At 36.8% G+C, this 71,356-nt stretch overlaps 7 protein-coding genes and 1 long non-coding RNA gene across 11 annotated transcripts; 2 read left to right on the forward strand and 6 right to left on the reverse strand.

Annotated features, from left to right (window-relative positions):
• Positions 1-3,310: 3,310 nt before the first annotated feature.
• Positions 3,311-3,877, reverse strand: LOC126592459 (uncharacterized). The gene is made up of 2 exons (XR_007612650.1): positions 3,655-3,877; positions 3,311-3,449 (listed from the first exon to the last, which is right to left on the reverse strand). It is a non-coding gene; the product is annotated as an uncharacterized LOC126592459 (long non-coding RNA).
• Positions 3,878-7,318: 3,441 nt separating this feature from the next.
• Positions 7,319-7,711, forward strand: LOC126592274 (uncharacterized). Its single transcript, XM_050257986.1, has one exon. It carries the CDS (start codon positions 7,319-7,321, stop codon positions 7,709-7,711), a length of 393 nt encoding a protein of 130 aa, XP_050113943.1.
• A 1,521-nt stretch (positions 7,712-9,232) lies between these two features.
• Positions 9,233-11,856, reverse strand: LOC126594431 (putative tRNA (cytidine(32)/guanosine(34)-2'-O)-methyltransferase). Of its 2 annotated transcripts, XM_050260734.1 has the most exons (9): positions 11,471-11,853; positions 11,313-11,362; positions 11,111-11,219; positions 10,934-10,994; positions 10,788-10,840; positions 10,499-10,591; positions 10,298-10,361; positions 9,844-9,951; positions 9,233-9,658 (listed from the first exon to the last, which is right to left on the reverse strand). In XM_050260734.1, exons 1-9 carry the CDS (start codon positions 11,639-11,641, stop codon positions 9,417-9,419), a joined length of 951 nt encoding a protein of 316 aa, XP_050116691.1. In that variant the 5' UTR covers positions 11,642-11,853; the 3' UTR covers positions 9,233-9,416. The 2 variants fall into 2 exon arrangements, with proteins under 2 accessions (XP_050116691.1, XP_050116692.1); XM_050260735.1 differs by lacking the exon at positions 9,844-9,951 and having other exon boundaries at positions 11,471-11,856.
• A 2,073-nt stretch (positions 11,857-13,929) lies between these two features.
• LOC126594200 (26S proteasome non-ATPase regulatory subunit 7 homolog A-like) lies at positions 13,930-17,291 on the reverse strand. Its single transcript, XM_050260417.1, has 10 exons — positions 16,924-17,291; positions 16,509-16,601; positions 16,344-16,425; positions 16,002-16,098; positions 15,791-15,866; positions 15,589-15,647; positions 15,294-15,416; positions 15,084-15,141; positions 14,902-14,987; positions 13,930-14,239 (listed from the first exon to the last, which is right to left on the reverse strand). The coding sequence occupies exons 1-10, from the start codon at positions 17,108-17,110 to the stop codon at positions 14,168-14,170; spliced, it is 933 nt and encodes a 310-aa protein (XP_050116374.1). The 5' UTR covers positions 17,111-17,291; the 3' UTR covers positions 13,930-14,167.
• A 649-nt stretch (positions 17,292-17,940) lies between these two features.
• Positions 17,941-22,561, reverse strand: LOC126592275 (uncharacterized). The gene is made up of 5 exons (XM_050257987.1): positions 22,552-22,561; positions 22,223-22,289; positions 22,053-22,063; positions 18,588-20,321; positions 17,941-18,470 (listed from the first exon to the last, which is right to left on the reverse strand). The coding sequence occupies exons 1-5, from the start codon at positions 22,559-22,561 to the stop codon at positions 17,941-17,943; spliced, it is 2,352 nt and encodes a 783-aa protein (XP_050113944.1).
• A 12,623-nt stretch (positions 22,562-35,184) lies between these two features.
• Positions 35,185-39,839, forward strand: LOC126592884 (protein NRT1/ PTR FAMILY 5.5-like). Its single transcript, XM_050258676.1, has 3 exons — positions 35,185-35,542; positions 35,812-36,026; positions 38,023-39,839. The coding sequence occupies exons 1-3, from the start codon at positions 35,329-35,331 to the stop codon at positions 39,229-39,231; spliced, it is 1,638 nt and encodes a 545-aa protein (XP_050114633.1). The 5' UTR covers positions 35,185-35,328; the 3' UTR covers positions 39,232-39,839.
• Positions 39,840-43,572: 3,733 nt separating this feature from the next.
• On the reverse strand, positions 43,573-46,514 carry LOC126592886 (protein ENDOPLASMIC RETICULUM-ARRESTED PEN3-like). Of its 3 annotated transcripts, XM_050258681.1 has the most exons (3): positions 44,634-46,514; positions 44,461-44,514; positions 43,573-43,937 (listed from the first exon to the last, which is right to left on the reverse strand). In XM_050258681.1, exon 1 carries the CDS (start codon positions 46,409-46,411, stop codon positions 44,975-44,977), a length of 1,437 nt encoding a protein of 478 aa, XP_050114638.1. In that variant the 5' UTR covers positions 46,412-46,514; the 3' UTR covers positions 43,573-43,937; positions 44,461-44,514; positions 44,634-44,974. The 3 variants fall into 3 exon arrangements, with proteins under 3 accessions (XP_050114638.1, XP_050114636.1, XP_050114635.1); XM_050258679.1 differs by having other exon boundaries at positions 43,573-44,514; XM_050258678.1 differs by having other exon boundaries at positions 44,461-46,514.
• Positions 46,515-50,259: 3,745 nt separating this feature from the next.
• Positions 50,260-52,825, reverse strand: LOC126592885 (glycerol-3-phosphate 2-O-acyltransferase 6-like). Its single transcript, XM_050258677.1, has 2 exons — positions 52,138-52,825; positions 50,260-51,278 (listed from the first exon to the last, which is right to left on the reverse strand). Exons 1-2 carry the CDS (start codon positions 52,753-52,755, stop codon positions 50,385-50,387), a joined length of 1,512 nt encoding a protein of 503 aa, XP_050114634.1. The 5' UTR covers positions 52,756-52,825; the 3' UTR covers positions 50,260-50,384.
• Positions 52,826-71,356: the final 18,531 nt, after the last annotated feature.

Genomic DNA, 71,356 nt, shown 5'->3' on the forward strand with positions numbered 1-71,356 from the left:
GTCTCATCTTCAATGGTTGGACGCAAATTCTTTGTAGTAAGGTGGAGCTTCACATCTTGGACCCACTTGAGGTAGTTCAATCCAGAGACCTCCAAAGCAGTGAAGTCAAGTTTGTTCAAATTTGACATGTTCTTATCACAAAATAAATGGACAATATGTGGTTAGTGTGATGGAGAAAAAATCAATCCATTCACATAGAAGTAGAACATTCAGGTTCGAATAGACATGTATTGGTTTAAATTTGCATGAAAAAGCTTCGGGTTTTCATAGGTGATGTTTTTAAGGAAAACTTCAGGTTTTCAAACAAGGCATGTTTTAGAAACTTCAAGTTTTGAAATAATTATGAACTTTAGGTTCATATGTTCTTATAGACAAACACAAATATATATATATATATATATATATATATATATATATATGCAACAATAAAATATGCAAATAGAACTTCAGCTTTATAATTTTAATTGAATTAATTATTTGGACTTCGGACCAAATTTAAAGTGTGGGTGAAAAATTATAAAACCCAAAAGTACCTAAAAAAATAGGCAATAAACACTCGAGGCCTAAAAACTTAGACTAAAAGCCCACGAGTGGGCTGAGTAAACTGGTGTTGTGAGGTCCAGGCCCAAAACTGGGCTAGGGTAAGCATAAGTTGATCATGCCCCAAACAATATTTAGGCTACAAGCCTAGTAGCAACAAACGGGCTGCAGTTATAGGCCCAAAAATAAGAGGCCCATATGGGCACTGATCAGGTGCGGTAAGAAGTAAATTGGGGCTGTAAGTCCACTCGAAGGCTCACTCTGGTGCTTCGCGGTGCAATGTACCGGTGTTCTAGCTTCGGGTTGGAATTTAGTGTGACCCAAACATAAGGACACCATATCCCCACGTGCTGGTGTCGCGTTGTGGGTTGAGTCATGGCTTGGGCCGCATTAGGTGAGCCCAGTCACAAAAAAAAAATCCTTTTTTTTTCACAGGCCGAGAGGGCCAGCCCAATTTAGGCTTGGGTTTTAGCCAAAAACACCCCAGCTGGAGCTGGGTGCACTCACTGGGGAAGAAGATCGACGTCACAACTTCAGGCGGCCGTGTTTTAAAAGGTGGTTCTTAGTGCAGGGCCATGGGTTCAACGACGAGCAAATTCCTGGTGACGGAGGGAGTACCTCAACATTGGAGGGAAGGAAAAAGGAAACCCATGAAATTCAAACTAGAATTTCACCCAAATTCGATGGAATTCTTCTGCAATTTTAATGACATTGGTTTAAAAACCACAACACCATGTCAGATTTTGCCAAAAAAATTGCACGACAAGGTCGTGGTCTCGCTGCAGGCGAATTGGGTTTTCTGGGTTGGACGCCATAGGCGTCGGGTTTTAGTGGAGCTTGATGCTCTGTGTTTGCTCGAGGTCACAGTTCAAAGAACCCGAAGAGTTTTAGATTTTTATTTATTTTTAGATTATAAAATTCAATTGTATGCATATTCAATTCAATAATTTAATGCATGGATATATATTTGATGCCATTTTTAGCAATATCAAATTCACATAATTCAACAATTATGGATATAATGCATACACAATTTATGTAGAATCTAAAATTCAAAAAATGTAAAGTTGGATCATGCATTATGGTGAATGTTCAAGCTATTAGAGCAGCAAAAATATTGAGATAAAAACCGTTGTTTTGGAAGAACCTGATTGCGTGATGATATAGATAAACAGGTTTGATGCAGAAAACTTCCACGTCAGATTCCTTAAGCGTAGCAGTAGGAGCGTGCCGATACCGTATTATGGCCTATATTTAACTAACAGAGGAAGGGGGCAGGTGGCACAAAGAGAGAAAATAGAGAGAGATGTGTTTGTAGGGTTGTGTAGAGGATGTGTGTGTTATTCCCTACGCAGTGCCTTTATTTATAGTAATAAGAGAGAGAATAAATCATTCTCCTCCAAAGAATACAAGTCCATATAGGAAAGAAAAACTAGAAGCAAATCTAATCTAAGATTTACACAATCACACTTAAACTAGAAGTTTACAACAAGACATGAGAGGTTTCTAGAATGAAAAAAAGAAGAGGGTAATAATGTGATATTAATAAATATAGATTAGTTAATATAATATTAGAATTTGTTATTATTCTATTTCTTAGTTCGACACTGCACCAAACGCTTCATTAAATCAGTCCAGCTTAATTAGTCTATTCTAAGCCAGTCTAGCTTAGTCTTCAAAGCTAGTTCGGTCTGAAATAATCCGGTACAACAAACGCACCCTTAGAGAAAGAAAAGTAGAACGTGATGAGCATGAAGCGAAACCTCGGAAAAATAATAGAGGAAAGATCATAAAGACCTATATGAAACTATAGTTAGACATTTCATAGTAGGCAAGTGAGCATAGTACCAATATATTGAGCTCATATAGGAATCACAATTCTACAATGGGCTAGAAAATTTTAGTGTGATACAAGTATTAAACTCATGAGTGTGATACCTATAAACTAATAGGCTCTAAAGTTTGACTCTTAAGGTTATTGAACTCATACTAGTGTAATAGTAGTGTTGTAAGTATCAAACTCAAGCTGTCTAATTCTTATATATAAGTATCACAGTCACTCAAACTATTATAAAAGACCTTGGGCATGCTTAACTAGTTCCTACGACAAAAAGAGAAAATAAAAGCATGTCGCTGAGTCCTACTAGAAAAACTAGATCACCAAGCACCATGGCTGATGGTTTGTCAAAGCACTTATCATATGATTTCGTTCACCAAAAATATGAGATATTTTGAATAAAATGAGGTCCATCAATTCTACCAGTCTACTCGAACTTGTCGAGGTACCAAATTAGAAGAATAATCGAGAAAAAAAAATAATGATTTAACATTGAGTTCTTTTCAATCCAGTTATATGTTACGCCAAACATGAAGCCAAATCAACTCATTTACTTAGGTGAGCATCGAAACTTCCACACGCACAAACTATGAACTTTCAAATTAGAGCAAAACTCCCTAATTAAGCACACACCTTAGTAATCATGAAAATCCATAACAAACCCTATCCAAAATCTTGTACTACGTCATCAATAATTAGATTAAACACATTACTATATTTATGTAAATTAATTAGTAACACCACATGATCGTCAAGCAATTCTCCGCTGAACTTTTTAGGCGTGGTAAATATGAAGTCTACTGTCTAAGTATAGTTGTGGTCCACCTGGGCATCTATGGCATCAGCAGCAGCATTTAATAGTCTATATTTTGAATGGAGACCCTCAGACCAATCTCCTTTCTTCCATACTGCAATGACTGTCAAGGCTGGATATAAAAAAGTGGCATACATTGATTCCAACAAGTCATGATTCAAAGCAGAAAACTTTGAACCCAAACTTGAAATGCTGATTTCATACAAGACTTTACCGAGGAAACATAGTGGAACACTCAGAATCCAATACAATTTGGAGCTGAAAAATAGCCACAAAATAATGAGAATTTAGCAAGAAAAGGCATCATCACGATGATTGCTTTAATTAATTTAATCTAAATTATAGTGATAGAAATTCAAACTTAATTGTCGAGAGAAAGCACGTTGCGTTAGTAAACATAATTACATCGAAAAGAAGAACACCATTCCAACCAACTTTAGTAGCCCCTAGTCTGTATGCTTACTTGTCGTAAACAATGAGAATGAGTTCTGGACTGAATATGCAAAATCCACATTTATTGGGGAGTGGGATGAGCCTTTTGTACCAGTCGGTCAAAAAGAACAACTCCCAGCAAGCAGATTCTTCGACACCGGAATTTTTGTTTTCGTCTGTCAAAAAGAAGAGAGGAGAAAATAAAGTGTGCCCTAATATTCACGCCAAACCCACATCTATCCTCCTCTCTTATATTCAAAACAGATTCTTCTCTCTCTCCCTCTCTCTCCCAACCCACCCCCACACCCCCCCCCCCCCCCCCCAAAAAGATTCTGATGGACAACTGCGGGTAAAAAATAGGGCCTTCACTGCACTGCACTGCAGGGAGCACCTAAAAAGCAAGAAATATATTGCTGATGAGAAAAGAATGCCATGTGCTTGTCTTTCTTGCTCGCCCCCCTCCCCTCTCCTCTTTAAAACCTCAACACTCCACTCTTGTCTTCCTCTCATGGCTCCACCACCGCCTCATTCTTTTCTTATGACCAAAACCTATTTTTTCGATCCCATCAATATGTTCCATGGTAACATCTAGATATTCAAAATTTTCCCATGCTAATCATACCTACTATTAGTGCCAGCTGATTGGTAATAATATATAACCACCTTTATCAAGACAAATACCTAACTTCTCACAGATAAAAGAGTCATTGTATCGTTATAGAAAAATCACAGTTTGATATGTTCACATCAAGTTTTTCGTTTTGACATTTTAATGAGTTACCACGTTTGTGTTATTCTGTGATATGCAAGCGTAAACGAAAGAGGCATTACACATAAGTTGGGCCGGCTCTGAAATTTTAGGAGCCCTTGTGCAGTAGACAATAAATGGAATCTTGTAAAAAAAAAAATATTCTTGCTACAAAGCTAATTTATATCTATAGCTGTCCTAAAAACAAATAGAGCAAAGCCAACATAACCAAACTAAAAACATATATAAAAGTGATTATGCATATGGAGGTCATATTTCTCTTATGCATATGGAGGTTGTTGATGCACAAAACCGGAGGGGTCTTGGAACAATGTAAATCCGACCGTGAATCTGCAAGAAATGTAATTAACACAAAATGTATCGTGGTTCACCCCAAGGTTTGGGATACATCCACACTGATATTGTATTTCTAAGGAAGAGAGAGCTCTGAATATGAGAATGCAAGCTTTGAGAGGGTGAGAGGGCTTGCTCTGAATATGAGCCTCTCTTAATAAGGAGAGTGAGGGGTCATTTTATAGAATAAAGGCTCCTCACTTATTACATATTTGCTCATTCCTTTATTACATAATTACATTTAAATCCCCCAAGTATTTATACGAGATCTAAATACGGAGGTCCTAAGTATGGTACAAACAGAGGTCAGATTTCTCTTATTCACATGCAAAATCTAGAAAAAATTTCAAAGATGAAGTTTTTTTTTTGTTTTTGCGACAAACTAAATTGGTATATATGCAGATGGTACCATCTTTTGGGAGCCCTTTAGGATCGGGAGCTATTCAATGGCTCCTATTCCACATGTCCAAAACCGCCACTGCACATAAGAAGTCAAATAGTGTTATATTGATTAATCTCTATATATAAAGAGAGGTGGCTAATTTGGTGAAACGCTTGTAATACCAAATTTGCCTCTCCCTACATATAAATGTTGGAAAGACTGACTAAATTAATAAGGCTGAAAAAATAAAATAATATATGTGATTTTAAACCATCCCAGGTTGGGGTAGTTACTAATATATATTTTTAAATATTTTATTTCGTATTATTTAAATTTTTATAATTTATATATAAATTACATAAATTATAAATTTAATTTAAAAAAATAAATATTTAATTTTAAAAAAAAAGTCTATTACCACACACATACACATGTGGCAAGAGAATAGTCAAAGCAAGGTTAAAAGTGTTCAAAATGATTCATGAATTTATAATTTTCTACATTACATCATGAGGTTTTGATATTGTACCAATTTTATATTTTGTCTGTTTGAACGTGTAATCTTACATTAAATCGATGACATGCCATATGTGAGACCACTTTCTAGGCTGACGTATAAGCCATAGTTGAAATGTTTGGACCAAACCATCCAATTCGCTGTCGTTTGGGGACACAAAGTGTTCATTAAGGAAACAACAAAGCTCCATGATGAATACTTTTGGTGCAAATGTAACATACATTGTATCTCATAAATGAGTCTCACACCAGCAACGCCATCAATTTAATGAAAAATTGTATAGTCAAACAATCCAAAAACCATGTGTTCTCTTATTCACATGCAGAATCTAAAAAAATTTCAAAAATGAAGTTTTTTTTTTTTTTTTTTTTTGTGACAAACCAAGTTGGTACATATGTAGATGATATCGTCTTTTAGGGCCCCTTTAGGATTGGGAGCCCTGTTCAAGGGCACCTCCAAAACAACCACTGCATGTAAGAAGCTAAACAGTGTCATTGTGATTAATCTCTATAAATAAAGAGAGGGTGCTAATTTGGTGAAATCTTTGTAATACCAAATTTGCCTCTCCCTACATATAAATGTTGGAAAGGCTGACTAAATTAATAAGGCTGAAAAAAATATATATGTGATTTAAACCATCCCAGGTTGGGGTATTTAAATGATTTTATTTCGTATTATTAAATTATTTATAAATTAAATAAATTATAAATTTATTTTTTTTAAATATATATTTAATTAAAAAAGTCTTTTGCCACACACATAAGTATGGCAAGATGCTAGTCAAAGCAAGGGCTAACAGTGTTTAAAATAAGCCATGAATTTATAAATCTCTACATTACATATATAACGAGGTTTTGAAATTGTAGCACTTTTTATATTTTGTCTAATTGAATGTGTAGTCTTACATTAATAAATGACATGCCATATGTAGACCACTTTCTAAGTTGGCGTATAAATCATAATTGAAATGGTTGGACCAAACTATTCAATTCATTGTCGTTTGGGGACACAAAGCGTTGATTTAGGAAACGCTAAAGCTCCATGATGAATACTTTCGGTGCAAATTTAACATACACTTTAACTTGTAAACGAGTCTCACATCCGCTACGCCACACCCACAACGCCATCAATTTAATGAAAAACCATATGGTCAAACAATCCAAAAACATAAAATGATATGATTGAAAAACATTATGGTAGAATATAAATTTTTAAAACAGTAACTTATTTTAAAAAATCATTTCTAAATTTGAAGAGTATAAACGTAGCCCTTTAATCAACTTTGAAAGCCGGCCTGCAGAGAATGTGGGTTTAATAATGATCTATTAATTTAGCATCTTATTACATCACTCGCGCCATGTGCATGGCTCATGCAGGTATAAATATGACCCAGTCGTCCCAGTGGAGTGACTGCGTGAGCCAAACGCTTACTTGCTTGGTCTCGTAGTCAAACCAGCATTTTGCTTTTTAACACCAACACAAACCATTTCTCAATTTAGTCCAATCCAACCCTCTCTTTTTCTTTTCCCTTCTGTATCCAATGCTCCCTTTTCCTTTTCTTTCTTTTTCCCAAATCCAATCCCACCATAAATACTCCTCATAACAAACCCAACTGCCCTCTCTCTGCTCCACAATCTAGTGCTAACTTTTTTCATATCATAACCCTTCTCTCTCTCTCTCTCTCCGTGTGTAAAATGTCAACGAGAGCTAGTAGGAGGGTGAGTTTCAGTCCTGATGTGAATGAAAAGCCAATTATGTATCTGAAACAGGGCAGCGGTGGCGGCTCCAGAGTAGGTGGAAGCAGGAGCAGGGTGACCGGAATTTGGACTTTCAGGTTGCTCAAAGATACACAAGTGCTCTCCACACCCATCAAACTACTACGAACTCTCAGAACCAACATGGCTAGAGCAGTGTGCATTATGTCTGCAAGAAAGCGGACTTCGAGGAAGGTGTCATCGTCCAACCACCTGACAAGGTCAAGGTCTGTATCCGATCCTATGGAATCTCATCGAGTTGAAGCTTTGGAGGACTGCATCCAGTTCCTGAATTCTGCTGCTTCTTTGCAGAGAACAAATTCAATTGCTTGAAATTTTTGTTAATAAGAGACTTGTAGAATGATCAGCGTTCATAAAAAAGGCAAGAAAATAAAAGTTTTCGGTTGTTGCATGCAAAATTTATCTGTAACATGTAGAAAGATACATAACGAGTGCAAATCACATTATCTTGTGTGAATTTTTGTTTACCAAGTTGCTTGATAGTCTCTAATATGTAAGAGCTTATAAATCAAGTGGTTAAGAGTGGTTCCTGAATGCAAAATCTTGTGTTCAAACCAATGTTTTAAAAGGCGAAGGCATAGGCGAGGCATTTCATGGGTAGCCTCACCTAGCGAAAGCTTTGAGGCATGAGGCGAAGCCTCACAAGATTTATTTTTAATATATATGTATATATACACATATGTATGTATGTATGTATGTATGTATGTGTGTGTGTGTATGTGTGTGTGTGTGTGTGTGATGCTTTGCAAAACAAACTAATCATCAATAAAACAAGCAATCAAACTGACCATTACCAAATTGAGATTAGAATACTTAAAAACTTGAATTTTGAAACAAAATGTAGTATGATATTGGGTTAAAATTGAAATATGGGATTGGGATTGAGAATTTAGGGTTTGAGGAATTGGGGATTTGGGATTGGGTGAAATATAACAGAGTGAATTGAGGATCAGGTGAAATATAGTAGAGAGAATCGGGTATTGGGTGGGGAATAAGAAGGGGATGATTGTGAATATAAAAAATAAAATAAAATTAGACTTGGTTAAAACGACGTCGTTTTGGGTCAAGTCATTTACAAAGATTAAAGACTTGGCCAAAACGACGTCATTTTGGGCCAAGTTTCTCTAAATAAATGAAAAAAAAAAACCCTTAATTCTTCTTTGAAAAGACGCTGCTGCAACATAGAACCAGAGCAAAGGTTTTCCAAAAAATTTCAAATTTCAAGCAAGATTTTGGATTACTAAAGGGTCTTGGAAATGCCCAATCAAACACCTTAGGCGCTTAAACACGCCTTGACCACGTCTAGGCAAGTTTATGCCTTCTCTCACTGGGCAGAGGCGATTTCACCTCTACCCCCGACTCCAAAACCGCCTAAGCACGCCCCGAGACACTTTTTTTTTTTTTTTAACACTAGTTCAAACCAGTAATTACTGGGTGATTAAAAGCACCAACCCTGCACTCCAAGTATTGTGTTCCAATCAGTAATTAGCAAGAGCTTGTAACTCAAGCGAATAACAACAAGCGGTTAAAACTTTTTAACCCTGCAGCCTAAATGTAATTATGCTTATTCTTCAAATTCAAAGAAGTACCTGTCGAATATCTTACGAGTACCAAACATGATGCAAAGTTACTAACTCATGGATACTGATAAATTCAGAGGAATCAGCACGGGCTGTGGGGCCAGAGTCCCGTGCCTCTTTTTACCTCATCAGAATTCAGAAGTTGCTATCAGGATTGGACCACAATTGCTCAACTCAACGAATATCCCACTTTTTACTTCAACTTTATCTCAATCTTTTGACCCAAGAAAGCAGCTGAATTTACCCAGGAAGATCAATGGTAAATCCAAGATTAATCAAATATCATGAGACATCACACACTGCTACAACAATGAAGGATCACTAATTCTCTAAAAAATTGGGACACAAGCCCGTCTATAAGTTAAATTACACGATATCTAAGGATTGCTAGTGTTGCTTGATTCTCTGTATGAATGACAAACGATAGCGAAACACATTCAAGATTCCAACGAAAGTTTCTCAAGCTCTGTGATGCCCTGGCTGGAAGCTTTCTTCATTTCTAGAGCTCTCTTATAGGGAGGGGCAATTGGGGGCTGTACAGGATCCAAGCTCCGGTAACTTCCCTGGGCGTCTTTAGGCAGCGGATAGGAGCGGTCGGAGTCATACCCATTGAGGTCACCACATGCTAAAAATGGAATGTACACCTTATTGGGCCCTTCCAACCACCCACTACTGCAATCTGCCAAAAGACAAAATGACATCAATTACTGCCATATCAAAATCCAAAAATACAATGAAGCTGTGCTCTTCATTCAAATTTTGAACTGTGAGTGTACACAAATCCATTACACATCACCAAAGAATTGCAAGAATGGCTATAAATACTGTAATTTTTACGAATCATAAGAGTCTAAATGTATATACCTAGATCATCTGCTCCGGAGGGGCTTCCTACCTTTTCTAGCAGGCGATGCAGATCCTTAGGGTTGAACCCATCAGGAGGGGAATAATTCTCACAGATTGCAAATGCCTCTGTATAACACAAGAAATACCAGCATTAGTTTGACACGACAAAAGCACACTACCATGTTATGTTAATATATTCAGAATTCTGTGCCGCTCATGCCATGCTGGATGCCCTCTAAGGAATTGAATTTGGATATGATGGAACTTTGTTCTGCTCCATTTCAAGAGGCACTTATATATCTAGAATTCTAGACCAGAATTATATTCAAATTCCAGCTTATATAAACAACGAAAAAGAGCCCTCCTTTTTTTTTTCACATAAACACAACCCACAATTAATCTTTCTGAATTTTAGTTCTCAAATATGACTACATGATAAACCATAATATAAGACTGATGATCAATCCGTTACCTATGCTGGAGTTGCGGCTGCTTTTCGGCTTTGCAAAAGTCACGATGGGGAAAAATAGTTTCAGCTGCAACCAAATGGGCAAAACAACAAGGACATTCATTTAATGAAATCATGATTCTTGATGCCAAACATAAGAAAAAAATGCAGAATACACAGTTGTAACAAGATTTTAGGATCCCAAATTTGTGAGCTTTAAACTACCTGACAGTACAGAAGACTTGTATCTTTTCCACGGAATATCTTTGCAATAAATTTACCACCCTCTTTAAGTACATGAGTCACAATTGTTAAACCCTACAAGGAAGACCCACCGGGTGATATCAATACCATACAAAGCTCAACAGCATACATACGGGTTAGAAAGATTGAATGCAATGTAAAGTAACAAGAAATGACAACAAATGATGATCTGTTGCATTCTAAAACAGGTAACTATCTTGCAAACTTTTATAATGTTAAATTGCCTTGCAAGGACTTCCGGGATACTTACCGCTAGTATCAGCTGGGACTGAACAAATTCATCCATGTCATGAAGGCCAGTTACTGCAAATCAGATAAAGCACAGCTAAGCAGACATTACTTATAAATGAAAGCAGTAACAATGCAGTGGACCATGAAACCAGAAACACGGCATACCATCTGGAGCACCATCACACACAACCAGGTCAGCTTTGCAACCGTCGAAATGTCTGATGACCTAAAGTGTTACGAAAAAAATCAGATAAACAAAAACCGGATTACAACACATACCACCATACCATGATAACGAACAATATGTATAGAAGGGAAACTAGAAATGTAGCTGATTGTTACCACTTCAGCGGTTCGGGCATTAGTTATATCACCCTGGACTTGAATAACACCTTCAATCGGAGCCATTGGCTGCAAATCAATAGCTACGATAAGCGGAACATCGCCATCTCTGAAAGAAAAAGGGGAAGGATCAAGTTAGGATCATTGTATGTTAGAACAAGATTAAAAACTACTAGCAGCTGAAAATGACATGAAAACTTACTTAGAATCAGATGAACGCTTTGCTGGGAGATACAATTTCCTACTCAAAACCTACACCAAATTACGCATCAAAATCAAAATTAGGAACTTTGAATTGGGTTTTCAGCGTAATCACAGTAAGGACAACATAGAAATTGCGATATATGAATCGTTTGATACCTGACTCCAGCTACCAGGAGCGGCACAGAGATCGACGACCCGCTTGACGCCGTCGAAAATATTGAACTCCTCGTCGATCTGGAGGAGCTTGAAGGCGCTGCGTGCACGCCATCCTTCTTCTTTTGCTTTCCGGTAGTAGATATCCCGCTTATCCCTTGAAGCTTTCCCCATCTTTCTATGTTCTCACAGAAACAGTGGAGAGGGAAAGTTCAGAGTTGGGTTGTGCTCCCGCGCTGCGCGGTGCCAGAAAACCCTAAACCCTCCTCGTCTGGCTCGTTTCTGCTTTTTTGTTTTACCAGGGCGGCAGGGCTTTAAGTGGGCTATGCCGCCGCCGTGGGATTGAAGATGTGCAAATAACGCTGTGTCACTTCGTTTCGAGGATTAACAACTGAACGACGTGTAGTTTCTTTGTTGGAGACATTTATTTGTAAATCAGCGAAAATAATCATAAATCAATTCCCAATTGTTAACTAATCAAAATTAAATATGAGAATATAAATTAAGCATGTATAGATCGGACATCAACAAGGTACTCTAATACTATGTTTGGATGAAGAAATTTAAGATTACTAAGGAATTTTAAAATGACGGAAATTGAAATGAAGGGATTTTAGTACATTTTGTTGTTTGGTTAACTTAAAAGAACAATGGAATTGAAAACGGAATTTGTTAATTTTAAATTCCCAATCATAGAATTTAGGAAATGACACCTATTTACATGGAATTTAAACTTGGAAATTGGAGGCGCCAAATTCCAAGTTTTTTTTCATGTGGAAATTCTAAATTTATATGTTATAAATCCACACAATTGAATTGGTGCATGTCAATTTATAAATTCTGACTTTTATTCAAATTCCAAGTTATTTCCCTCATCCAAACATAGTGTAAATCTGATCATTTCAGCAATTCAAATTTGAAACGGTTGTTTTAGACAAGGTTTTTTATATTAGCACCCCACAAAATGTTGAATGCACCCCACATTAAAATTTAATATTAATGACTAATTTACTCTACTATGTAATGACAATTTTGACCTTATTAGGTTTAAAAAATAATAAAAAATTTATAAATACAGCCCCAATCACTTTTAACGTATTATTTATCTATTTCAACTATCGAAACCCCTCCCATTCTCCATTGTTGAATAAAACCCTAAGCAATGAAACTACAAACATATTGATTGAGAAAGATAATTTTTTACGAATGAAACACGAAATCGGTGTTTCGAAAGCTTTGAAATCATTATTATTGTTATTGAAAAACATTCAAATGAACCTAAACATTTTTTGAAATCATTCGATAAACTAACGTTCAGATAGTTTGAAATCATTCGGCAAAATAAAAAATGAGTGTTATAAGATTTGAGAAATGTGGGGTGTGTATAGAAAATATAAGATGTATATTAAGAATGTAGGGTGTGAGGGTATTATGGAGAAGAAAGTGAGGTGTGTTAAGATAATTTTTAATTGAAAAAGTAAATGTGGAGTATATTAAATATGTGAGATTATTTATGGCAAACTTTTATAACAGCGCCACTTGAAAAGAAAAGACAAAAGCAACGTTTCACGTACGGTTAATCCAGGGCAAACATCCATGTGACAAATCTAAAAATTTCGCTTTCGCTTCTTTGGAACATACCTAAATTAGTTTTGGATTTAACACAGCCTAAATTAGTTTCGGACGTAACATAGCCTAAATCATCCTCTAGTTATGTTGCCCTCAAAACTTGTAATTATTTGGTCGGAACGCCACGTCGACTCTTTCGTCAACACATGGAATAACTATCAGCATGTGACAATATAATTATCCACTTGTATTATACCGTGTGGATTATAAAAAGCAATGTCACCATCAATCATTAGTTCTAATCATTCTGTCCGGAACGTAGTTCCTAACATGAATTTCAAATGGAAGCGACATTTTCTAGGTTTTTTTTTTTATTCAAAATGGTTACTGAATTGACACAACTTCATTTTGATCCATGAGATTTAAAATTGATATAATAATCCTTCAAATTGTCAACTATCATTCATTTTGATCATTCTGAAAGAAATCTCCGTTAAATTAAGAATATTTTTGTCAAATCAACTACTCCCCTAAAATTGATGGTTTCTTCAATTTGACGGAAATTTTTCACATGACCAAAATGATATGAAGGTAAACAATCTCAATGACCACTTCTATCGATTTTAAATCTTAGGGACCAAAATGAGTAACTAACAACCTCAGAAACCATTTTGATTAAAAAGTCCATTTTCTATAATCCAGATTATTTCCATTACGGTGTGCAAGCATATATGTAGTTTCTTGATAAGTGATAACATCATTCATGCATGGAGCTCAAACAGTTTGATCTTCAATCATGAAATGGTACACTTACTTGCAAAGGAGATCGTTCCATTTTTTAAGCAATCTAGCTAGATACATGATTAAAGATGAATGCTTGTCAATCGGAGAAATGCATCAACAGTCTACTCGTATAGTGTACTTAAGCATATGTTACGAGATGCTTAAACTGTTCCCGACATAGTATAACAAATCAATGGCAGAAATATCTCAACCTGCAAATCCTGTCAATCTTGAGAGTACAAAATTTTGAATAAACGCCTCAAAAGTAGCAGATCGAATTGGCTCCACAACAAAAGTTAGGGCAGTGTCACAACGGTTGAAACCCTAGCCACCAGCAAATCATGGTTTTCAGTTTCCAGCGACAGACGAGGCAGTTGCTGGCTTTGCATCCTCAGCTTTCTCATGTTCTTTGTTTAGCACCTGGAAAACAGATTTGACAAAATCATAGAGATATATCATTCAACCTGCCAGAAGACTATACATTTAATATCGATAGGAAGTACCATACCCTAAATCATTAATAAAGATATGCAACCGTGATCGCACCCTCAGGTTCCCAACTTTTTTTTATCTGATCTGCTGGGGTTTATTATAAGTACAACATATTAGCAACATAGCCTTTTAAATTTCCCATCTAAAGTAGCATATTCACAATCTCATCTGTTAAGAGGCACAAAAGGTTAGCACACACTCACCCCCGACTAATTGTCTAACCTACTGGGAGAAGTGGGGAGGTTCACAAGATTAATAGACTTGCAGTGTATTATTTTTCTTTTCTTTTTTTGAGAAGAATAGTTTTATATCTTTTGGAACGAATTACGGGAAGCCAAAACCTTTCACGGGGCAGAATACTCACTCTTAATCTTGCTCATGTATAGAAACTTGTGTTCCAGAAAGAATGGAACATTAACAGGGGTGGTGAACTCCTATAAGATGTTACTTCAGTTCAGCTCAGAGAGAGCTACATAAGTGGGAGGTGTAGGGGGATTCTAAACCCTTAAAAGAAAATTCAAAACACGTGTGGTGCAGTTTTACACTTCTGGTTGACAGAATGAGAAGAAGAGTTAGAAGGGTATGGTTACCTTGTTGTTGATCAAGTTGTGGAGGGCGATGACGCTTCGGATGAGAGAAGAAAGATAAATAACCAACATCATGTCATTTGTTTTTACTACATAGAGAAGGGAAATACACATCAAAAAGCCTGCTCAAAGAGTAGAGCTACCTAAATTACTGAACTCACACACTAGATATTTTGCTTGTATACCTGAAAATCCCTTGACTAAATCTGCTACATTGAGATTTGGAAGTAGATTGAACACGTCCTGACATTTCAAAAAACAATCTCAATATGACTAATTATATAATAAATACACAAACAGTAGGAAAAGTGAGTATGCAGGAAGAACAAGAAACACAACAAGGTAGTCATAATGAGTGAGAGTGATAACGTATAAATAAGTAATGAAAAGTGTACCTGCAAATGGTAAAGTATCTCATGATTTAGTGGAAGCTTCTCATCAATGACAAGATCTAGATAACTGCGTATTTCTCGTAACCGTGCATCCAAACCCTTTAGAGCAGTCAGTTTTCCAGTAACCTGTAAACAACGAAAGTTAAGTGTATTCCTTCAAATTCATTAAATTTGTAGATGCTTTTAACATTCATTCTCAAGTTTCTTTCTATAGGTTAAAGTCAAAATGGACCTCATTTTTCTTTTTGAAAAGGAAAACAAGATGCCCAAAAGGAAAAAGAAATATATATTGAAAAACCTCATTTGCAAGTGTACTGATGGTTGTATCCTTCACATCTCTTAGTAAGTGCTCCACTCCTGTTGATAAATAACAACAAAACATAATTAGTAGGCTAGGATTTTAAACAACAAAGAAGTAAGAAATCAGCTTGTATATCCTACAGTTCGTGGACAGGGATAACTTGTTAACAAGAAAATGTAACTATCGTCCTAAGGCATACCGATTTCCTCAACCTCGTGAGCAGCAATTTCAGAGGGCACATGAACAAAAATCTTCTGGCTTTTTTGAGTTGCATTCTGTAATCATTATATAATTTTTTTGGTTCATTGGTAGCCATACAAAAGAGCTTGTCAGAAATCTAGTAATAACTATGTTCCTTGCCATTTAATCAGGGATAGCAGCCAAATAAAAAGATGTAAATCCATGGTTACCTCTTTAACTTCTTCGACGTCATAGTAGGCTTTCGTGGGTATTCCCAACTCCTTAGGCTGGACATCAATAATGACGAGCACTGGGTTTGGGACATAGCTACACACCATAAAGAACTTTATTTTATAAACAAATAAAAATTAAGCACAACAATCATACATTCCAAGCTGGGAAAGAGTGTGTGTGTGTTAGTATAACATTCATTCACTAATCTAAATGACCAGCCTTGATGGTCACATATTTAACAAAATCAGGACTGTAGTAAAGAGATGAAGGAAAAGCACATATGGGGAAAATGCACAATGCCGCTAAATGCACGCATATACTGATTTACATGATCTTACTTGTGGAATAAACTGTGAATATCCAGATCATTCTCCTTGAGTTTTGGCCCAGTGCTATACCAACCTACAACGTGTTCCTTGGCTGAAATTTAACAGACATTCATAAATGGAGATTACTAACAACTACACGAAAAGAGAAAGCATCCAGATTTACATAAACGTTACCATTGATCCTCTTGAACATGGAGAACATTGCTTCATGGTAGTTGTGGTCAAGAAACCAAATGCTAGGGTCTTTGTCATCTTCTTCGAAGGGCACTGAACATCAAAGGAACAATTTCAAGCTCAATCTTCTTATTGTAAGACAAAACCAAACCCTAATCTAAATTGGTCCCAATTGTGCAAACCCTACCCCTAAAATAAATCAATCATACCCCTAAAACTAAAAACCCCAATTCGAATCACGAAATTACTGCCAATTTCGATTCAAACAAAACCCCAAAATCCCAAAATCTCATAATTCACAATCAATCCAACAAATTTTCGGATCTAAACCTAACGACAGACCAAATTAAGGGGTTGGGGGCAAAAATTGAAATAATGCGGTGAAATCAATTGAGGGGAACTGAGATAATCGGACCTGCGTAGCTATTGGAGACGTCGACGACGCCTTTGTAGGTGCTTCCGAGCAGAACGCCGACGACTCGCTTGCGAGTGTCCTTAGCGACTCGGTTGTAGTTGTCGACGATGCTGAGCAAAACGAGCGGGTGGACTATCACCTTCTCGATCAGTCTCGCCGATACTTGTTGCGTTTTGATGACGTCCATCTCAAAGCTTCGATCTGTGCTCTAATGGTGAAATTCGGATTTTTTTCTGTGTCTAAATTTCTAAAACCCTTCGAGTTCGAGATAGAAGAAAAACCCCCGAGAAAAATAAAGAGAGATGAAAGAGCTATTGGGAGTTCAGGCAATACGGGAGACAGATGCCGTCTGATGTGTTGACCGAACTGAGTCATTGTGGCACACAGACTTTGCGATATGGTGCGCAACACTGCGTAATGAATACTCTTTATGCTTTCTTTATTTTTGAGAAATGTTATTGGCATTTAAAAATTTTTATTTTACATTGTATTTTTCTTTCGAAATACAGAAAGTTTAAAGTGTAGAATAAGAAATGTGGAGTGCCAATAACAACTCTTTTTTTTTTTTTTGTTAGAAAAGATAGTTTTTCTTATATTTTTATAATTTATATATTTTTTGTCACATTTTGTTTTTTATTTTTTTAGTAGAGTAGTGTGAGGTAATTAGTTGTTAAGGGACGAACTCGCACAAGAACATATAGGTATAATTGTTTTTTATTATTGTCCTAAAACGTCATCTTTAAAAAATATAGGTTTAATTAAAATTTTAAAAAGTGCAAATTTTAAAACAGTATTTTGAATTTCTATTGGTTTTCATGACACACCCTGATCTAACTCGTGGCGTGCTAACAGTGGCGGAGCCAAGATTTCGGGTTAGGAGGGGCCTCTCACAAATATTAAAAAAAATTAAATCGATAGTAGTTACAAAACTGTTAACCAAAACATCATAGTATGTATATGAAAAGTAACCAAAATTCAAAATAACATAGCATTGATAATATTACATATTCCCAATAATTAAAATAATTGTCCTCGACGAGTTTTCATATTTTGAAACCGTTGCATGATAGCCTCGTCCTCTATACTATTAAAAATATCCTTTTCAATATAAGCAACCAAACAATCGTTCATCCACAAATCACCCATTCGATTGCGTAGGGTGTTCTTAACAATATTCATAGCAGAAAAGACTCGCTCTACACTTGCTATTGCAATCGGTAAGATGAGTGTCAGTGTCAAAAGCAAGTACACTAACGGATAAGTATGATCTTTCTTGGTTCCAACCATCTTTTGTGCAAGATCACTAATTCCTTTCAAATCTGCAAACTCACTATTAGAGGTCATGTCCCAAATATAATTCTCAAGCTGTTCTTTGAGTAACTCAAGATTGTGTTCTGAAAAATCACTTGGATAAAATTGGGCAAGACGCATCAATTTTTCTTTGTCAAAGGCAGAGAAAGAATTACTTGGACTTAAACATGCCACACAAAGAAGTAGTTCAGTATTCTTCTCAGTAAATCGATCATTTAACTCAGTGAGTTGTTTATCTATGACATCGGTGAATAAATCAACCCGATAATGGTGCACGTTTGTGATGGGATGAGCTTTTCAGTTTGGTCGCTCTCCACTCGTAAAAATAGCATCCATGCTAGGAATTTTAATACGATTCTTGTCACAAAAGGATGAAACTTCATCAAATAAGGATTCCCAACCACTTTCTCGCATCCTTTGCAATCTTCCTTTGCATATATTGACCAAGTTCATTACATTCACAATATCTTGATCCTTCTTTTGCAATGCCTGCGATAAATCGTTTGTGATCCCCAAAACCTTTTTCATCAAGTGTAGACCAAAAATAAAGTTGAAAGATTGAGTAAAAGTCAATAGAACCTTTGCTTCAAATTTTTGTTCAGAACTTGTTCCATCTTTTCTTACAATCTCAAGCACTTCTATCGTTGATGAGAACATGTGAGCCAAGCTGATTAAACAATTATAGTGAGAGCTCCATCGCGTGTCACTAGCCCGCTTAAGAGTAGTTTCTTGATTCAAACCTTGTCCACTTGAAAGCTCGTTATTTTCTAGTGCTTCCAAAACTACATGAGCATGTTTCTCTCTAAGAATATCACGACGCTTAGAAGATGCCACCACAATATTCACCACAGAAGAAACCATAGTAAAGATATCTCCAATTTCAAAATTTTTGTTTGCCACTGCTACTAGAGCTAATTGAAGTTGATGAGCAAAACAATGAACATAAAAGGCAGACTCATTCTCATTTAAAATTAGTGCTTTAAGGCCATTGAACTCACCTTGCATATTACTTGCCCCATCATAGCCTTGCCCACGCAATTTTGATATGCTCAATCCATGTCTAGAAAAGAAATCATCAATGGCTAACTTGAGTGAGGAAGCTTTAGTATCTGCAACATGCTCAATACCTACAAAGCGCTCTATCACATGACCCTTATCCACAAAGCGCAATACAATGGCCATTTGCTCCTTTGAAGACTTGTCTCGTGATTCATCAACAAGAATGGAAAATAAAGAATCATTAATATCACTAGTGATTGCACTGATGATTTCATATGAAATAGCACTTGAGATGTCCTTCTGAATATCAGGTGATGTCAATTTCAAATTTTCAGGAGCATTTTCTAGCGTGACAGCCTTTATACCCTCATTATAATGACGTAGCCACCGTAGAATTTCAAGAAAGTTTCCTTGGTTGAGTGAATTTTCAGATTCATCATGCCCACGAAATGGAAGACCTTGTTGTAAGAGAATTCTACTAACACCAACTGATGCACCTAATCGAGTTCGATAATCAATTCGATCTTGGTCAGTTTGTTTTGAGATAACTGTTTCAATATGTTGTTTTTGGTTTAATAAGGCTTCACAGTTTCTCCAAGCATTATTATGAGAACTATTAGGTCCTCCAACATGAATTTCTAGTTTCTTCTTGCACTTCCAATTCTTGAATCCGACTCCAACAAAAGTATCCCCACCAGATTGATCTCCAATATTAGGTTTGAAGAGATAACAACATAAACAATAGGCAGCATCCTGTGATGTGCTATACTCCAACCAATTAGGAAATTGAGTAAACCAAGCAGGATTGAACCTTCTAGGCTTTGTCCCAAAATTTGTGTAGGGAAATGCATGGGTTTTTGGTTGACAAGGTTTATTTTGGAGATAGGCTCTTCGAACTTGGTCTCGAACATTAGGATGATAACTCAAAATCGGTCTACGCAATCCAGGATCATACTGGAGAGTTTCCGAGTTCATTTCCATAGAATCCACACAAGTTTGTTTTGAACTACTTTCATTGTTCTTTGGACTCTTTGGAGACGGTTCTAATATCTCAGGTTGTGTTTTTCTTTTGAAATATCTTTCCATAACTGAAAAGTAAAAAAACATAGATTGACTAACTTTAAATTAAAAGAAATATGAACATATATGCTAATTTTACAAACTAAAACAAATTAGGCAATAGTTAAGAGAAATTGCAAGACATCAATTTAATCATAATTTATAAACAAAAAATTGTAACAGGAATTGAGAGTAAAATACATACTTTGGGTTGTTGACCAATTAACTAAACTTCAATGTCTTTTTTATGGAATGATGGAATAACTGAATTCTTTAATCTGCAAAAAAAAATATTATTTGTTAAATTAATTTACAATTGTAGATGACAACATATATGAATTAGCAAATTGTAAAAAAAAAATTGAAAATGACAACTATGAAGATTCAAAGTTCATACTCTTGAGGATCATGGAAATTGAAGACTGATAGATTGATAGACTAGTTGAAGACTGTGACATGCTATAGATGAGAGAAGCAGTGTACGGCTTGTGTACCACGGGAGGGATCAGACTGAGAGAAGTAGTGTTCTGACTATTTTTTCAAACTAGCAGCAGAGCAACAGTCGGCTAGAATTAGAGAATAATAAAATACTAATTTTTAGTATTGGGAAAATGAATGGAAGATGAAGTGTTGGAAGTTGGAATAGGTTATAGGTAGGCTTTAGGGTTATTTAAAGAGGGCCGGATATTCTTAAAATATTTAAAGAGGGCCGGATAGTTTGTCTAGGAAATATGAATGATTTAACTGAAAATAATAAAATAACAAGTAGTACTAATTTTTAGTTATAAACAAAAGCAGGATGGGCCTAGGACTACTGTGGTCCTATGGTCCCTCCGCCCCTGCGTGCTAACTGTCACGTGAGAGTAGCGTAACCATGTGCGCAATGCATAAGTGATAAGAATATAAAAATGTGAGTAAATAAAAACCAAGCTAACTAATTTACACTAGACAGATATATATACGAGGGACGAGATTTAAGTGTAATTACACATAATCAGAGCATAGGCTACCTAAGTGCAGTCCAGCTAGGACAAATACTAATTAGACAATACCAGAGAGATGGTCCTACATTAATTACAGTCTATTAGAACCACCGAAGTCTCCTCGCAAGCCACCAACAAGCTCTCATACCTAGAACCTGGAGAGGCGCAAGACAGAAAATGTGAGTGGTCAAAAACAAAGCTTTTCAAAACCATTTCATTTATCAAAAGTAATAACCTTTCACCGTAAAACCTGTATAAGTTTCTAGAAAATAATACTACAATACGTATATAAGAACCATGCTCGAGAATAATAAAACCAAATGTATGCCATGTCAGTCATCTTAATCATGAATAAGTAAGCCAGGTGAAATGAACTAATATAAAGAGACATATCAGCCGGAGTCACCTAACGTGACTTGTACGGCTGAATCTATAGCTCAATAATCGAATCAAATCCTGCACACAAGTTGGAACCACTGCATGTGGTCTGTACGACAGGCTAGGTGTAATTAAATACGCTTAAGTGCTACGATCACGTTAAGGTTGTGCGAAGTATCTCAAATCATCTACGAATTGGAACCACATAATGTGGTCTATACGATAGGCTGGCACCTGCCTTGGATCCAAGTGAGCGTGTGGTGCGGGAGGTGAACGATTACGTGAAGGCTAGGCCCTGACCATGGGCGAAGCACTAACACCAGGGTGCAGGATATTAATCGCTAATGTAATTTGTCATAACCATACACATTATCATCATTACCATCAATATATACTCACCTGAAACATACCTGAGCATCCGCAACATCGAACAATAATATGCACAACTATACTAATATATGTTCTAATATGTAATGCATATGACATGGCATTTAAACGTAAAACCATTTAAACAGTTTCTGGGAAAACATAAGGTATATACTTATATATATAACCAAAAGCCCACTCACTGGTATGTAGCAGGATCGTAACCCCTAAGTCTCGCCTGACTGCGTTCATCCTCCGGAAACGTCTCACCTATATATGAAACAACTATTTTAACATTATTTTTAAGCACATACTCAAAACTGTGTAATAACTTCTCATATGTTGCTCAAATGGGGCATTTGAATATACCACCACGATCTACTCAACACCACGAGCATCCCCATATTTTTAGAATAATTTTTCAACGTCCCACGCGCCACCTAAGCGCAGGCACGTGCCTAGCACACTGACGAATTCCCTAACGGCGTTAGGGAATATTCCGTTAAATAATAGCATATACCGTTAACTTTACCTGATGCCATTCGTATATTCCGTCAAAGTTGACGGAATATTTCCCTTTCTTCTCCGAATTCCGTCGCCGGGCACCGTCTGTGTCGCTAGAAACTGGAAAATCTTTGAATCTCAATATCTCCGTCGTTTCAACACCAAATTTCACGAATTTTATATCAAAATGAAGCCCTGAACTAGAGAAACACGATCGTACCTATTTGGGGTCCTAAATCCGACGGAAAATGACCAGAAAATTCCTTGAAAAATGGCTACTCCTGCAAACCCACTACCAAACTTAATTTGACGTCCAAACTCAACCAAAAGTAGTCTAAAACACTAGAGGAGTTGTAATTATACCTTTCTAAGTCTCAATAGCAAGTAAAACCGCAACGATCACGTCGGGAAAACAGGGTACCCCGTCAGAGCTTCTAAGTTCTTGGGTTCCCGTGAGCTATTCTTCGTCCCAAAGGTGTCACTAGACTCGTGGAGTCACAAGGAAGAAGATACTGACCTTCAAACACTTGATCAGTGAGGTTTAGAAAGGTTTTGAGAGCTGTGAGCTCAGGTTGTATGGAAAGAGAGAGTTCGAGAAAGGGAGAAACTAAGGAGGGTTTTGGACACGTTAATCGAGGTTGACTTTTGATCAAAATGATCGAAATCGCTCTTAAATACTGACATTGGCATTACTAGCAACCCGATGGAGACTAGTGAACCTATCTCGGTAAGCGAGCCACCCTAGGAGATGTGTATCTCAGTTTACTTGCAAGTGGCATTTTACTGAGATTTCCATATGTGTTGAGTTTCTAAATGACAATAAGGATAATGTGTAGTATGAAGTGACAAGACGAAGAACATATTAGAATTATTCTGTAGCATTTGTACGACCGTGTGATTAGATATTTGTTGGTCATATGTAATCGATAGTGTGCTTGCTTCCAGTTGTGATTCATGTTGAATTAATGTATGAGCTATGATGTGTGATGATGTGACTGCACATGTAGCAATGGTATATGAATGGTTCTGCCTGATTAATCTGCATTGGGGGACCATACGCATTATAGGGTGACTCTGCATGGTTAATCCACATTTGGGGGTCACTGCCTACTTGGTTACATTACTTTCATATGTTTAAGCATTGTAGTCTCTATTTTGAAATACTTTTAAAAATCTCAGCATGCATTTGTTGTCGTTTGGAGTCTCTCTCTAGAAGTCAGTTTGTAGCCTTGTTATAGCCTTATAGGCGAGTTATCTTAAGTGCGCTTTCGGTATGGAACTATCATGTTATTAGAACCTGCAGCCGATATGCATTTGCGGTAAGTGTTATACATATTTGGGGCATGTATTCATTGCGACATCGCTTGCAATTGAGTGGAAGAATCTGTCGTTTCTTCGAGTTGTATCGTTTGAGCATTGTAATTTGTTCAATAATATTATAGGAAAACTAATGAAAAGGGCTTGAAAACTTTGAGTTTTAATGATAAGTACCATGATTGACATTTTAGTGTAAAAATATGGTTTTTCGTTAAAGTGAACAGTACCGGTGGCTTTTCGTTAAAGTTCCCTATTATTATATCGTTTCAAAGAAAAAAAAAAAGAATTGTCCCACGTGTTTAAAACACTAACCGTCGTGAAGTCTTCGCATCCCTTTCCCAATAGGCTATGAAATCACGGCCGAGATCCCCAACAAACCTGAATTATTTGTAAGCCTGAAATATCCCAGCATTAGGCCTTGCATGTCGAGTCATATAAGCCAATATGAATCCATCAACAAATGCCCCATGACAAATTGAGAAATGCGGTTTTGTTGACGAAAATTGAGAAATACGGCTTTGTTGACGAACTTAAGGAAATTAGTGGTTTTTCAAAAAATTTAAGAAGATTTTGCGTAGAACAAGAATTTATCCAAGACAATTTTGTGTGTTGAGTTGAAAGTTCCTTGTACGTTGCAAAGTATAATTTTTCAGTAAGTTGTATGCCTGTTTGAGCCCGATTTTACACTATCAGCCCTAGTGATCAAGGCCGTTAAATGAACAGAATTTTAAACCGTTAGATAATAAAGTGGTTGAAATAATTTTTAATTATTATTGAAAAATAATATTGTCATAATCATAATATTATCTCTTAATAATATATTAAATTATTTTAAACCTAATATTTGTCTACATCCCAATTGAAGAATGTAAAACCATTTTGTGAATGGCAATGAATTATGCCGAGAATAATTGAGAGAATAGTTGACTTGGCAATCAAGTTAATGAAATCTCTAGGACTCTCGGTGCCTTAAGGAAATAAACATATTGGAGTCCTAATTACATGCAATCAATTAAGGGCCTTTATTAAGTAAATACAAGGAATAAGAGTCATGATGGGACTATAATTGATGAGATATGATTTGGGTTGATATCCTTTCCGATAATAGTTGAATTGATTGAAACCCTAGATATATAACCTAGGAGCTGTCCCTGCTTCCATACCAATAGAAACTCACAAAAACTATAAGCCTATTTCGATAGTAGAGTTCATTGAGAGGTACTGGAAGTAGAAGACTACTTCTACTTTGTTCGCAAGGATCAATGGCTTCACCTTCATAACCATGTCTTCCGAATTCTACAGATAAGTTCAATATAATTAGTCGATCTCTATTTCATATTGATTTGATTTATTCGTGATCCTAATGTCTTGTTGTTGTGATTTCAGAATATGTCTTACATGTGGTATTAGAGCCGCACAACAAGCTTAGGGTCCGATATAAAGGTATAAGTAAATTTGTTTATTGAAGATGATTCACATACTAAAGAAAATTTGCTTATCGTTTTGGTTGGATGCCTTCTACTGTTCCATCTCATGAAAATTGGTTTTGATGCTTCCGCAATTTTGTGTTGGTGTGCAATGATTTTTCATGGTTAATAATATATATAAAATTGATATTAATTATATGAGATAAATTATTTTTTACTTATATTTTGGTAAAAAATAATTTTTTTAATTTGGGTTTTTGGTTATATAATTTTCAAGCACTACTTTACAACCTAATATTTGAAGCTCGATTTTTTCCTTATGGTTTTGGCTCTCTCGACACTTTCCGACGAGAATAACTTCTTGTTAGGAGACAACTTGGGTAAGATTTAATTTGAATTACAATTTGTATCAATTTTTCTTTTGTATAAATTACATGAATTATAATTGTTTTCGAATACAAATTTTCCTACGAATTAATATGGATTTTGGCATTAGTTTCTAGGATTTCATGCTTCTGCTTACGTACTCTTATTCTTAATTAATATCAGTAATCCTAATAATATTCTATTGAAGGGAAGAATTGCATTAAACATGTTGCAATTTTCTAATTATGTTAGCAATCTCCTAATCAATTTAATTTAATGTTGACTAATTTATTTTGGTGTTGTATGTAGATTTCCTTATGGAATTGATTTTAAAATCAATTGGTAATTATAATCTAAATTGGAGGAGATTCTAAATTTAAAATATATCCATTAATTGTTTTATTGTGAGATTAAAAGTATTTTCATAATTATTGATATTGCCCATATAAAGACAAATTATTTTAATACGTTTTCTTAAAAGGGAAATTAGTAGTCTCCTTGAATTTGGGTTGTGCATCACAATACAACTATTATGGGAATTTAAGCTAGATTAATATTGCAATTAATTTACCCGTTTTGTATTTGATTTGAATTAACTCATTTCATTTACTAATAAAATCTATTATAAAGAATCTTTTAGAATTAAGGAGTTACGTATTTTGGATTTCATGTTTCCATATTTTAAATTTGGATATGTATCATGCACTCACAAGGCTTGTGATTTCTTTTGGATTTTATGACTAATGGTTGAGATCGATTAATAATGTTGAGATATTGTTCCTTATATAAGCCTAATTTTGATACATATAGATTGGTTTATTTTGTCCAAACCAACTATTTTGTGAGTCAACAAATTTGTTTGAGAAATTTTAATGTTTTGGGCATATTAAAGGTTATTTATCTAATGAAATGAACCTTTAATTTATTTAAGAAATTTTAGTGTTTTGAGCATATTAAAGATTGTAAATTGGTTTTATTTAAAATATGAATAAATCTGAAATTTTGGTAGAGCTTGGGAAATACTGATGGAGTTTTGCATACCTTGCAACGTGTCCTATTTGATTACGATTTTGATAGATTTTCCTAACTCCAAACTTTGTGAAAATTTGTCATGTTATATTATATAATGGATTGTATACACAGAAAAATTTTCATCCTTTTTGTACAAGAAATGCATTTATGGTAAATTGTTTTTAAGTGTGATACTATGTTACTGGAATTTTGCAGCATAATATGTTTGTGATATTATTTTGATATACCTACGCAACTCCTAAATTCATGAAATTTTAGTATGATATGCATTGAGATGTTTGTTTTAAATATGAAAAATTTTCACGAGCATTGGTTTGAAAATGAATTATTGGTGAATTTTTTAATCTCGAGGCTGTATTGCAGAATTTATGGAGTTTCTGCAGCACATTCCATTCGATTTTATTTTTAGCCCACTTATAAAATCGTACAAATTATGGAATTTTAGAGGACAGTAAATTTATATGTCTACTTCATTTCTGAAAATTTGCATGCACATTAGAGGAAGATTGAAGTTTTGGTGAATTATTTAGTCTCGGGTATGTTTTGCAGAATTTCTGTTGTTTTAGCAGCACAACTTATTTCGAATTTGTTTTTAGTACACTTGTAAAATCTCAAAAATGATAAAATTTTGGGAAATAAAATATTGTTATGTTTACCTTATGTCTGAAAATTTTGATGCATATCGGATGAACAATGAATATTTGTTGAATTTGTAATCTCAGGTATGTACTGAACATTTTCTGCTGTTTCTGCAGCACCTCTCTTTTCGAATTCATTTTTGGCTCGCTTATAAGATTTTAAAAATCATAAAACTTTGCAAAATAGTAGTCATATATGTCTAGTTCATACTTGAAAATTTTCAAGACAATCTAAAGAGAATTGGGTTTTTAGTGAATTTGCAAACTAAAGTAGTACTGTTGAGTTTTGGTCCTTCAAAACTAGTTTTGTTATGTGATATTATTTCACTGATTTGTGCATATCTATTGGTTATTTTATGCAAATTCTTAATACTAATGACTTTTATAGACAACACTGATTAAATTTTTATTTAAAGATGTATTGGTTTATTTTGCTTAGACGAATGTTTTGTTTGGTCATCAATTTTGATTATGATGATAATTGTCTTTTGAGAGAAAATTGGAAAGTGGCATAAGTTTACTAATTGATCATTTTGGTCCATATCGAATAACTGAGTAACCATGTTTCCTCTTTCCAGAACTCTATTGTTCAATGTCAATAACGACATATTTTTGTGTCTGATTGAATCTTTTGAGAATCATTGAATATCCAAATACTGTTCTAAATGATTATTTTGAAAAATCAGAATTCTAATTTATATGGTGAATACTTTTGTCCCAATGGGAATTTTAGAAAATCACTCACCAATTATAAATTAGTATTAGAGCAAATCATAAAGTACTTCTAACATATTTTCATCTGGCCAAAGATGTTGAAGCTATATGTATTTTGTGTATTTTATGTTTTGGCTAGCTATGCATGTACTTTCTTTGCATGATTAGTTTCTACCCAAAGGTGTAACAATCATGCAATTGGCAATTCGTTTGATCCTCCACAACTCGACTACTTCCATGATGAATCTTGCAGAATCGAGAATGAGTAGGTAAATTTGCCAAATCTTTTGCCTTAATTTTCTTTGAGTTCTAAATTAGATTAAAATTATTGTTGAAAAATTGATGTTATTGAGATATCTAAGTGTTTATTTTAATCGACTTTGTTTTAGAATTAAAACATAAATTTTGAATTTGGATTCTCTTATTAGGTTTCATTTTAATGTATGACATAATCTTTAATGCATATGTGAGTCTTCTCTCATACACTAAAATAAAATTTGTAGTCAATGCATAAGATTTTATTTATTTATGGAACTTTTTAATTCTAACCTACTTAAATATATATATATATATGTATGTATGTATGTATGTATGTATTTGATTTTTATTGATTCAACTAGCCTATATTTTGTTATATGAAAACCATTTTCTCTAGTGTTTAATCTTGCAGTTTTGAGTGTTTGCCCAAGTGGGAGAAATAATGTATTATGGGCTTCACACTCATAATTTTTTGCATGCTTTTAATGGTCATAGTTTTGGTAGATAAAACGTACATTATCATACTTGTTTATATTTTATCTGTTATATATGCAATTAATCTTGTAGGAAATTCAAGAAGGGTTAATGAGTATATTCTGCTCAAAAGTGTTTTGCTTATTAATTCTTGTATGCTGTTCAAGAAATTGGACTCGTGATTTATATGTTATTGATGGATAATTAATCTGCTCAAAAGTGTTTTCTTATTCAGTACAACTATAAATCAATGTATAGTGAAGCATGGAATTGACAAGATAGCATATACTTCATCTGCTCAAAAGTGTTGAAGCTATATACGTTTACCCTTGTACTTTATGTTTTAGCTATGTAAACCTAATATAATTAGTTTCTGTTATATGCTTTTGATGCAATAGAAAACATTTAGTTAAAGTTTTCTATTTCTGTCAGATGTTAGATGAACAAAACTGACCAAATGATTTTGTATAGTTTTTCAGTCACAAGAGTCACCTCCCTACAGATATCTAGAATAAAGATGTTGAGCTCACAAATTTTATGTTTTAGATCTCATGACTAATATTTTGCTAATGGGAGTATTTGAAAGGTATATGTTTCATTTTGTAGACATTGACAAAATTTTTGTTTTTTACTCTCTTAATCAGTGGGAGTAATAATAATTTATATAATTTTGTCTCTTTTAATCAGTGGGAGTAAGTGATTACCTTTTGTGTTAAAAAATTTGAAGTGTTAGTTGCTGATACTTTAAGAGTAATTTTGTTTAAATTTTGTTCATAAGTTTTAATAAGAGGTCCTGATTTTGTAAACAGTATGTCGTATTTTACTTGTTCTCTTATTATATTCTAAATTAACAGAAAAGTTGGATTTAGTTACCAACCTTGTTGAGTTCTTTTGTGAACTACTTTTGTACTAAAATATATTTCCATATTTTCAATTCGACTATTGTGAGCTAATGTTTTGACTATTAGCTCTTGATATCATGACTTTGTTAGTAACATAGTGCTTTAAGTTCAGTGTGAATGTAATCATGGAGTGCAAAGAACTGTCCAATGTGTGCCTTGTTTTCCTTGGTTTTGCATTTAGTCTCAAAGTGACAAGTTACTTGAAAGGTATGATTGCATACTTTAGTGGACTCAAGTGATCACCATATATATTTATCTCGTTGAGGTATTCTCATTGGCATTCAAGTGGGAGAATGTAAAACCATTTTGTGAATGACAATGAATTATGCCGAGAATAATTGAGGGAATAGTTGACTTGGCAATCAAGTTAATGAAATCTCTAGGACTCTCGGTGCCTTAAGGAAATAAACATATTGGAGTCCTAATTACATGCAATCAATTAAGGGCCTTTATTAAGTAAATACAAGGAATAAAAGTGATGATGGGACTATAATTGATGAGATATGATTTGGGTTGATATCCTTTCCGATAATAGGTAGGAATTGATTGAAACCCTAGCTATATAACCTAGGAGCTGTCCCTGCTTCCATACCGATAGAAACTCATGAAAACTATAAGCCTATTTCAATAGTAGAGTTCATTGAGAGGTACTGGAAGTAGAAGACTACTTCTACTTTGTTCGCAAGGATCAATGGCTTCACCTTCATAACCATGTCTTCCGAATTCTACAGATAAGTTCAATATAATTAGTCGATCTCTATTTCATATTGATTTGATTTATTCGTGATCCTAATGTCTTGTTGTTGTGATTTCAGAATATGTCTTACAAAGAACGTATGGAATATTGGGATACGCGTGACATCAAATAGTGAAGCATGCAGATGATTGTCATACAACTGCAAATGGACTAATGCATGCACGAATAGATCCTATAGAAGCCTAGATAGGCTTGGCTTTTAGTAGTGATGTGATAAGCCTAGGATTTGATGGTGGAGAGAGAAGCCTAGGTAAGCTAGGTCTTTGGTCATGATGGGATAAGCCTAGATAGTTTTTATATTTTGTTTGAAAAGTCAGCTAGCCTATGCCACAGATCAGATTTCATTCTGCGAGGTAGAGTTACAGTCGGACTCTGCAACATTATATGATCGTGCAAGCCAAGTACTTCAGTCCTATAAATATAGATGCAATGGCAACGAGATGAGTCCTCCAATTCAACACACAACTGCCCTGCGTAAATTCTCTCAACAACCTTGAGATTTTTTCTTTTCTTTTTTGCCGACACATCTTCAGTTGGTATAAGCAGCATTGTGAAGGCAACCGGTGATATCTTCAGTTGGCATAAATAACATTGTCGCCGTATAATCAGCCAATCTCACGGCATCTTCAGTCGGCATAGACAACACTGCGTCGAGGGGTGACTGGTTATCTATCCAAGTCTCAGTCGAGAAGGATTTCCAAATCCTTGTTGGTTGAGGTCATCTCATCAGCATTCTCGGCAAAGTGAGGTGTTACAGTTTATTGGGCTCGGCACATAGCACGCCGAGTTATTTTATGATTGGATACTCTCAAGTGGGATTTAGAGTTCGGCACTTTGACGGTCGAACCACGTTTACTGTTAAGACTTATATCCGCTTTGAGTATTTGTACCCTTACACTTTAGTGTCGATTCGGCGTGAGTTTACTCTGACGAATATCATCACAGTGACCGAATCCGACGGCGACGATTTGTGAACTTTGTAAGAATAGTAGCCTTGTCTTCATGTTTGAAAACCCAGGAGGCCGAGACGTGTTCCTTCTTTGGCCGCAATCGCAAGACGTAGAAGTCAACCGCGTACCCAACGCAACATCATTATATTTTACTCCTCGGCCGAGCTCGGCCGACGAGTTGACATGCCCCGCATTCAACCAAAGGACATAGTTATCTCATAAATTACTTGGTTTGCGCGACACGTAGACTTGGTAGTTTTTAAGGTCAACAATGCCATAAATAATATTTTCAAATAGGATAATGTTAGAAATACCAAATTTTAAACCAAAATAAACACGTTAATCGACACTTAATTATTAATTCGATCATCTACAATCACATCATTTATTTACAAATTTAATTTAAAATTTATTTTCTCCCTAACATTACCATCTCAAATAATTCCACTTATTGTATCGTTTTCACATACTTATCATTTTACCAGCCAAAGACCACGTGAATGTGAATGTAGTCCTAATCTCATAAAAATAGCTGCTAACGTGAATGTAATAATTATGTCTTGCTTTTTCAAAACTAGAAAGTCTATAGGCCAAACCCCATCTCCATAGGTTTGTCTGCCACTTTGTGACCATATCACATGGTCGTCTCAATTTTTTGGCTAAATTTTTTTCTTGATCACTGTAATGAGACATTACTTTTAAATCGATCTATGTGATGAAAAAAGTGTTAATTTTAACCCTGTGATGAAGTTCGTTATCAATCGTAATCCAAATTAAAATTTCTGTCAAAATCTCATCCATATGCAGGGATAAAAAAGTCATTCCATTCTTATTTCTTTTCTTTTTGGTAATTCCATTTTTTTTTATAATCAACAAAAATAGAAGGAAAAAAAAAATCCTCCCCAATCCCTACCTTTGTCAGCCATAGCAACCACCAACCACCTTCCCCCGCTCTCTCTCACAAAACCTTAGCCATCCCGTCCACCACTGTTCTTCTTAAAATGAAACTAAATTTAATATTTGCATAATAACTTATATACTAACCTAAATGCGGCAAGGTACTTTGTGATTTTTTAAATCTTGAATTTGGACGATTGGCTCTCTTAAAATGAGAAAGTCTGATAATATGAACTTTGTAATTTTATTTTTTATTTATTCTTTTATTGTAGTTCTAAAAGTTTTAAAAATAAAAATAAAAATAATGTTTATTGGTGCTTTATGCTTGGTTGATGGAATCAATAAAAATGAAAATAACAATTTTGCCCCTATAAATGACAGAAGAATGAGGAAAAATCCAATTTGGATTATGATTGATAACGAATTTCACCATAGGATTACAATTAAATGCTTTTTCACCACAGATGTCTATTTAAAAGTAAGGTATCACCACAAGGATCACGAAAAAAATTTGGCCCAAATTTTTTTTCCGACTGAGGATCTTCTCTCTGGATTCTCTTTGTGAGGATTTTGAGAAGTTTCAAATCATGTTCGTTCATTGTACATTATACAGTCAGTTTTTATCATGTACTATATATGTTTAATTTTAAATAAAAATATTTAAGATAATTTCTAATTGCACAATGTACGATAAACGGATATAATTTAAAGATTCTCAAGATCATCACCCAAAAAATCCGAAGAGAATCTTCATTCATTTTTATCAAATCCTCCAAACTGTTCACGTGGACTTCAAATTGAACCTGGATCCACTCCGGACCCAAAAAATATGAGCCCAATGATCAAATGATTTGGGCCGTTGAAATTTGATCCAACGGTTACAATTATTATTACTTTTAGAGGAGCTCCTGTTTGTAGCCGTTGTATCAAATTTCAACGGCCTAAATTATTTGATCCTTAAGCTAAGATTTTTTTAGTCCGGAGGAGATCCAGGTCCTTCAAATTATGATAATCCAAAAACCTACCAGCACTTTGTCCTGCTGCCACCTAAGTCACCAATAGAAACTAATCGTTATCCCATCCCCAAGCTGATCCTCATCCCATCGTTTCTAAGAATAAGGATTCTCTCTGAATTCTCTTTGTGAGAATCTCGAAAATCTTTAAATCGTGTTCGTTCATCATATATCGTGTGATCAGTCTTTGTCAGGTACGGTTCATGTTTAATTTTAAATAAAAATATTTAAAATGATTTCTGACCGCACGATGTACGATAAAAAAATACGATTTGAGGATCTCAGGATCCTCACAAAGAGAATCCGGAAATGATCCTCACTCCTTTTTCTAATTGCCATCCTAATTCTACTTGTGTTAACGTAATTCGAAACGGAGTCCCACATAACTTGTCTGTCTCACAGCCAAAAATTCTACAAATAATGACAATTATCTTCAATCGAACGTGTAATACCGGGGTTCTTCTTTCATTCAACGACATAAATCAAACGGGCCGATAGTACAAGTTCAAATAGATACCGCAAAGAAAGTTAGGGTTTCATCAGAAAACTAATTGATAATATAGAAAGTAGTCCAATCTATCCTTGCAAGATTTTTTCTTTCACCGAGAGACTTTTTTACCTTCACATCTTCACAAAACAAGCTGTTCATACTTGATATTCTTTCAAACTAACTTGCTTTCAATGTAATTGGGTTGAGGGTGAAGACTAGGTATATGAGATATCCGACGTATTAATCCATAAAACCTAGCAAAGAAACGAAATTTTAGACAATGCGCAAAGCTACCAGAATGCTGAGACATGCAAAACATTATGCCCGGAGAGGCAAAACACAGTCGAAATTATGCCGATACATGTAACAGATTGATATTTACGAACCTTTTTTTGGACAATTTACTATTTAATTATGAATTTCTACTAGAGAGAGGAAGAAAGAATTATTTAGGTTTTTTAACTAAAATAATCCATGAAATTTGCATAACTTTTCAAATTGGTCCATGAAATTTGAAATAGATAGAATTGGTTCCTGAGCTTATCCACAATCAATCATTTTGGTCATTCTGTGAAAAAATCTCCATAAAATAAGAATAAAATGACAAAAAAACCTTCAATTTTGGTCAAATCATTTAGGCTTATTGTTTTTAAATTGAGGGTAATTTTGTTATTTTGATCATTATTTAACATAATTTTTCACACAAAGACTAAAATGATTGATGGTAGACAATCTCAATGATTACTTCTATTGATTTCAAATCTCCCGGAGCAAAGTGAGGAGTTATAAAAATTTCAGGGACTATTTTGACTAAAAAACCAATTATTTATTAATGCCCTCCGTTTATGTAGCTAGTCAAGGAGAGATTTTTCAATATGACCGAAACACGGATGGTACACCACGTGTCACTATACAAATGGTGAAATATGTATATTAAAAAGTTAATAACTTAAAAAATATAAATTTCCACTATTTATAAAAAAAATATGTAATGTATTGTTCCGATTACAATGAAAAATATGTGAAATAGAGAGAGAGACGGAAACAGCCGACACGAAAGTGAGAAGAAAGGATTTATTGCTTAATTGTTGTGTACGAACCAGGATCCTAACCGGATCCATTCCCCAGGGATCTTGGAGATTCCGCAATTGTGTTCATTCAACGTATATGGTGCGGTCAGTTTTTGTTAGACACTATTTATATTTGAATTCTAAATTTTAAATTTTAAATGATTTCTGATCGCATAATATACAATAAACGGACACGATTGCAGGATTCCTAGGAAAGGATCGGGCGAGGATCCTGGTTCGTTGTGTACCGGCTACCTTTTTTATTCTTTTTCTTTCTTTTGACTCTGTACAGTATTAGTGTATAGTCAATGGAATTCCTATATCATATTAGATGTTTTGGACTATATATACAAGAGTTTTCTTCAACCAGAAAAGGAAGATTGAAGGAAGTTTTTGTTGCATAGTTCGGAGTCTGGATTGATCTCTGTGCTCCGTTTTCCATTTCTCTTTTCTTTACTGTACGGGCTTCCCTCAGCCCGCTCCCTCCTCCCTCGTCAGAAATGGAAACCGGGCCACTACCCTCCCGCTCTCGCTCGTTAGAAATGGAAAACGAGCCACTCCACTCCTCCTCGTCAGACACTAAAACAGAGCCATTCCCCTTGGAAATCGTGCCACCACCCTCCGAGCTACTTCCCTCCCCCTCGTCAGAAATGGGGACCGAGCCACTCCCCTCCCCCTCGTCAGGAAGGAAACCATCTAGGTTGACGTGCTGTGGTAAGCAGACCTATATATCCTTTCGAGTACTCACTACTTGTAGGGAAATGATTAGGGGACACTTTCGTTTCCCCTTCTGCACACTTCCGTTTATTTATGTTCTTTAATTCTCTTTTTATTTATTTAATTTAAAAGCAAGAAGTAAACATAGAATTGCAATGAAAGAAAACAGTGCAAAAATTAAAACCCTTTCTTACAAATTATTAGCCTTAAAAAAATCTTTTCATACTTTTTCTTCCTAATATTCCTGATTCGCTTTTGAATTGCAGCTGCGTTTTGGCCCGTTACACTTACTAAATATACCATGTCGATAATGACGACGTACTTAACTGGTGTATGGAATCTCACTATCACACACGCCGCTGCATTAATCAACTTGTATTCGGGCATTGAGAACATAATGCCAGCAATCACGACACGTATAGCAGATTGTTTTAGGGGTAGCTATTTCATGTTATGGCTCTCCAGATTTGCCTTCATCTGTGTAAGTATTTTCCGATTAAAAAAAATCATGTTTGATTGTTACTTGTGTAGATATATGTGAACACTGTTCTAAAAATTGGCTCTGGTCGGTGGAGTGCCACCTAAATTTAGTCGAAATTGTCAAGGAAAGTCGGAAAGCTTATTAGGCGGCTGCTGGGTGGATTTAGGCGGAATTAAGCAGGGCTAGGCGGGGATAAGTCGCTTTGTGGAGAACAGAATCTGGAAAACTTTTGTTGCTGAGCGCTGGAAACTGCGAAGAAGATGAAGCTTTGTTTATACCTGCACGTCGTCGTTTTGTTTTGATGTTTTTTATCTTTTCAATAGGGGTGGATGCAGGTTGGATTGGGTTGATTACTGAAACCAAACCGACCTAGTCGGTTGAGTTAAAATTGAAAACCGAAACCGATAAAACCGGATGTAAACCGATCATGTCGGTTAACCGACGATGGAGGGTTGGTTTAGGTCAGTTCTCGGTTTGTGGATGGCGCTGGAGTGGGAGATAGAGAGGTGTCATCTGGAGAGATTCACGATGGTGATGGAGAAAGGAAGAATGGAGGACGCGGTGGCTGGGGGGCTGCTGTGCTAGGTTTGAAAACTAAGTCTGAAAGTGAGAGAAAAGAGAGATTGTTCGAAAGCAAACTCATTTAATAAAAATGGAGGAGAAACCAGGAAGAGGATCCTCTCCGGAGGATCTAGGAGCCATTCATCGGTCAGAGTTTTTGTTAGGTATTATTTGTATTTAATTTTAAATAAAAAAGTCAAATAATTTCTGACTGAACAATGCACAATAAATGGTTAAAATGTGAATATTTGTAAAATCACCACAATTTGAATCCAGTTGGGATCCAAATTCGAAAAACCACTCAAACCCTCTAGAACTCACGGGTTGTTTTGTTCATTGGATTCCTTTTTTTATTATTAATTGAACACACCCATTTATTGTGAAGTAGTTGAAAATGAACTTCTCATGGTCTGCGAAACTTGTTATTTGGCCTCCATGAACACTCCCATTACCAAACTCCTCGATTCTTCATGACTTCAAGATGCTAACAGAGGATGAACATACTTGTCATCTCTTCTTTCTGCTCTTTCTTTGCCCTTGATCTTTTGGCGATTGGTTAGAACTTAGAGGGCACTTTGGCCTTGTTTGTATCTTTATCTTCTGGATTTGAGAAAAATTTTCTTCTCATCTTCAATGTCTTTGATCTCCTTTTGATTTGGCAAATTCTTTGGATTTTCTGGAGTGCCCCATTTTTCAAGAAATTTGCTTTTTTTTTTGTTTGTTTGTTTTTGATGTGCTAACAAGAATGTCACTTTGTGCTCTCTCCTTGCAGTCTTTTTTAAGTGTGGCATAGGATGATGAATCCTCATGTGCTCCTCACTGTTAACTTTTGTATTAAAAAAAATATAATAACTTTGACTGTATATAGCTAGTAAAAGAACATTAACCATAGTTATTTGGAACCATGGTTTAAAATATTCATAATATCCCGATATTTTCATCTAAATTTCCGTGTTTTTGGACTACCGATATTTTTTTGGATTATCGATATTTCCGATATCATCGATATTTTAAACCTTGCTAAGTCACTCATGTATCTTACCATGCAATGTATAAAGTGTAAAATATTATACTAATTCATTATATATAAATGATTTTGGTGTGTTTAAACTTCTTTAATTAATTACTACATATTTTCTACACTCACAATGTTTGCCAGCTAGTTATATAATCAACTTAAATCAATTATATGTATCATGCAATGCATTTCCTTCCAATTTTTTATGATAAACTAATAGATAATTGACTAAATAAACATCCTACAAAGTTTCAATAAAAAATTCCAAGTTTTTCTTACAATTTCCATGGTTTTTATTCAATTTTTATCGATATCGATAATATTCTGATATTTCCATCGAAATTTCCATGTTTTTAGACTACCGATATTTTCGATATCATCGATATTTAATACCTTGTTTGGAACTAACAAATGCAGGGGTTTGGTCTTTTGACAATGTCAACACCACCTGTCCTTGCTGTAGTAACAGGCCGTTGCAGCTCATTTGTGCCCCAGTGCATTGGCTTAGTCCATAAAAATCTCTTTTACACAGCATTGCTTCTATTAGCTATTGGAGTGTCGACTCACTCGTCCTCCTTGCCTCGGTTCAAAGAGGACCAGTTCCAGTTCACAACAAAAAAGCATTACAAGTCATGTTCATGGCAGCAGTTCTCGTATGTGACACTAGCCTTCGTCGTCCCTGCTGTTACCGTTTATGCAGTTGGTTATTCGAAGTCTTGGTTGATTAAGTTTGGGACAGGAGCATTAACTACCGTGGTATCTACACTTATTTTCTCAATCGGTTTATATTCATATAAACCCCCTAGTGGACGTTGGAGCTATCTTACTGGAATTTTTACTGGCCGCGATATTGATACAGTCATGGTTCCCATCTGCATGATCTATGTCCTATTAGGTGTTGTTTCTTCCCTTGGACCTACGTTCTTCATGGAACAAGCAACCGACATGAATCATTACATTGGGAGGCTCAAAGTTCCTGACCTTATCCTTCCAGCGTTAAAACATTTGGTGAAATCGATTTTGAAGACACTACTCAAAAAAGGTTCTCCATGGACAGCTCGTTTTACCCTCCCTGGGATTCTAGTGTCATCCATGATTTCAATTCTATGTTGTATCACAGCCGCAAAAGTGGAAACCCGAAGGTTAGACACGGTGAAGAGCCACGGTTTCATTGACAAGCCTGAGGAAACAATTCCTATGAGCATGTTCTGGCTGGTTCCACAGTTTCTTCTTCTCGGATTGGCTGAACAGATTGGCAGCGAAAGCATTGTAAATCTATTTTATTTTCCGCTGCATGGTGAATATTTGTTCTCCGAAGAGAGACAATCCAGGCTTAAATACATGGAAACCTTGGCTAATGCTCTCAAAGGAGTCGGATATATAGGCGGGATGTTGTCAGTTTATGCAGTGGGTAAGGTGAAACCCAGTTGGTTCCAATACACGCTTAACCGGAGTCAGTTGGATAATTACTACTGGACCTTGGCTGCATTTTCTGCAGCTAATCTGGTATCGTCCTTTTTAGTCTTTCTTTTAATTCATCTGTGGCGGCTTTTTTGTGCCCCACACAAAAGAATTCCACCGCTGTCGGAGATGCCGGAGAATAGTAAAAAAAATTATTTTCTCTGATCGCCGTTGTGGCATGCTGAAGCCTGAAATGTGACATACTTATAAACCCACTTCTACCATTAGAATGAATGTTGTTGTTCTTAGTTTAATATAAAAGCCTCAAACTACTTGTTGTAAAGAAGATCAAGTGTTGTTAGCATTGTAGCAAGTGAAATTGTCTGATAAATAAAATATTCCTCTTCAATCCCCTTCGTCCCGGATTCAAACTCTCTATTTCTTTATATCACCAATTTAAATTGTCCTTAATTTTCATCAGTTGCAGGTAAACAGATTGGATTGGCTTTTATAAAGAATCGATCATGGAAAGATTTATAAAGCGACAGGTGTATGACACCATCACTAAGAATTGATCATGGTCTGCGAAACTTGTTTGGTCTCCATGAACACTCCCATTGCCAAGCTCTTTGATGATCTTCTTGACTTCAAGATGCTACCAGAGGATGAACATGTCATCTCTTCTTCATACTCTTTCTTCTCCCTGGATCTTTTAGCGATCGGTTAGAACTTAGAGGGCACTTTGGCTTTATCTTGTAACTCTTTCTTCTTGACTTGAGGAAGATTTTGTTCTCCTCTTCAATGTCTTTGATCTTCTCTTTTGGATTTGACAAATTCTTTGGATTTTCTGGACTGGCCCTATTTTTCAAGAAGTTTGCTATTTATTTTCTTTTTGATGTGCTAACAAGAATGTTACTTTGCTCTGGTTGCAGTCTTTTTTAAGGTGCTGCATAGGATGAATCCTCATGTAGATAGTAGAAGAATATTAACCATAATTATTTGGAACTAACAAATGCAAGAAAGTTAAAAAAAATTGACATATGGGAGAAACGAATTTGGAAGCACACGCGTGGCACCCTTTTCGGTCAAGTAAATTAAATAAAAAATTTTGTATAGTCACAAAACTCAGTATTATATAGAGATTTATTGCCTTTCAACTTTAAATATTAAGGGAAGTTCCTTTTTTTTTTTGGGTCAAACAAATATTGAAGGAAGTTTATGCATATTCAAAGAAAAACAAAGCGTCTGCATGTGAATTATTGTCAATCAACAGTTTCTAAAACGACGTACCAAAAAAATAGGAGCTTTAAAGAGGATCATGTGGAGCAAAAAATAATCAAGAAAAATATGAAGGTAATACGTGAATTTTTTAGTCAAAAAGACAAGATTACCCTCGAGGCACATCGGGATTTCTACACACAAGCAGTGACAATCATCCCTCAATTAAGTCAAAAGTATCCAAAATAAGTATTTATTCAAAACATATTTAATTCATCCTTATCAAATTTTCTCCACAAGGTAACCCCAAAATCATTTATTTCTAATTATATTAATTAGCTAATTAATTGATTTATTACCTAATTAATTTATTAATTAGCTAACAAATCATGTACCTCACCCAAAAAACCATCCAAGTGGCCGGTCCTCCTCCTCCCAAAGGGGCCGGCCACACCCCTATATAAACACCCTCATTTTCTCCAAAACCTAAATTCCAACTCTTTTGCAAAATTCTCTAAATTCTCCAAACACTGTTCCCTCAAAATTCTAACTTTGGCATTGGAGGTTCTTCGGCCAAAGCCCCCCCATTCATCGTGGGTGCGTGAGGCTCCTGGCCTTGACCTAAGGTGTTAATTGTTTTGTAGGTGCAATTTTGTCTAAGAAAAAGAAGGCGGAAATTTACATCCACAAATTGGTGCTCTCGTTGAGAGTTGAGTCACACACTCGTAGAAGACTTTCGTATCTAAGGTTTTTTGTTTTCTTATTCATTTGTAGATTTTTCGTACGTTCTTATTCTTAGAATTTTTATTTCTAAAAATTCGTTGGTAAAATGTAAAAGAAAAGTACAATGGCAAAGGATTAAGAAACCTCGGCGAACGAAACTTCCTATGTTTAAAGATTCAGATCGAATGATGGAGGACGAGACGTAGCCCCACCACGACGATCCACAAGGCTCAACATGATGGCAAAAGGAGCAACTTTGCCACCAAGGAGCCACGGGGACTATCGTGATAGTGGGGAATGGGCCAGCTCCATGGTAGCGAGCCAGGCCCATGCCACTTTGCAGCAGCAAGCCTAAGCGCTAAAAGCAGCCCAAGCCGCAACCCTAGCAATGCAGGCCCAAGCCTCATCCACTTGGCCCACGACCCAATCTGCAAGGCAACCGAGCTAGGCCCAGCGCGAGCTAGCTCGAGCCACTACCTCAGCAGCACAAGCCCAAGCAGCTGCGGTAGGAGAAGCAGCCTAGCGCTCGCGGGTCCAGCGCCCACGCGCACCATACGCAGGGCAATCCACGCCAACTGCCCGTCCCACTCCAGCAGTCCAATCCGAGGCCCAACCCACTCTCGTGGCCCACCAAGCAATCCCAATTGGTCCAAGATCGATTCAACTATCCCGGCTTCAGATTTCTGGATCGACGATTAAACCGAGGTATTTTCACCCAATTTCTCCGTAAATTTAACATCCCAACTCATATCTCGCGGCCGGAGTCCATTACACTTCCACTACTCAAGGAGATGTATTCCGTCTAAGCTCTTCCAACCCGAATGGCTAACAACAATTATCTCGACAAGTAATAGAGTTGACAAGCGCCCTCACACAACAGATAACCTTGATGAATCAACTCTTGCAGCGCACCGAGATGCAAGAGGTTTTCATGTCGCACAGTAGACAACCTTGATGAATCATCTCTTCTTCATACCCTTTCGTTGCCCTTGTTCTTTTAGTGATCGGTTAGAACTTGGAGGGCACTTTGGCCTTATCTTGTATCTTTTTCTTCTTGACATGAGAAAGATTTTCTTCTCCTCTTCAATGTCTTTGATCTTCCCTTTTGGATTTGACAAATTCTTTGGATTTTCTGGACTGGCCCTATTTTTCAAGAAGTTTGCCATTTTTTTCTTTTTGATGTGCTAACAAGAGTGTTACTTTGCTCTCGTTGCAGTCTTTTTTAAGGTGTTGCATAGGATGAATCTTCATGGAGCTAGTAGAAGAATATTAACCATAATTATTTGGAACTAACAAATGCAGGGGTTTGGTCTTTTGACAATGTCAACACCACCAGTCCTTGCTGTATTAACTGGGAGTTGCAGCTCATTTGTGCCCCAGTGCATTGGCCCAGTCCATAAAATTCTCTTTTACACAGCATTGCTTCTATTAGCTATTGGAGAGTCGACTCACTTGTCCTCCTGGCCTCAGTTCGGCGAGGACCAGTTCAAAACAGAAGAGGTTTTCACGTCCAAGACAGAAAAGGTTTACAAACGTTCATGTCAGCTTTTCTCATTGGCGACACTACTGTTGGTCGTCCCTGTTTGTGCTGTTATAGCAGTTGGTTTATTGAAGTCTTGGTTGATTAAGTTTGGGATAGGAGCAATATCTACAGTGGTATCTACACTTATCTTCTCAAGTGGTTTATATTCATATAAACGCCCCAGTGGAGAGTCTAGCCATCTTAATGGAGTTTTTACTATCATACTGGGCAGCGGTATTCCAGCAGTTATGTTTTTCATAGTCTCATGTATGGCCGTTGTCCCATCAGGTGTTATTGCTTCCATTGGAAATACTTTCTTCATGGAACAAGCAACCGACATGAACCATTACATTGGGAGGCCCAGAGTTCCTACTATTATCCTTCCTGCGTAACAACTGTTGGTGAAATTATTTGTAAAGCTACGAAAACAAGATTCTAAAGTTATCTTTGCCTTCCCTGGGATTATAGTATCACAGCTGCAAAGGTGGAGACCCGAAGGTTAGACGTGGTGAAGAGCCACGGTTTCATTGACAAACCTGAGGAAACAATTCCCATGACCATGTTCTGGCTGCTTCCACAGTTTCTTCTTCTCGGTTTGGCTCAAGAGATTGGCAAACAAAGCATTGCGAATCTATGTTATGCTCCGCTGTGGTGGTTTTTTAGGAGCCGATCATTCTGCAAATACATGCAAACCGTGGCTGACGCTGTCAGTGGAGTCGGATATATAGGCGGGATGTCTGCAGCTAATCTGGTATCCTTCTTTTTAGTCCTTCTTTGGATTCTTCTGCAGCGGCGTTTTTGATTTTCCTGAAATTTGACATGCTTGTAAGTCCCACTTCTCTTCTTAGAATGAATTTCCTTGTTCTTAGTATACCATAAAAGCCTCAAACTAGTTGTTGCAAATGCGAGGAAGATCAAGTGTTGTTAGCTTTGTACCAAGTGGAATTCTCGTGCTAAATGAGACATTTCTCTTTTAGTCCCCTGCGTCTCGGATTCAAACTCTCTATTTCTTGACAACGGCCCATAACATTTTTCGGGACTAGGATTGAACTAAGCAAATTTCCCAACTAAGCCAGTGTCATATTTTACAAATTTGGATTGGCTTTTATAATAATTTTGATCGTTGCTAAGCAAGCTTTTTTAATTTCCATTTTCCGAAACATATAGTTTACCTCAGCGAGGCACACACGGTCTCTCACAAGTCACAAAACGCCCTACCTAAAGCTTCATCATTCCTGTTCCTAACGTAGCGCAAAACATGTACTTGCTCATAGAGGGATGCAGCTAATTGTTGAAAATACTGGCATCGCTGACATCACCACTTCCGTCGATGGCACCACCGGAAAGGTACTCTGAACAGCTAGAAGCCTAGAACACACGCATGGGGATGGTCTCGAGCATCTTTTCAATAAAATCCTGTTTCCTAACCGCATCTAGCCTCCGAGTATCCACCTGTGAAGCAACAACTCTACATTGTACAGAAAGTACTCTGGTAAATAAATTTGACAATGACCCGCAAAACAAATTAACAAAACGAATCTAGGAGCCTTATCTGTGAGGATGAAGTTTTATACGTTTATTATGTGGGATAACAAACTTGTGCCGTGTCTAATATCAACTACGTGCCAAACAGATCCAGGTTATATAAACCGTACAATGGAGACTAATCAGTGACAAGTTATTTCTAGGATTGTACTCTGGGACATGAACTTACCCGATGAGACTGGAAAGCAACATCAATGATTACCATAATATTATCGAGAAGCAAATAGAAAATAGCATGCCTAAGGGCATGGAATATAAGAGGGATTTAAGTTTCAACCGCTGCTCACAAAATTATAAGAGGCATTTAAGTTCCAACACCGGAATGCGATGATAAAAGTAACAATCAACCATTAGAAAATATTCCACGGAGAATTCAGAAACAAATCACCTAAAATATGGGTTCAACTAAGAAGCAGATAACATTGTCCGAAAATGTGCTTACTTACCATCATCGCAAATTGGTTAGGGATGTACATGTCTGCAACAAGTGCTCCTCGCATCTGCAGAATTAAACTCCAAGCAATGAAATGAATGCAATGACGATAACTAATAAGCAAGCGGAAACAGAGCAAATTTCATGATTTAGAGTGGCATGGTGGAAAAATCTGAAAGTGGTTACAATGGAAACTGAAGCCATCCGAGATTAAGCTATCTGAAAGCCTCCAATCTTCCAAAGAGCTATAGCTACATAGAGAAGCAAACTGCTCATGGTTGACATTCCTTCATACTCACTTCCCTTGTCATGGAATCTCATTAGGAAAAGGTTTGAGTTTGCATTGTTAGAATTGGCCATTTGGCTTATCGGTGAAGACCAGGTGAATGAGATATCCGAAATATTCTTAAAACGAAGCAAAGAAACGAAATTTGTGACAATGTGCAAAGATACCAACATGCCGAGAAACGCAAAACATAGTAGCAACGAAGTGTTATCACACAGATTACAAAGCCTCTCCTTTGGAGTCACAAAACCGAAATTGCACCCGAAGATTGAGAGCTTTCCCACACCTCAATGCCCTCAACATCTTCCCTAATAACAAACAGCCTATCGCCGCCACCTTCGATTTTCTTTATAATCCCTCTCTCAGAATCCTCAACTTTATCAACAAAATTCCTCCTATACCACCCCTCACAAACCCCATTTTCTATTTCCACCCTGCGTTCTGCCTCTGCCACCTTCGACCAAACCTCCAACCCACCTTCCCTCCCCACAAACACTTGCTTTCTGTAACACCTCACCACACTATTGTTATTTCCACCCGTCCCATCTCCGCCGGTGTACCTCAAGCTTGGGTTCTTGTCTTGTAAATATACCCACGGATCATCCCCTAATTTACGCAAGTCTGCCACTGCCAAGTCACCGGACTTTGAACACAACTTGAACAGGGTCGACTCCTCAACGTCGGCATCCACGTCGGCGAACGAATCCCCGAACCGACTGCTCCGGCCCGAACCCGGTTCGTTCGCCTCCCAAACCACCTCATTCGACCTCGGGTCCCACAATCGGATGTAACCCGAGTAACCAAAGGCGCCGCACGTGACGGAGCTCCCGACGATCAGTCCCGTCTCCGGAAGCCACCTCAGCTTTCCCACGGCCAGGTTCTTTGCGGAGCTCCCCGGTTGCCGGCTCAGCTCTGATACGATTTTGAGAGTCGATTTGTCGATCAAGAAGATGCAATTCTCTCTGTGGGAGCAATCGAACGACGCGAAGACCGAGCTTGGCGAGTCGGCAATGGCGGTGACTCGCGCCTTGAAGATTCTGGGATCTTCCGGGTCGGTCCAGTGGATCGACCCGAGGTTTCGCACGCCTGAGAAATCGTAGAAGTGAAGTCCTGCGCTGGATTCGGATCCTATAGCGGCAATATCAGGATACACACGGCAAATCGAGGTTATGTCCTCCAAATGCGTACGTAGGGTTCCGGCGTAGCTGAGTTTCCAATCGTAGCTGGATATCTGGCCGCCATGGGCGATCCAGACGGAGCCGTCGTCGCCTGCGGTAATCGCCGAAGGACAGCCATCGTAGGCGGGTTGGACGGTGGTGACAATTGATGCGTCGATTCCAGAAAGAGGAGGAGGCGACATCGCCGACTTAAGCTGCGACTCGATGCCGTAGTAGAGGGCTTCATCGGCGAGCTCCTGCTTGGAGAATAGGCGAGCCGCGGAAGGGAGGCCTTTCGATCGGAGAAGAGAGAGGATGACGGAGAAGATCTCCGGGTCCCGGTCAATGAAAACCGGGTTCGGGTCGTCGGTGGAGCGGTTTGATAGGGCGGCTAAGAGAGAGTCGGGTCCGCCGGCCTGGATCGTTTCTAACGTCGTTTCGAAGTACTTGCCGCCGACGTTGAGCTTGATGCGGTCGTCGGGATGAGGCCTAGGGGCAGTGTGGGAATTTCCTTTCTCCATTACGAGGCCGCGTGAGGTTGAAGATGTTTCACGGTCTTCAACTTCACGGGGACTTTCTGGAAATCTGAGAGGCGGGCGTTCGGGAAAACGACGGAGAATTTTACGTTGCCTTGACACTAATACCCTTGTTATTGTGTGGAATTACTCAACTTTTGGTGGGTGTGATCGCCTAAAAAAATCCAACGAAAGCCCTTTTTGGTCATTCTGAAATGGAGAAAACTAACCTTTTTTTGTCTCTGCTTGGATGCCCAGACCACGAATTATGATTGGGCTACATTGTGGATCTGAATGTTTTTGGTACAAGCCCATATTAGAGCCCACCTTCTGAGCCACACATCATTACTATTTTCGGAAGTGATTCTTTATACACTCAAAAGTTTTATTCACGAACACTTTCAGTTTTATTTATAAAAAAAAAAAAGACTTTAAAATGTATTTATAAAATTATCACAAAGGACTTTAGTAATTTTTTCAGGAAAATAATTATTTCCTTTGAACACCAATAAAATTTTGAAACAAACGGCCAGATAAACTTAAGGATCGTTGAATTTTAGATATCTTAAATTGAAGCAAACAAATTGTTTCATATCTTTCATAAAAAGGTAGCAAACGAGATCCAAATCCGCAAAAATATAAGAAAATCATATACACCAAGGGACTCGGGGGCTTTCAATCTTCAAAAGACTTCACCACAACTGATGTACACCGGGAATTGGTTGAACTTGTAACTCCACTCTCGCGAGTCTTCCATTGCTAGTTTCCAAGCACCTCTGAATAAAACTCATGACGAGATGAGGAGATACAGATCTCTCGAAGCTCCAAATATTGCTTTGTGAAATAAAACAACCATGCAGACACATGTAGAACAAAGATTTAAGTCATCGGGGAAAATTGCCAAATTGAACAGAAATGCTTCATAATCAATACAAAGAAAATGAAAAATGGGGTCCAAGAAAAGTAAATTCATAAAAAGTAATAAAAAAAAGTATTCTTGAAAGTTTAGTAAATTATTTTAGGTATTTCTTTATTTTAGGTGTTTAAAGAAATGTGTAAGAGTAAATTGGGTGGTTAGAGACATGCATTTAGGCATACTCAAAACCACTCTTTCCAAAAAACGCCACCAACTCCAGTCCTGCTATCCCCCATTCATTTGATGCTTATCAATACGAGCTTAAACACACTCCACAACCGATGGCTCAGATGATTATCATGTAATCATATGGTACTAATTAGTTCATAATCAAATACTCAAATTCTTTTGAACTCTTTAATTTTCCTCTGACTTTACTAAAATTGAAAAGAATGTGAACTTGCCTTGAAATCCCTAATCAAATACTTCAAAATCAAGAATCTATCAACTAGAGCACTAGTTGATCTGATTCCTTCCTTACTTCCCTTATTTCTAAGTTCTCCAATTCATTCTTTCTCTCATTTTTGTTAGTAAACATGTATGTCCCAAATTCAAACATAAATAAAATTGATTTAGCCTAAGTGCAACAATCGAAATCACAATCCTTACAACATCGGCCGTGATAAGTAGTGATTAAGTTTTAATCATATATATAACTTGCTTCCTAAGCAATCAAAAAATAACCACGAGACCAAATTAGGGTTCGATAAGTACTTCCTTCCAGCTTAATTGACCTGATGAACAGCCTGACCTGCATATTTATATCCTACTAGTTAATTCCTATATATATACTCTCTTGTGAATGGAAATTGGCCAATGAGAGAACTGCTTCAACTGGGGGTAATGAATGGTAATTAAACAATTAAGTCACCATATAAATCAGTAAGTTCCGAAACTCACAGAAACTTCACTGTTAGAGAACCTCCGCCAGATGCTGCCTCTTCTGCAGTAGTGCCCCTGCTACAACAACTTCAACTGAACTGTAGTACTTTTTGGAACGTGGCTCAATTAGTTTAGCAGTAAATACTTCTTCCTCCCTAAATACGATGAGTTACTACTCCTCTATTATTATCTAGGTCAAATAATTGAAGTATATGAATTATGACGAGGTCCCCATGAATTTGAATGGCTTTATCACTTCGTTAGAATTATGCATATATAATGCAGCTAGCCAAGGGTCTCCCCACTACTAGTTTCTAATTACGTGAAAGACCTGTAGTTAATTAATTTTACAAAAAATATCAACAGCAAGAACTCATAAGAAGCTTCACTTGCAGATATGGATATGGAAATGCATGTGAAATTTAAGACTTGCATTAGTGATGAAATGCGGGCAAGGCCCCAGCAGCCATGGCATGCAGGCCAGATCATTGGAGGTCCAAAAACATATAAAAGCTAGCTAGCTAGCAGTACCACTGCATACACCCTGTCAAACTGCGTGCTATCTAAGCGGGTATGTGTTGAGAGAATGACTTCACATGTGTATATATCATCACCATTACATTTTGTGTTAATGTAGAAAATAATTTGTAAATTTATGTTCACATGACGTTATATCATTGACATGAAAAAACACAATATTAAATTATATCCATACCATATAAGTTATTCTCAAGCCAAATCCACATTAGTAACAAAGTACCTTGACGTAGTAGGGGCTCTTTGAACTTTATAACACATGTTTGCATTTGTAACATCTCAAATTGCAAAAAAAACACCCTAGCATGAAGAAAAGAATACACAAAAGTCCGCCAAAATTACGCCAAAGTCCCTTCTAACCTATCATTTTATTCAATGCTAAAAAAACAAAGAACCTCTTCCATTTCATCCAAGCTAACCTTCTCTCAATCCAGTTGACAAAATGGGATAAAGTGGGATATAGATGATGAGTACAGAGGGTAGAGTGAGTGAGAAATTATAGAATAGAACATAAGAAGTAAAGGGAGATTTCGTTTACAGTATTATGGGGCACATCTAAAATAAGCCTTCTCAAAGTGATCTCCATGATATACAAGGCATATTCAATCAGCTACTGTTTACCTAAAAATTCAGGTTATGTTATAAATAGCTAAAAATGAGAAAGAGAACGTTTGCTAGAAATCGAAGTGGAACAAGATTGATATTATCACCTTCACTTTTGATCTTATGTGTTGTTAAGAAGATCTAAACATATCTCTATATATAGATGTTTTAATCTGACACTACTTTACATGCATGAAGAAACTTTACATACCAAGATAGTAAAAATCATACTCATACCATTTAAGTCTACAATCTTAGCCTACAAACTTGACTTCAATTCTTCCATCTTTAATCCAATTATGTGTCCATTCATTCACATTTTTACAACAGGCTAAATTCAACACACAAATTATGAGCTTAGCACTCTGCTCCAAATTAATTTGAAACTGCCTTATATATATGGTCAGAATGTTTCTCTCAAACTTTGATGGAGAGAAGAACCTGGCCTCCTTCACTACATTTCTGGAATGATGTTAGTTAAATTGCTCTTCCACCAAACATAACCGGGTACCGTAAAATCTCAAGAATAAACCTTTTAGTTTTCCAGGTGTTCATTATTTTGTCTCTATGTTTTGAAGAAGTGTTTTTAATGAGACATCAGTGCCTTAAATATCACATTCATACCAGTCAGGCAGTCACCTAATAATGTTAATTAACTGGGTCCTGTCCTGGCCATGGTATATCAAGAATTTTTTTTTCATTGTGTCGGGAAAACGACTAAGTACACAAAGTGTAACTATACAATTGGTGAATTTCTTTCTTCAAATGTCCCAAACTTATTGTATTATTACACTTAGTGTATCGGACCATATTTCTAGCACATTGAAAAAATCTCTCCACCATCAACATATATGAGAGTACTAGTGTATTGAAAATAATAATGTGCATTAACATAGTAATACACTTCTTATGAGAATTGACACAACCAGTTCATTATTATTAGAAGAAAAAAAAAGTTTAACATATTGGAAAACAGCAGAGAAATGATCACCTTGTGATGGAGGTGATTAAAAATAAAAATTAACTTGATCCCATGCTTAATTAATAAGCCCTTTGCTTTTCCTTTTCCTTTTCCTTGTTGGATGATGACACTCTGCCATCTGTCCCTGCAAGTATGCTATATTTGTCCTTCCTAGTTAAATTTGTGCACTCAAATCCCAAAGTCCCAGCCAACACCCTCTGAATATAATTTGCAACTTCATAGGCAGATTTCCCACCTTTGCAAGTGAGCTCCGACGGTAGCTGGTTCAAGAACGTAATTTCGTAAGTTGGCATCGGATTCATGAATACGAAATACGGGTCCAACAATTTGTGCCCCCTAACCGTTGTACCATGAAACACACTTTGTTTTGTGTTGATTGCAACAGGCACAATCCTATCCGTGAGCTCAGCAAATAGGGCACTGAACCTCAACAGAAACGGCTCCCTGCACGTAGTGCCTTCCGGGCATATCACCAAGTCGCCTTCCTCGAGCAAACGCTTGATGTTCTCCGCGTCCTTCTCTCTCTCCCTCGATAAAGCCACGGCCTTAATCGGAGAAATTAGTTCTGTAAATTTGCTAATACTATATGTGACACAACTGATTTTTCTTCCTAGGGCAACTGCCGTGACAACAGGGTCTAGGACTGTACGGTGGTTGCAAATGAATAGAACTCCGCTTTGACCTTTCTTTGGGGGAGGAGGAGGGGTGCCCTTAACTACAAGGTTAATCCCTAGGAGTTTGTAGTTGTATCTCGCAATTCTCTCAGGTAAAGGGATGTTGGTGTAGACTCTGAGGATGGCGAGGAGAATGCCAATGGGCATCCATAGGAAAGTCAGAAGGGCAACTATTGGGGTAGGTCTTTGGACTAATCTGCCCTCATGAAATATGACTGGACTTAGAAGCTTGTTTCTTGGTAGTGGCTCACATCTAGTCCTTGGAACCATGTACCCTTCCTGCAATTTACACGTCAACACAGTAAAAAATGGGAGTTTAATCTAATTAGTTTTTGACTCATGTGGTTGACATGAGAAGAATTTTAAGTCAAATTGTAGTTAAACAGAATTTGGTTGAGATAAATAAGAAAAAGGGTCATCTGATTGTTGTGACCAAACATGGTCCAATAATATTGTATACTTGCAATAAAATAATACTTGGAATTGTTATCAATATTTAAAAAAAAATGTCAACTTGCATTGACTTCATAAAAAATTAAAGTCCTAAAATGCAAAACAACATGTTTAGAGTGTCGATAACAATTCCATTTACATTCGTAAAATACAGAACAACATGTAATTTAGAGTGTCAATAACAACTCATTTCACTTGAATATGTATATACAACTTGTGTTGAAAAGATGATGGGAGTACAAGTCACAAGAATTACGCAAACTAAATAACTGTTTCATGTGGAACTTAGTTGGATTGAACAAAGAGAGTGGGTTGGGGAATGAAGAGCGTATGGGGGTGTCAGTTGTAACACAATGTGAAATAAATGTGATTTTGTAGTGCACAAGTCATAAATTACAAATCAAGGTTAAAAGAATCAAGGGAAAAGTTAAAAAACATGGGGATAAACGGTACCCAAAAAGATCACAAGAAGACAATGAGAAACTACAAGAGGTTGCTATTAAGTTTCTCACCAAACTTGTAATAAATCTAGATGAAGGCAGTGCCCTTTTCATTTATTTTCAAACAAATTTTCTGTTGTGTTTAAACAACGTTGAGTTGAGTGCTTAATGAATCTTTTATAATGCCAGTAACAGCTCTTTCGGGAAAAAAAAAAATGTAGTGAAAATTGAATGTTATAACATACCTTGCAAATGGACATGAAATCATGGTCAGTCTCTCTATCACCCAAGCCTAAATCAGGCAAGTTTGTACCAAACTCCTTGAGAACTGCCTCTCTTTTGTGCTCTCCAACTAGAACACCTGGTTTACTCACAAACCCAGTTGCCCTCCCAGATTTTGTTGCTTCCAACTCAGTGCCAAGAACTTTATCAGCTCCTAAAAAAAACTTCACAAACGGTTCAACCAATATTCTAGGGTTTGCTGTGATTATATAACGCTTGCCGAACGAGTTGAACACCTTCCAGGTTTGCGGGTGAACATCTTCAGCGTAAAATTTCGGAAGCACTGAGCTGGACACCATCTCAATGTCCTTAATTTTGAGGCCAGCAAAGGAAATGAAGATGAAGGTTTTGATTGCTATGGACTCTGATAAAAACAAGTAGGTGAAATACACAAATGGGACTGATAGTAATAGCACAAGGCCTCTTAGGAAACTACCAGCTTCAATTGCAACAAGCATGAAATATGGGAAGGCACTGCGTGACACAAGGAGTGTGCCATCAAGGTCTGCTGCCACGGTTTGGTTTGATCTTCCCTCGGTGCTACATCTCGAAATAGGCTCGAAACGTCTCCATGCTCCCATGGCGCAGAGAGGGAGAGAGGGGGCTTGGGTGGGTTTGTGAGTAATTGGGGGTTGGGGGGGGGGGGGGGGGGGGGGGGGTTTGGGATTTATGTTATGGATTGGGTGGGGGGGTGTTGAGATTTATGTTATGGAGAGGATGGTAGGAGATGGGGGTTTTAAAAGGAGGGAGAAAAAGATTGCCATGTTGTAACTTTCTATATTGCCATGAAAATATTATGTGAGTGCAAGAAAATGTTATGCGATTGAGTCGATTGACTCTTTTTTTCACTCTCCGAATTTGGTGAATTTCAAATGGAAGGGGTTTTTTTTTCTTTCTTTGGATCAAAGATTTTTATTTAGGTTAAGCTACATAATAGACCCAACATAAACTTATAATAATGTGATATCGAATTTATTATTCACAAAAGTTAAATTCAAAACTTTTTACTTATAAATAAAGAGAAATACAACTACAACTTTATACTAATAACAAGTGACGGAGGAAATTAAAAGAATATTATATGCTTATAGATGGAGATAGAGAGAGGACTCTTTGACGTCCAAATTACGGCAGTTGGTGTGAGTAGTTGGTGGTCGATACCAACACCAACATTTTACATTGAATTAGCCAACATTTTTAGTTTTTAGGCGCCGGCCTCCTTGCTCATTAAAGCTCGGCTTATGACTTACTTATCTGGTAATTAAGCTTGCCTCTTTATTTAGGTTGACTGTAATTTGTGATAAGTAGACACCTGTTAGAATTAATTTCTATATGAATTTTTAAGTACAATTTTAATTAGTGAATTTCATATCTCAATTCGATCACCAACAAGTAAGACACTAATTAATTAAGAACTAAATATAATCTAAACCCTTGTCAGTGAGTGAAAAAAAAGAGTAAAATTGGCTTAAATGTACAAGACATTTGCAACAAGTTAATAGCAACTACTTTGCAGCAAATAGCAACAATAGAAAAATTCATGATGTTTCGTTCAGAGGTTGTAACTCTTAAATTTTAAACTGGTTAGGAGTTGGAGGGACAAGAGGTGTTTTATAAGGAGTTTGGTTCTTTCTAATCATTCTGGGCGGAAAAAAAGTAAGTTATACTAGTAGCTCGACAATCAAACTCCAAGATCTTGGTTTTTTTCACCCACTTTGAACCGGAAGAGACTAAACCATAATAGTAGTTCGGCGATCAAATATCTATGTATGGTTTGATTGGCCTAATCCTTTATTACCATCCCTTTTTTTTTTCTTTTTCCGATTCCAGTTTTTACTTTTTACTAGATTACTTTATCTTTCATCAATGATATATTAATCTTTGCTCAAAAAAGGGTATTCTTAATTTGTTAACTTTTCCCTCTGTTCTTGTTTTTTCGGAGCAGTTTGTAGTTTGAGTATTTGTATGGGCATACCTAGAGTAACGTTTAATGATTAATATTGTGATACAGAGATACATGAAGCGGGACTGATGGAATTCTCTTATTGCGTAAGTTTCCATGTGGTATATCAACATTAAACAAACTATCATCCTCTCTCAGTCTGTCAATAACTCATTAAATTGCCAAAAAAAAAAAATCTGTCATTTCTCTCTCTCAAGAAACAGATTACTTGAGAGCAATCATACCCATATAATTGATTCCATAAACGGTTGCGGATTTTGTTGTTGAGATTAGCTGGGAAGCCTTTGGCCACAAAAATAAAAAAAATAAAACACTTCAACATTTAATATTAAACGGCTGCTGGCTGCTGGCTGCTGGCAAACTAAATTGTTTAGATACATGAAAACGTGTAACCACTTTTATTTTTTTTTAAAGGAAAATAGTTGCATGCATGCATTCATTTTTTTTAAAGTTTGTAGACGAAGATTATGTGAAAATTTCTACAGCTAATACGAATCTTGATTGAAACAAATCTTTGAAATTTTAATTAATCGTATATTTACTGTGTGTGTATCTTTTTTTATAAATATTAAGCTATAAGCCTATAACTAAATAATAATATCCTTTATAGTGTATACAGGATACGCAAAGCATCTAAGTCAAAACCTTTCAAATCAAGTAAAAATTTTGAGAGAGCATGGGTCGTGCTTTTGGTTACCTTAGGTCACCAACATCCCTGACTACATGAAAGTATAAGAATCAAAACTTGCTTAGACAGGAAGAGAATAATTAACGCTAACTAGTAGCATCCTTATAAGTTAAACCAAAAAAATGATGGAGTTTGAACTCGAAATGTTGTAGTTTGAAAGAAGAAATGCTCTATGTAACACTTGCAACTACAGGCGAGACAACTAAAAACAAAAGAAAAAAGATCATGCATAAGTATAGTTAATTTCAAGATGGGTAATGCTGAAGAGACTAAATTTGTAAATTAAATGTTTTAAACCAAATGAAATGGAAGTCGATGATTGGATTATTATTTAAGCGTTGACTACCGTACCTACTTTTTATTGGTAACACATTATTTAGTTTCCAAATTCAGTCTACCAAGCATAATTCTTTCACAATTGTCGACAATCCACTGCCACATTTAATTAGGGTTAAGCAGACCATCTTCTTCCTAAAATATTAATTAAGGGACTTAAATCTTCGAAATATTATCCTATATTGTAATGTATTGTAATTTAGGATAATGGATAATTGATACTGGGGTCAATGATCATGTGACTAGTGACTCTAGAGTGTTTGATGAGTTATGTGATTATGTTCGTGATCCGTATATTACTAGTGCAAAAGGAGCACCTTCCCCTGTAAAGGGTGAAGGCACTATCTCTCTTACTCCGACCTTATCACTGGTCCATGCGTTACTTGTTCCTGATGTTAAATGCAATCTTTCGTAAGTAGGAAAACTACTTGATACCTTATATTGTTCTGCTCACTTTTACCCTACGTATTGTTATTTTCAATACATTTAAACTCAGAAAATAATTGGTCGTGATAAAAGAATAGGGGGTTTGTACATCTTAACTATGGAGGATATTGTTGTTTCCAGTTCAAATAATCATCAAGTTTTAAGTGCTAAAGTGGACGACAGACATCAAATTCGGTTGTGGCATCGACGATTGGAACATCCATCATTCAGTTATATGAAGCATCTATTTCCTTCTTTGTTTCGCACTTGTAGTGATTCAGAGTTCAAGTATGAAACATGTGTCATGGCTAAGAGCCATCGTGCTTCCTTTGACATAAGTGATTCTAAAGCTACTTTGCCATTTGATTTAATACATTCTGATGTGTGGGGTCCAGCTAAGGTTACTTCTAATGGATTCTGTTAGTTTGTTACTTTTATTGATCATTGTACTCGATTAACTTGGGTGTTCTTGATGAAGAATAAGAGTGATGTTCCTTTGCTTCTTCAAGAATTTTGTGCAATGGTGTCTACTCAGTTTCAGACCAAAGTTAAGGTCTTCAGGTCTGATAACGGAGGATAATATGTGAATCACACTTTGACATGATTTTTTCATGAACGGGGTATTATTCATCAGACGACTACTTCGTTTACACCCCAACAAAATGGTGTGTTCGAACAAAAGAATCGTCAAATAATGGAGGTTGCTCATTCCTTGATGTTGGATAAATGTGTTCCTAATCATTTGTGGGGTCATGTTGTTTTGGCTGTTGTGTATTTGATAAATCGTGTTATAAGTAGGGTTCTTGATTTTCATACACCGCTTGATGTGCTACAAAAACATGTTTCTCTTGTTTCTGTATCAAAAATTCCTCCGAAGATGTTTGGGTGTATTGCGTATGTGCATGTCTACTCTTATCAACGGAGTAAACTTGATGCATGTGCTCTTCGATGTGTATTTATTGGGTATGCTAACAATCGGAATGGCTATAAGTGTTAGCATCCTCCGACTCAAAAAACTTATATTACCATGGATGTCACCTTCCACGAGGAAGTTTCATATTTTGTGAAGCCTTCTTCTGACTCTTCACTTCAAGATGAGAGAGGGAGTGAAGTGCAGATTCGAAGAAATGGTATGGATGATGTGTTACAGGCAGAGTTAGGGACATAACCTATTATGTTGCATGATACTGATCAGTCGGCTATAGATAGTGATTGGTCACCTGTCATTCCCAAAACTATTTCTACTGACGACAGATCAGATGTGCCCAACGAGTTGCATGTTAGTATGTCTAACGAATTACCTTCTGATGACCAGTTGTCTGCTTCTGCTATGTCTAACGAGTTGCCTAATGATGGTTCATCCAGTGATGATTCTTCTCACAGTTTGGTACAAGATGGTGACATACATAAGGTAAATTCTGACAATTCTTCTACTTATCAGTTGCCTCCACGAGCTAATCATGGAAAACCTAAAGTACTATAAGCCTGATATGCATGCAAAAGCCAAATATCCTATCAATAATTATGTGTCTACTCATTGTTTGTCCAAACCATGTGCATCTTACATATGTTAGCTATTTAGTATATCAATTCCAACAAAATTGCACGATACTTTGTCTGACCCTAAGTGGGTTAATGCCATGAGAGTTGAGATGGAAGTCTTGGAAAATAATTCTACTTGGGATTTGGTTCCTTACTAAACGAGAAGAAAGCTATTAGGTGTAGATGGATGTTCACTATTAAGCATAAAACAGATGGCTCTATTGACTGGTATAAAGCCAGATTAGTTGCTAATGGTTATACTCAAACCTATGGGGTAGACTATCAGGAGACTTTTAATACTGTACGTGTTCTTCTGTCCTTAGCAGCAAACCAGGATTGGCCTCTGCTACATTTTGATGTTAAGAATGATTTCCTTTATGGTGATCCTAAGGAGGAAGTTTATATGGATCTCCCACCTGGTATCAGAACATTTCCTGGAAAATGTGTTGTATGCAGGTTGCAAAAGGCTTTGTATGGTTTGAAACAATATCCTAGAGCATGGTTTGGGAGGTTTACAAGTTCAATGAAGAAGTTTGGGTATGTCCAGAGTCATTCATATCATACTTTGCTTCTAAAGCGACAAAATGGTAAGCTAATTGCATTGATTATTTATGTTGATGACATTATAGTGATTGGTGATGATCAGAAAGAGATACAACGCCTTCAAAAGTACCTAGCTACTGAATTTGAGATGAAAAAATTGAGTGAATTGAAGTATTTTCTTGGAATCGAGGTTGCACGATCCAAGCATGGTATTTTTCTGTCTCAACAGAAGTGTGTTCTTGATTTGTTAGCTAAAGTATGTATGTTAGATTGCAAACCTATTGATACTCCGATTGAGCAGAATCATCGTTTGGGCTTATTTTTGGATCAAGTTCCTACTCATAAGGAACGGTATCAGAGGCTTATGGGGAGATTAATTTATTTGTCTCACACTCGCCCTGATATTGCTTATGCAGTTAGTGTGGTAAGTCAGTTTATGCACTCACTTAGTAAAGCTCATATGGATGCAGTAATCCGTATTTTGAGGTACTTGAAGATGGCTTCTGGCAGAGGATTGGTTTTCTCCAAGAATGGTCATTTGAATGTCGAAGGGTATACATATGCATATTGGGCAGGTTCTATCACTGATCAGCGATCTACATCTAGATACTTTACGTTTGTGGATGGTGATCTAGTTACTTGGAGAAGCAAGAAACAAAAAGTGGTGGCTAGGTCAAGTGCTGAAGTTGAGTTTCGTGGTATGTCTCACGGTGTATGTGAATTGTTGTGGTTGAAAAAATTGTTGAGAGATCTTGGATTTAAACCCAAGGGTGCTATAAAACTCCATTGTGATAACAAGGCTGCTATTGAGATTGCTCATAATCTAGTGCAATATGATCGAACAAAACACATGGAGATTAATTGACATTTCATCAAGGAAAAATTGGATGCTGGAATTATTATGTTTCCGTTTGTGGGATTTGAAGATCAACTCACTGATGTACTTACTAAGGTTGTGTTTAATAGTGTGTTTTCCAAGTCGCTTGACAAGTTCGGCATGTGTGACATCTTTGCTCGAACTTGAAAGGGAGTGTTGCGAGTTATATATTAGTTAAAGTGTAAATAGTAGTCTGTTGTCCCACATTGATGAAGTGCATATGTAATACCAATTGTAACTCTTATATATACTCCACTTTGGAGATTAATGTGTGTGTGTGTGTGTGTGTGTGTGTGTGTGTGTGTGTGTGTGTGTATAAGAAATTCCCAAATATTGTCATATATATTTTTGGTATTTACCATATTTAGTTTGATAGTAATGAAATTAGTTAGTGAGCGGCTGAGTTGTTAGATGATTTGTTTGAGAGAGAGCTTAATTTGTTAAGGATGATATCTCATTTGAGTGGTCATTGTTGTAATTAAAAGGATGATCTCCCAGCTAGTAAATCTTGTGCAACCCCTTGCTTGTAGAAGCTTAACATGTGGCTTGTTTATATTTCAGGCACCAATTCTATTCCACGGGAATCTAAAATGCAAAGTATTTGTTGGTGTCAAATATCGGATAGAGCCCAACTTAGGTCAACACAAGCGTTACTTTCATTCTCAGAGTCATGGAATGCCTCGAGAGAAAGTATTGAGAATAGGCGTGCCACAATTGTAGGTTGATAATAGATAATGATTGCATAGTGATTTGTAGGTTTTTGGTTAGCTCTGACTTCTAAACCAAAATGATTATGCACCGAATGAGATATTGATTCAGTTAGGTTCTTTTGAATGCATATGAGACCGAGGACTTGAAAACCAGTGTGTTATATATGTTTTGCCTAAAAACGTAAGTAGAATAGAAGTGAAGAGAAGGAGTGGGTTAGGATGCATGATCACCTATGTGACGTGAGTGGGTTAGGATGCATGATTCTGATGTTAGAGTTATGTCCTAAAAGCTAATTATGTAATATTGGTTATTCTGTAACAACTCAATTTTAATTATAATTAATAAAATGACAAGTTTTATTCATTCATGAGTTTGGCTTTGGCTTTGGCTTTATATTATAGAGATAATATAAAGCCAATTAGGTAATATTAGATATCATGTAACAACTCTATTTTAGTTAATTAATAAAAGGACAAGTTTTATTCATTCATGAGTTTAGTTTTATCTTATGTTGGGAGGGAGCAATCCAAGCCGAAGTGAGCTCACCTAAGCTAGGCTTCCTTGTTGGTGGGCCGGTGTCGCACGCTTTTGGTGAAATAAAAATTAGATACCCTACTATAACAAGCCTAATTTTTATTTATGGTCGAAATAATTATATGTCAAGGTCGTCAACAATGGTAGAGTATAAGGCCTTGGACATAACAACTGCATGACTGGCATGGATAAGGCAACTAATGTTCATGTTCCATTGTGACACACCCCGATCCTAGAATCAAGGCGTGCTGGCCGTCACGTGAGTGTGACGTAACCAAAAGTGCGGTGTGGAAGCAAGGGATATGAGAGATACGAAGGAATAAAAACCAACTACTACTAGTAATATCCAACTAGCATGCTAGAGTGAATATAAGTGTGCAGTACACCAGTTCAGAGCATAAAGAAAACTAGGTGCAGTCAAGTAGGACTATAATTAAAGTACAACACCCGCAGGTGAGTCCTACATGCAAGAAGTCTGTCAGAACGCCGAAGAAAAACTTCGTGAGTCGCCAACTGCTAACTAGAACCTGGAAGGGCGCAAAAACAAAATTGAGTGGGTCAGTAAAACCAAAGTTTCCAAAACATTTCATTAAAAACATTTCTAACCCCTCACTGTAAAACCTGTATACTTTCCCAGAGAATAACGTAATATCATATCAAACCTCATACGTCACAAGTCACCATTCTATCACAAATCCAGGAATATGCCATGCCATAAATGTCAATAACAAAACATAGATGCATCAAAATAACAGGTGACATGATGAATTAACCAAAGACCCTGCAGTTGGTCCTGTACAGTTAATTCCATAGTTCAATATCCAACCCAGCCGGAGTCACCACGGTGACCTGTACGACACTACTCTGCACATAAGTCGGAACTACCTGAAGTAGTTTGTACGACAAGAATGGTGTAATGATACGCTCTAGTGCTTCTCTCATCAATCATCTGCGCGCGTGATCTAAGGTCACCTACTAGTCGGAACCACCTCTAGTGGTCTGTTCGACTAGCATGTCGGAACCCTCTCATGGTCTGTACGACATGCACCTACTTGGATCCAAGGTGAGCGTGCGGGGCGGTGAATAATATAACCACTAACACCAGGGGTGCAGGTTATAAGCTCTTAACACAATTCACATTATCAATGATTCACATAAGTAACATAAAACTCACCTGATACTCACATGTGCGTCCGCAGCACCAATTCACATATATATATACATTCATATCCATTCATATAATTCATAATATGCATGCATGGCAATTGAAAACATACTTTCGTATAAATTCAATTTCTGGGAAAATTAATAGTATAAAGGTATATACTGAAAACAAAACTGCCCACTCACTGGTAAGTCAATGGGTCGTAACCCCCGTGACGTCCCTGGATGCGCTCGTCCTCGGGATAGGTGTCACCTATATGCGAAACAACTATAAAAACGTTAATTAATGCACATAACCAACAATTCGAAATAACTTCTCATACGGTGCTCAATTTGGGTATATGAATATACCACATTGACCTACTCAACGTCACGGACGTCGAGCAATTTTTAGAATTTTTTTTTAAAGCGGCACGCGCCCCCACGCGCATCTTCTTCCTCGAGCTCGCAGGACTGGTTTTTCCGGTGGCCGGAATCTGGGAAATTTTCAAACGCTTTGTTCTCCTTCGTTTCTCAACCATTTTCTTCGTATTTTATATCAATTTGAAGCCCTCAACATGTAGAATCACGATAGACTAGTTTCAAGATCTAAAATCCACTAGATTTTACCTAAAGAAGCTCGATAATCCGGCCAAATTTGAAATGCTCCGTTCTCAGTCCTCCAACGTCCAAATTCTACCAACGAAGTACCCCCGAAGCTCGTGAGGATCTCCTTAAGCTCACTGTGAGCTTGAAATTCCCTGAAATGCAAGATTTTACATGTGCATGAACAATGCATATTTTCGAGGTTAGGGTTTCACGACGATTATGAGGATTTTAGGTTCCAAAAATCACATATACGAACTCACAAGCTTACTAGGAGTTCAAATCTTACCTTAGAACCTTCGATCCGTGAAGAAATGGAAGGTTCCTATCTTGTCCGTACGTGCACAGTGCACGTGAAGCAGAAAATTCGAGAGGAGAGAGAGAGAGACACCGGGAAGGGAGAAAGAAGGATGGATTGTGTGTGTGTGTGGTCCAACATACCCCATCACCATCCATTTTCTTTTTTTTTTCCTAACTCCCTAACCACACAAAACATACAACCCAATTTAATCTACTTAAATATTTTTCCTAAAGTTTAGGAATGAATTTAGTCCAATAATATGCCACACACACATACCTTAACACCTGTCAAGGGTAATTCCGTCATTTCACGTCCCCGATATATAAAATCCCGGAACGGGCTGTGACACATTGGATGCTCCTCCCATGATTTACAGTGGCAACATGTTTGCCATAGCCATTACATAGCAAAACACATTGAGATAAACTTGTTGTGAATGATAAGGTCATAAAAAATGATTTGCGAAAGTGCTATTCAGAAACTCATTTTTATCTCCCACACCTTTGTTAATCTTTGGCTATTGATCTTCTTCAACTCATTTGATCCGACAGCTGAAAACTGAGAGGAGTATGAGAAGTAAAAATGGGTGTGTGAATAACACTACCTATGATTATTGGTGCAACATTGCAATAATCTCATGGTTCACACAAGCATGATTGAGGGGGGACGTAGAGTATAGAGCTCCGAAGCTTTAAGTTGTTGTAAATCAGTTAGTGATCACTAATTTGTTAAAGTGAGAGAGAACTTAGTTTGTTAAGTTTGTTAGTAAGCAAAGAGATGTAAGGCACGTAATCTTGCAGAATGCAATCAACAGTTTCCCTTTTCTCTGCAGGTCACATCTCTAATTTCATGCAGAATTAATATGTTGCTTCAAAAGATTTTATTATTGAGACTTCAAAGGCACATGTCCCTGCCGCTTCCCTCACCTAATTAGTCGATCCGTTAATGGCCGGTCACTTTTGAATTAGACGTTTCGACGTGAACAGATTTCAATTCATCTCATTTAGCAATTTCTTTTAGTTGAATAGATAAAGTAAGAATAAAAATCAAGAAATTGCAGTCTTTAATTAATTTTCATTTTTTTATATCTGCATCTACCATATTAATGGACGATTGGATGTCAAAAATCAACCGAATTGTGCCTCAAGTTGATAACAACGGGAGCTTCAATGTGATTAGTAATCTTGACTCTTAAGGGTGTCGTACATTAATCAAGTATAAATTTGCATTTGTGGTTAACTTCAAGAAAACAAGAAATGTTCCTATTTTTATTTCTATATATATATATACACACACACACACACTAATGACTCGTTTATTAATCTGTAATCAGATTGAGAAAAAATTAATTGAAGAGGAAACAAAATTATATTCCAGTTAAAATTGTTTATTAAACTTGGCAGAGGTAGACTCATCATTTGGCTCACCTGCAAAAATGAATTTTTTTAAAGGGCTCTTCCCACACTCGCTAAGCCGGAAAAATTTCAAGTTTGATCCTTTGCCATGGATGGAAAAAGAAATCCTGATATAGATAGTGTTCAGTGAGTGGTAGCTGTTGTCGTTGAAGGATTCTCTTTGAACGAATCCGATTTGTCACTGGTGAAGAATCTTTGATAGTGGCATCCCAATAAGCATCCGATGAGGCGGGATTGCCCTGGTCAGTTGTATTGAAGGTAGCATTTCACCAGCTTACATTGGAACTCTAGATTTGGAGTAGAAATGATTTTGGTTCCATATTAGTTGTTTATTAGTTCACTTGAATCAGAATTAAAACAAACTTGATTACTAAACTGTCCTTGTTTAAAATAAATTATTTTTTGTGCTAATTAATGAAATTTAATTTAACATAATAAATTATATCTATATAAAAATGGTCATTTTGGTTCTAGTCCTAATCAACCTAGTTGTTAGAATGAAATCTTATTTGTTTAAATAGTTTGATCAAGGTCCCTAGCATCATTTAAGAGATTTAACTCATACATTTATGCATTCAATATCCCACAAATTATAAAATTTAAACAAATCCAAATATTATTGTAACAAATATAACAGTTACTTAAAAATCAATAATAGAGTAATTTGTTTTTCACATAGTTCTAGTAAAAGAATGTACCCACGTAATTGTCACATCCTAGCTCGACTTCGCCGTAGCATGATATTGTCCGCTCTGGGCTTACCATTCCCTCACGGATTTGTTCTTGAGTTTCGGCACGAGAACTTCCCAGGGGGTCACCCATCCTAGGACTGCTCTCGCCCAAACTCGCTTAACTTCGGAGTTCTTATGGGATCCGGAGCCAGTGAGCTCAAAAAAGACATCGTGCTATAGGGAGGGGCGCATGTACATATAAGGCACATCATCCCCTCTCCGTTGGTCGATATGGGATCTTACAATCCACCCCACTTAAAGGGAACCCAGCATCCTCGCTGACACATCCGTACCGAACAGCAGTGTGGCTCTGATACCAATTGTCACATCTCAGCTCGATTCCGCCGTAGCACGATATTGTCTGCTTTAGGCTTACCATTCCCTCACGGATTTGTTCTTGGGTTTCGGCACGAGAACTTCCCAAGGGGGTCACCCATAGGACCGCTCTCGTTCAAACTCACTTAACTTCGGAGTTCTTATGGGATCCAAAGCCAGTGAGTTCCCAAAAAGCCTCGTGCTATACGGAGGGGAGCATGTGCATATAAGGCACATCACATCACCCTCTCTCTGTTGGTCGATGTGGGATCTTACAATCCACCCCACTTAAGGGGAACCTAGCATCCTCGCCGGCACATCTGCACTGAATGGCAGAGTGGCTCTGATACCATATTGTCACATCCCAGCTCGACTTCGTCGTAGCACGATATTGTCTGTTCTAGGCTTACCATTCCCTCACAGTTTTGTTTTTGAGTTTCGGCACGAGAACTTCTGAGGTAAAATTTTGGAATATGACGCCAAAGGTATACGTCCTCGAAACGTACAATACTACTAATCAACTCTACGACACAAACTAAAAGGTCTCATGCTATAGGGAGGGGAGTATGTACATATAAGGCACATCACCCCATCTCCGCTTGTCGATGCGGGATCTTACATAATTATTAATATAGTGCAAGAAATAACTATTGATATATTTTAAAACATAAAATAAACACATATAATGAGCATGGGTACGTTCATAAAAAAATATTGGTACAAATTAAATTAAAAATATGGGTACATATTAAAATTCAAAACTATTATGACAACCCACCCCTAATTTTACGATTATTAATTTTAAAAGAGTGATTTGACGAAAATGCCATAGATGTGAGATTATTGACTTTCGTTGACCATCTTTTTGTGATGTGTTCGAACTTCTATTTTATCGTATTCTCGAAGGACTCGACAGTACAAACGCATAGGCGCATACGGAATCAAATTCGAAGCTACGATGAAGATTTTACGGAACTACGAATCCGAATACTTTTATCAAAATTACTATATGGTATTTTATTTATTTATTCAAAAGTTTATATTATTATATTTTTATTTTAATATTTTATAAAGGATATTTTATTATTTAATTATCTTATTGGTCATGGGACCCACATATCTCAAACCCTTCACTTCTTTCATACCCTGTGTCCCTCTTCCCTCTCTTTCTCTTTCTCGCATGTTTCCCTCTCTGTTACTCCCTTTCCTTCTCCTAGAAATCACACGCCGCCACCAACTCAGTTTCCACTCCGGTGAGATCCCTTGTCATGGAGCTACAACCGCCGACAGCCACGACTTGTCACTAATCTCAAACTTTCTAAAACTCTCTAATCTTAAACTCTCTCTGCACTCCCCTGTGCATAGTAACGCCGAACCACCTAACCTCTTGAACTTCGGCGAGTTCTCGCAATTCCTAGCGAAGGTGAGCCTCAAAAATCCCCAAAACTTCTTAAATCTCGTTTTGGTTTAAGATTAGGGAAATTTGAGGTGTTTTATCAACATTTTGATGCAGAAATGGCATGAGGGATTTTTCCTCAGTTTCCAGCAAGAGATCCGACGACTTCAAGTTGTTTTCCGGCCAGCTTCGGGCACGGTCGAGGAATCCAATGGTATATTTCGATTCCTTGTTCTCCGAGCTTCAATTTGATATATAGGAAGACTTGGTTTAGTTAAGTATTTGGGTTGGTCGGAGTCTCAGCCGTCTTTTTCCAGGTTTTGGTGGTTGCAGAGGCAACCGGTTGGAGAAGAAGAAAGGGAAAAAAAGGGCTTTAAGCCCAAAACCCGGCCCATATTCTTTTGGTCCAAACCTTTGGGCCAATGCCCCAGTCGGCCCATTTATTCTTTGGAATATTCTTAGAATATTCCTTGTGTTGACTTTTTTGGAAATTCCTCGGAAACCCTTCTAGGCTAATTTTGACGCCTTGATTCCAAATTCGCACTATGTTTTCCCAAATTTAATTATTTTAGTGGAGTTTTACTAATGGGTCCTAATATTATGCTTAGGTGCGATTATTATCAGTGACTTCGGTTATTCTAGTTCGAACGGGTTCGACTCGATAGCGTGATCTGTGAGTGAATGTTTTATATATATATTGGTTAGTTTCCATATGTACATTCCTTAATGAATTTCCTACGTGATTACCATAATTAAATTAACGTTCGTAAGAAATGCCTTATTGTTGGGAAAAGATGAAATAATCCTACGAGATGCACAGGTGAGCTTACAATAAGGGCATGCCTTAATTATATTTATGGCCATGAATATTATGATATTGACTAGAATTGTTGAATGGTTATGGCATGATCATATTTATGTTATATGTTCATCGTTTGCTGCACCGGTGTTAGTACTCGCCCATGCCAGAACCAGTCTTTCACGTGTATGTGCACATCACACTGTACGCTCACTTTGGATCCATGGTAGGTGCCAATCATGTCCTAGATTGCTATAGGCAATTAGGACTCGTATATGCTGCGCATAGCGTCAATCTTCATGTGATTGTAGTACTAGAACGCATATCATTGTTACACCCAGTCATGTTTATGTCAGAATACCTCTGCATGAACTCGTGTGTCAGCATGCGTCGATGAGCACTCGTTATGGTAGGTTTGCTTATGTGAGATTATATGATTTCGGTCGTCATACACTTATTTATGAATTATTTTGTCGTATTGAATTATTGAGATTTTGCAGGCTATTGTAGATATTTTCTTACTATACATAGTACGTATATTTTGGAAACTATACTTGTTTTACGGCGATGAGTTATTACATTTTCGAAAAGGTTTTTATAAAGCTTTGTTTTTAGGCCCACTCACCCTTGTTTTTCGCCCCTCCAGGTTCTAATAGTAGAGCTTTCATACCAATGAGGATTATTGGCAAATCTTGGTATTGGTGATTACCCTCGATGGTATAATTGTCAATCCACTCTACTGTACTTTACTTATGCTCTGACATCACGTGTGAAATGGGTTCATTCCCGCTCACCATCGCACTCTTATATTTAGGCACTTTTAGGTTTAAATTTATTCACATTTTTTCCACATCACTACACTATATGGCTTCGTCACCCTCCGGGTGTCACCCAACACTGCTCAATTTGAAGTCCAGGTGGACATTCCGGGTCAGCGTGTGTCAACTATTGGTATAAATTAAAAAAAAAAAGATACAAATTACAAATAGAAATATATGAAAAAAAATACTAAAAAGATTATATTTGAAATTGATTAATAATTTTCCATTTTTAAATTGACATATAATGACTTGTAAATAATTTAATATTCAAATAATGACATGAAGAAAAGTTAAGGGACCTTGATCAAAAATGAAAAAGGAACAAGGTTTCAATTAATGAGAATGAGAATAAGGGATGAGAACCTAATTTATTCATATAAAAATAATTAAAGAAGGTTTTCTTTTAATAAAAAGGATGGTTAATTATAAAATCAAAATAAAAAAATCTGACATCTTCAACCTCTTCTTCTCAGTCGGCACTTAGTACTACGGTTTAATGGTATTCCTCTTCTGAAAGGTCTTAGGTTCGATTCTCGCCAAAAGCAAGTTTGAACCACATTATTGCTAACCCATTGTGAGACTAAGCTCACCCCCTCTCCTATAGTGTAGATAATATCATTTGTTAAAAAAAAAAAAAAAAAAAAACCTCTTCTCGATCTCGGTCTCATCCCTGTACTCAATCTTTTCTTTCCCCTACCTCCACAACCTCCCATGCCTCCCTCTTAGAGCAACTCCAGCGTTGCAAAGGCCCCCTAGGGCAACTTACTATTGAATCCACCCAGTGAACAGCAACTGCCTTTAATGAATAGTAACTATCTTTTGCATCTTTACCTCTAAACTGAATAGCCATGTCAATAGGCAATAAAATATTAGTATTTTTTTATTTTATAAAATAATACAAAATATTTTACTTTCTTCATTTTCTCGGAAAATATTTTATTGTCTACTTCCCGAGAAAAAATTATTTTTTACTTTTCCCCTCGCTCTCTCTACTTTCCTAGAAAATTTCACTACTTTCTTTTGATTGTCTCCTCCCCTCATTTTCTCTCACTCCAATCCTCCAAGAACCCATCTTTCTTTCAATCCTTGCATCCTCATAAAAATCCCACTTTTAGGTTTTCTTTCCCATTCACTTAATTCCCCTACCAAGCTCTCAGAGCTCCAATGGCGGCCGAGAACACGTTGAAATAGATGGAGGTCTCCGCCATGATCAAACAAGGCTTCATCTCCGATCAAACCCTCTCATTCTCGCTGTCAAGATCCCTCTCCAAGCTTTATTCCCCCACCTTATCACCCTCAAAGCTTCTCTCTTCCCCTCCTTCTCCCCAATAGCCGTCGCAACTCGCCGGGTCAAATCAGTTTTTAACTCGACCGACCTGGTCCCGAACTCTCTACGAGATGATGTCCGACGACCAAAACCGAGACTCCAAGCTCCTCACGGACCGGAAAATCCATGCATCTTCACCCTGACATCAGCGTTGCATCACTTCTACCTCGGGCTCTCGAGCCACTGATTTGAGCCAAGCCTTTCGCTCGGGCCCCCTTCTGCGCAATCGCCCGCATGGGCTGGAGATGATTGATGGGGCTATTGGGCCCTATTAAGTCGCTTGTCCATCAGGTTACTCCCCCCGGTGGAATTGCTCTAAGATTTTTTATTTCCCAGCTCGCACAGCCTCCCACCCTCTTATCTACAAATCCTTACGAATCATAATTTGTTGCTCTCGTTAATAGGTTCTGCATGCAACCAGGAACGAAGTCAAGTGTTTGGAGTCAAATGTCTTCCAATGGAAATCGGTTGATTTGAACAAGACAAATGTGGTTGAGTCTGTCAACTTGGTGGTAAAGTTATAAGGTCATTTCGTAATAAGGAAAAAAACTATAGGCAGAAATCTTGGAACAAAAGTTGGATTTAGGATGACCGCCAATACTCGGAATTCAAATACAACATGATATAGAGAATCTCACTTTCAAAAGTCTGATTCTTGAATTGGGATGGGTTCCACCCTTGTATTGATTTCTACGGTTCTACCCAATTAGTAAGCACTCGAATTTATTAAACGGTGTGCAATTTCATTTTTCTCCATTCCTTTTCTCCTTTTAACACGCCATGAATGTAACAAATGTTGTAAATTAAGGACATATATATAGGAGAACGATTAGAAATATGACCAAATAAATTAGATACGGTCCCCTAAACTCCTTAAGAACGCTTTGTCTTAAATTTTCTTTCTTTTTCTTTTTTAACTTTAATTCTATCCCTAATTTGAATGACTTCGTTACAACCAAGGAACAAAATGCTGATAATATCGGTGATATATCGCCGATATTATCGGTTTTTCGCCGGACCGATATTTTAATAGGTATCCAAAGGGTTTTCGTCAAAATATCGCAATATTATCAATATTATCGCGAAATTTCGGAACTGTGCAAGTCGGAGACGAACGCCGGAGCTTCTACAGCTTCGGCCGATTGTAAAACAACCCCCTAGACTCCGATCTAGGTATGAAAATGAAGCCCAAGGGAATAGGAAGAGATCTATACCATTTTCAAAGCATGTCGTGGTCAGAGCTCGATGGAGTTTCGCCTTGGAAACCACGGTCCACACCGGAAACTGGGTTTTGGTTTTCTCCAAACTTTTGCACCGGTTTCCATGGTGCTACCATCCTTGTCTGCACTAGCAGGGGAGAAGAAGAACGAGGGAGATGAGGGAGTGCTGGTGTGTGTGTGTGTGTGAGTTCGGGGAAGAACCAAAGAAGGAATGAGAGTTGCAGAGAGAGGGAGAGCATGGGAAAGTGGAGAGAAAGAGATGACTGAGAGAGAAGAGAGATGAGAGCCTCGGGGACAAAAATAAGGGGGTGGACCCCTTGGGATCACTAATTAAGATCCAAAAACAATAATTTTTTTTAAAAATAAAAAATAAAAACCTAGAAAGTAAAATTATAAACTAAAGGGAGGGGTTTTACATTAAGGCCTTATTCGAAGATGTGACCCTTCTAAACTAGAAATATACCAACTGATGGATTACTTTATGAAAAATTGGTAGAAGGAGACAGAAAGATAAAGCCATCTAACTTGTAAGGCAACTTTCTTGACATAGTATTTTACGTCAATATATAATTTTGAACCTCATAGGAACTTTATGTGGTACTAAGTCACTAATGTATCTTACCATGCAAAGTATAAAGTGTAAAATATTGTACTAATTCATTATATATAAATGATTATGGTGTGTTTAGACTTCTTTCATTAATTACTACATATTTTCTACACTCACAGTGTTTATCAGCTCGCTATATAATCAACTTGACAATGTTAAATCCATCATGCAATGCATTTCCTTCCAAATTTTTGTGATAAACTAATAGATAATTGACTAAATAAACATCCTGCAAAGTTTCAATAAAAATTTCCAAGTTTTTCTTACAATTTCGGTGGTTTCCATGTAATTTTTATCGATATCGATATTATCCCGATATTTCCATCGATATTTTCGTGTTTTCAGACTACCGATATTTCCGATATTACCGATATTTAATACTTTGGTTACAACATGTCCATGTATTTTGGGCCTACTTTGTCTAACGACGATACCTAATCACTATTATGTGATTCTTTTCTTCTGTGCAGTTGGATCATTAGAGATTGACTTTTTCCCAAATATTCTATTTGTTCAACAAATTCTTCATGGCAGATGTAGTAGGTTCAATGATGGCACAACTTCGATATACACGTGGTGATAGTTATGATTAGGGTTACAGATTTGTTTAGGGTTTTGGTTGTTTTGGACTATGTGGGCTTGGATATAGCTTGTGCTAGATTTTGGTGCTATGACTTTTTTAGTTGTTTGTGCATACTTGTCCATTTTAGTCTAGTCTTTTAGAGTTTCTTTGTTTACAGTTATATTGAGATTCATGTCTTGTACATATATTTGATGTAACATTAAAGAAAAGAAAAACCAAATAATAATAAATAAACTAAAACATACCGATTGTATATAACAAAATAAATTGTTTAGTCAAGTTGATTAGAGCAATA

The sequence above is a fragment of the Malus sylvestris genome, chromosome 12 (genome assembly GCF_916048215.2).
Source record: "Malus sylvestris chromosome 12, drMalSylv7.2, whole genome shotgun sequence".
Lineage (NCBI taxonomy): Eukaryota > Viridiplantae > Streptophyta > Magnoliopsida > Rosales > Rosaceae > Malus > Malus sylvestris.

Coding starts and splice junctions, on each gene's coding strand:
- LOC126592274 (XM_050257986.1), top strand. CDS start 7,319: ATGTCAACGAGAGCTAGTAGGAGGGTGAGTTTCAGTCCTGATGTGAAT.
- LOC126594431 (XM_050260734.1), bottom strand. CDS start 11,641: ATGGGGAAAGCTTCAAGGGATAAGCGGGATATCTACTACCGGAAAGCA. Junction 11,363..11,470: donor CTCCTGGTAGCTGGAGTCAG/GTATCAAACGAT, acceptor AATTTGGTGTAG/GTTTTGAGTAGGAAATTGTA. Junction 9,952..10,297: donor CAGCCGCAACTCCAGCATAG/GTAACGGATTGA, acceptor TGTGTTATACAG/AGGCATTTGCAATCTGTGAG.
- LOC126592885 (XM_050258677.1), bottom strand. CDS start 52,755: ATGGGAGCATGGAGACGTTTCGAGCCTATTTCGAGATGTAGCACCGAG. Junction 51,279..52,137: donor ATTTCATGTCCATTTGCAAG/GTATGTTATAAC, acceptor TGTAAATTGCAG/GAAGGGTACATGGTTCCAAG.
- LOC126592886 (XM_050258681.1), bottom strand. CDS start 46,411: ATGGAGAAAGGAAATTCCCACACTGCCCCTAGGCCTCATCCCGACGAC.
- LOC126592884 (XM_050258676.1), top strand. CDS start 35,329: ATGGAAACCGGGCCACTACCCTCCCGCTCTCGCTCGTTAGAAATGGAA. Junction 35,543..35,811: donor ATCTAGGTTGACGTGCTGTG/GTAAGCAGACCT, acceptor TTTGAATTGCAG/CTGCGTTTTGGCCCGTTACA. Junction 36,027..38,022: donor CCAGATTTGCCTTCATCTGT/GTAAGTATTTTC, acceptor TAACAAATGCAG/GGGTTTGGTCTTTTGACAAT.
- LOC126594200 (XM_050260417.1), bottom strand. CDS start 17,110: ATGGACGTCATCAAAACGCAACAAGTATCGGCGAGACTGATCGAGAAG. Junction 16,426..16,508: donor CATGTTCAAGAGGATCAATG/GTAACGTTTATG, acceptor GTTAAATTTCAG/CCAAGGAACACGTTGTAGGT. Junction 14,240..14,901: donor ACAACTTGATCAACAACAAG/GTAACCATACCC, acceptor TCTGTTTTCCAG/GTGCTAAACAAAGAACATGA.
- LOC126592275 (XM_050257987.1), bottom strand. Junction 18,471..18,587: donor ATCCTTTTGTGACAAGAATC/GTATTAAAATTC, acceptor CCGATGTCATAG/ATAAACAACTCACTGAGTTA.